The sequence below is a fragment of the Callionymus lyra genome, chromosome 3, assembly GCF_982586985.1.
Source record: "Callionymus lyra chromosome 3, fCalLyr1.hap1.1, whole genome shotgun sequence".
NCBI lineage: Eukaryota > Metazoa > Chordata > Actinopteri > Syngnathiformes > Callionymidae > Callionymus > Callionymus lyra.
The window spans coordinates 3,038,148-3,110,236 of NC_141820.1; the positions used below are offsets into that span (position 1 = coordinate 3,038,148).

The 72,089-nt window shown below is 42.4% G+C and overlaps 1 protein-coding gene and 2 long non-coding RNA genes across 7 annotated transcripts; all 3 read left to right on the forward strand.

The window, feature by feature from the left end:
* Positions 1 to 1,766: 1,766 nt before the first annotated feature.
* On the forward strand, positions 1,767 to 8,748 carry LOC148083025 (uncharacterized). Its single transcript, XR_015710716.1, has 3 exons — positions 1,767 to 1,840; positions 8,310 to 8,567; positions 8,675 to 8,748. It is a non-coding gene; the product is annotated as an uncharacterized LOC148083025 (long non-coding RNA).
* A 347-nt stretch (positions 8,749 to 9,095) lies between these two features.
* On the forward strand, positions 9,096 to 9,475 carry LOC148083026 (uncharacterized). Its single transcript, XR_015710717.1, has 2 exons — positions 9,096 to 9,156; positions 9,235 to 9,475. It is a non-coding gene; the product is annotated as an uncharacterized LOC148083026 (long non-coding RNA).
* A 14,363-nt stretch (positions 9,476 to 23,838) lies between these two features.
* LOC148083027 (NACHT, LRR and PYD domains-containing protein 3-like) lies at positions 23,839 to 54,959 on the forward strand. 5 transcript variants are annotated; one of them, XM_087786182.1, is made up of 17 exons: positions 23,929 to 24,453; positions 25,252 to 25,357; positions 26,787 to 26,920; positions 32,937 to 33,015; positions 33,090 to 33,263; positions 33,362 to 33,469; positions 34,413 to 34,491; positions 34,805 to 35,012; positions 35,155 to 36,913; positions 38,357 to 38,533; positions 40,629 to 40,805; positions 47,067 to 47,240; positions 49,037 to 49,213; positions 52,999 to 53,172; positions 53,233 to 53,406; positions 53,714 to 53,760; positions 54,194 to 54,959. In XM_087786182.1, exons 3-17 carry the CDS (start codon positions 26,884 to 26,886, stop codon positions 54,733 to 54,735), a joined length of 4,086 nt encoding a protein of 1,361 aa, XP_087642308.1. In that variant the 5' UTR covers positions 23,929 to 24,453; positions 25,252 to 25,357; positions 26,787 to 26,883; the 3' UTR covers positions 54,736 to 54,959. The 5 variants fall into 5 exon arrangements, with proteins under 5 accessions (XP_087642309.1, XP_087642310.1, XP_087642308.1 ...); XM_087786183.1 differs by lacking the exons at positions 23,929 to 24,453; positions 25,252 to 25,357 and adding an exon at positions 23,839 to 23,921; XM_087786181.1 differs by lacking the exon at positions 25,252 to 25,357.
* The last annotated feature ends 17,130 nt before the right edge of the window (positions 54,960 to 72,089 follow it).

Genomic DNA, 72,089 nt, shown 5'->3' on the forward strand with positions numbered 1-72,089 from the left:
GAAAATAGAACCTTTCATTGAGATTGCGTTTATAGACATATGTTTTCTTTTTATTTAGCTGCGATTATGAGCGTCTACGTGACGTTTGACAACAGTAATCGCGATCCTGCAGCGGTGACGTCACACACTAATAAACTGATCCTGCAGCGGTGACGTCACACACTAATAAACTGATCCTGCAGCGGTGACGTCACACACTAATAAACTGATCCTGCAGCGGTGACGTCACACACACTTATAAACTGATCCTGCAGAGGTGACGTCACACACACTTATAAACTGATCCTGCAGCGGTGACGTCACACACACTTATAAACTGATCCTGCAGCGTTTACGTCACACACGCTAATAAACTGATCCTGCAGAGGTGACGTCACACACACTTATAAACTGATCCTGCAGAGGTGACGTCACACACACTAATAAACTGATCCTGCAGCGGTGACGTCACACACACTTATAAACTGATCCTGCAGCGGTGACGTCACACACACTTATAAACTGATCCTGCAGCGGTGACGTCACACACACTAATAAACTGATCCTGCAGCGGTGACGTCACACACACTTATAAACTGATCCTGCAGCGGTGACGTCACACACACTAATAAACTGATCCTGCAGCGGTGACGTCACACGCTAATAAACTGATCCTGCAGCGGTGACGTCACACACACTTATAAACTGATCCTGCAGAGGTGACGTCACACACACTTATAAACTGATCCTGCAGAGGTGACGTCACACACACTAATAAACTGATCCTGCAGCGGTGACGTCACACACACTTATAAACTGATCCTGCAGCGGTGACGTCACACACACTAATAAACTGATCTGTGCAGCGGTGACGTCACACACACTTATAAACTGATCCTGCAGAGGTGACGTCACACACACTTATAAACTGATCCTGCAGCGGTGACGTCACACACACTTATAAACTGATCCTGCAGCGGTGACGTCACACACACTTATAAACTGATCCTGCAGAGGTGACGTCACACACACTAATAAACTGATCTGTGCAGCGGTGACGTCACACACACTTATAAACTGATCCTGCAGCGGTGACGTCACACACACTTATAAACTGATCCTGCAGCGGTGACGTCACACACACTAATAAACTGATCCTGCAGCGGTGACGTCACACACACTTATAAACTGATCCTGCAGAGGTGACGTCACACACACTTATAAACTGATCCTGCAGAGGTGACGTCACACACACTTATAAACTGATCCTGCAGCGGTGACGTCACACACGCTAATAAACTGATCCTGCAGCGGTGACGTCACACACACTTATAAACTGATCCTGCAGCGGTGACGTCACACACACTTATAAACTGATCCTGCAGCGGTGACGTCACACACACTTATAAACTGATCCTGCAGCGGTGACGTCACACACACTTATAAACGGGAGTTTAGAAAAACACACATTGACAAAGTAATGATCCAGTTCCTAATAAATGTTCCTTGTTTATTTAACTTGAAAAATGCGCATTTAATCTGTATTTGACCTTTTTTTTTTTTTAAACACAGCTCAGACGTTCGTGCAGGAATGTAGACGAGTCACACCACAGGAATAAAATGTGATATTGTGCTTGTTTTTTAAAAGCTCCATTGAATACACTTGTAGATGTGTGCTTGTATAGAGAGTTAAGTTCTGTAGTTTTAGCGTCTGGTAAAAAGTTTTCAAACTGCCGCACACGCAACTTCCTCCAATCCTTCGGATGTAGACGTCATACTTGTTGACAAAGATCGATAGCATTTTATCCTCACGTTTGTGCATAACTTGACGGAACCAGGTGCGCGTCACTCGTCTATTGAGGTAAGATATAATTATTGCTTTAAGACTCAGATGTTTCATTGCGTGTAATGTATCTTTCTGTGGTGCGTTCACACGAGAGCTAGTTCGCTAAAACTTAGCTTTTTAAATTATAATGTAACTCACACACGTATTTTGTTTGTTATTTTGAAAGAACGGAAATATATTTATATTCCAATAAAAAGTTTGCTATATTGGCAGGTCATGGTAGGCGATTTATTTTATTTATATTCAAGATATTGATTTCATTTATCACTTCCGCATATTAATACAGATAACATATTTATCGTATTTAAGTATATAAGTATACGTTTATTTTAACCCTTTTGGATGAGGGATTTGATCTGTTGTTTTCTTTAAATGAAAGAATATATATAAAATAATAATGAAAAGTATTTTAAATTCCAGCATAAAGAGGTGAACCAGATGGAAACACCATCAAACAATGGATGAAGGAAACATGGAGAGCTTATCTCTGAATGATCAAGTATACTTGCTTGTATTTATTGATTTATTATATTTAAAAGGGAGCACTAGTATGTTTTTTGTTTTGTTTTTGCATGGAAGTGACCTGCAAGAACTGCCCAGAACTCCAGACCTGCTCGACATGAAACCTTTCTCACTGTGTGTCAAGTTCTGTGTCTGCTCGAACCACAATTATGCCTAAACTTGAAAAGGGCTTGACCACTTGTCGAAGGATGCAAAGGACAACTCGATTCTCTTTCTTTGGTTTTTATTTTCTTCTGATGATTTCAGTCAAAGATTCCAGTTCGGAATATAATTGTCACTAAAGAATTGGTCGAAAACCTTTAAAACAGAAACATGAATTAGACAAGCTGGTGTGGGTTTTCAGTCCCAGAAGAAAGAAGGGTTGGTGCCCCAAATTGGACAGTCACTGGGTTGGTCCTTGTAGAGTCCTAGAGAGGGTGGGGGAGGTGGTCTATCGAGTGCAGTTACCCCCTAAAGGCAGAAAGGTGGTCCTACACAGAGACAGACTGGCTCCATACAGGGGACAGTTGCAGCCCTCCTTTCAGGGGTAACGTTCAGTAGCATTACCTGCTGCTGTGGATAGGGGGCCCCAGATGGGAACAGCTACCCAGAGCAGCTCGGACCTCCAGACTGTTGAGAGTCCTAGTCCCGCGGCCAGATCCAAGCGGCCTAGAAGGCATCGTCAGCTGCCTCCTCGATTTAGAGACTTTATCGTTTCCTCGGGGTCGGGAAACTAACTGTTGGGGGGGCAGTGTAACGATCCTGTTTGTTCTGTTCAATAATGTTGCGGGCACTTTAAGAAGGTGAGTCTGTGCGCAGTGGTTGTTGGAGAGAGTTTGCGTTCAACTTGTAGTGTGAAGAACCTCTCTGTGAGTACAGCAAATAAAGAAACAATATCTGTGCAAGACAACCGTCTGGTCATTGTGTGGAGGACCAAACGTTACATTGGTGTCAGAAGCGACTTTTTCGAACCTGCTCCTGAGGCGAAGCTAACGGCTATTAGCAACGAACTTTGCTAACGAACATTGAACGCCGCCGGTATGTACGGAAAAGTGAAGAGCGAGAGAGAGGAGATGGACGTTGGTGCGAGACAACAGTTAAGAGACGCTGTATTACAACTCTCAGAAGAAGCTGGTTTTTCTCCGGGTTCGGCGAGAAACGTGACAAGTTCTTCTCCACGTGGACCCGGTATGTCACGTGATTTCAACATGGGAGACGCTGCTCCATTTCAAACGTCTCCGATAAACATCAAAACGCCTAAATTTAATGGGAAAACACCATGGGAGGTGTTCAAAGCCCAGTTTGAACTGCTCGCTGACGCTGCTGGGTGGAACATTAAACACAGAGCACTTCAGCTTGCCTTGTGTCTGAGGGAGGATGCTGCTTCATGTCTGCTGCTGCTGAGTCGTGAGGAGAGAGGCGACTACTGTGCCCTAGTGGGGGCGCTACAGAGGCGGTTTGGACAACATGGACAGTCAGTCCTCCTGCGTTCGGAGTTTCATAACCGACGCAGAGGACCTGGTGAACCCCTCCCAACCCTTGCAAGTGACATTGAGTACATGTGCAAGCGCGCCTATGATGCCATGCTGCCAGCGGTTCAGAAAGAGCTGGCGAGAGATCAGTTCCTGCAGGCTCTCAGTCCTAAAGAGCTGCTGATCCACACGCTTCTTACTCGTCCTGCCACGCTGAATGAAGCTCTGGAATTAGCTGTGGAGAGAGAGATACTAAGCAGAGATTTTGAAGAGACGAATGGGTCAACATCAGTAAGAATGCTTGCAGTTCCGGGCAGAGAAATGGAGGACAGAGAATGGCAGCAGGAGGTAATCCAAGCAGCAGCTCTGCAGGCTGGAGGTTCTACTCTGCGTCCCCGCCGTCGACTACAGAACTGCTGGGGGTGTTGACAACCTGGACACCTACTCAGACAATGCCCCAGGTTCGCTACACAGCAGGGAAACGGCCAAGGGCCTGTGTAAGTGGGGACACTGTAGCCCAAAGCGCAACCACTCAGACACCATCAACAACCCCCTCAAGCCAAGTCATCGCAGTGGGTTGGACCCAAGTTGGGGACTTTTGCCATGTTCCAGTGATGGTAGAGGGAACATCCTGCACGGCTCTGGTGGACACCGGGTCTAACCGCAATGCTGGTGCGACCCGACATAGTCCCTGCAGGGGCTTCACTGGAGGCAACGACGGTGTGTCTGAGGACAGTGACTGGCGACTTGGCTCCAATGAAGGGAAAGTGTGTGTTCCAGTTTAAGGTGGGGAACCTGACTTTTTACAGCCTGGGTGGCTGATATACAAGATGCCTGCATCCTCGGGTTGGACTTCTTACGCACGGTGGGATGCATCCTGAACTTGGGGAATAGTTCCCTGGCGTTTCCGGGAGGGCAGTGTTTACATTAACATCCCTTCCCATGCATTCGAGAGCACCTGTACCCACAGCCAACACCGCCTTCTCTGCTGAAATGAGTGAGGAACCCCATTTGGTCGGAGAGGGCGATGAGCGGATCACGGCAGTGAGGAAAATCTGGGCATTGAACTGCGAGGGTTTGTTCAGCAGGATAGACTGTGGCAGGTACTGGTCGAATTTAAAGACTTTTTTGCTCTAAATGACAGTGAGGTCGGGTTGACACACTTGGTAGAGCACTATATCGACACAGGGGATGCAAGACCCATCAAGGTGCGACCGCGACGACTTCCTTTTGCCCACCAGGAAGCTGCTGACAAGGAGTTGGAGCAGATGCTGGAGGCTGGGATTATTGAACCTTCTGATAGCCCATGGGCCTCTGCGGTGGTGATTGTCCCTAAAAAGAACAGTTCACGAATGCGGTTTTGTGTGGACTATAGACCCCTAAACAAGGTCACCCGAAAGGACTCGTATCCGCTTCCCAGAAACGACAAGACACTGGACCTGGTAGCAGGGTCTTCCTGGTTCTGCTCTCTGGACCTTCGGAGTGGATATTGGCAAGTGCCGTTGTCACCAGAGTCCAGGCCAAAGACTGCATTCTATACAAGCAGGGGGCTGTGGCAATTCAAGGTCCTTAGTTTTGGCCTCTGTAATGCCCCAGCCACCTTTGAGAGACTAATGGATGGCATGCTAGCTGGTGTACCGTGTCAACAGTGCCTTGTGTATTTAGATGACCTTCTAATTCATGGGGCATCGTGTGAAGAAGCTCTTAACTCCCTACGACTAGTGCTGAGCAGAGTGGCTGCTGCGGGCTTGAAGCTGCACCCTGACAAGTGTCACTTCTTAAGGCGAGAGGTAGAGTTCCTAGGACACAAACTGGACTGTGAGGGCATAGGGACGCTGGAGGAGAAGGTTGCTGCCATTAAAGACTGGCCAATCCCTGTGGATCAGACTTATCTGAAGAGCTTCCTTGGCTTGGCTTCTTATTACAGGAAGTTTGTTCGGGGATTTTCTTCCATTGCAGCCCCACTGTTTCAACTGCTACAGAAAGACTCTGTTTTCTCTTGGAACCAGGAATGCCAGCATGCATTTGACAACCTGAGGAAGGCCCTGACTGAATCGCCGGTTCTCGCCCCACCTTATCCTGCTCTGCCTTTTGTTCTGGATACAGATGCCAGTAATGTTGGAGTAGGAGCTGTACTGTCTCAGGTTGGACCGGACGGAGAGAAAGTAGGGGCGTACTTCAGTCGGATACTCAACAAAAGCGAGCGCCGCTACTGTGTGACTCGACGAGAACTGTTGGCTGTTGTGATGGCTGTAAAACACTTCAAATATTACCTCTGTGGAACACCATTTGTCGTTCGAACTGATCATGCTGCTCTACAGTGGTTGACGTCGTTCAGGAAGCCCGAGGGACAGGTTGCTCGTTGGTTGGAGGAGCTGCAGACCTTCGACTTTACGGTAGCACACAGGGCAGGTACACAACACTCAAATGCAGATGGACTGTCCCGTCGACCATGTGCCTCAGAAGGCTGTCGCTACTTTGATAAGCGAGAGGTGAAAGAGAAGGAGCTTACACAGGCAGACAGTACTGGACAATTCTCATGCAGGGCCCTGCAAGTTGTTGAAGCACTTGAGTGGAGAACAAGGCAGGAAGAAGATCCAGATTTACAGCCAGTGCTTCAGTGGTGCACGGTCAGTCAGAAGCCGTCATGGGATGATATATCTGGGCTCTCTACTGCCACCAAAGGACTGTGGTCTAAGTTTGACTCGTTGCGGCTGAAAGATGGAGTTTTACAGCGGGCATGGAAGGACCCATCTTGGGGGGAGGAAAGGTGGCAAGTGGTAGTTCCAAAGTCACTTAGAAAAGATGTGCTTGAGGCCTGCCATGGGGGCACAGGGTCAGGACATTTTGGCGTCTCTAAGACCCTCTGTCGCCTGCGCCAGAGCTACTACTGGGGTTTGCAAAGAAGGGATGTAGAGGACTTCTGTCGTAGCTGTGATGCCTGCTCCTCACACAAGGGGCCTCTAGACAGGTCACATGCGCAGCTCCAGCAACAACTGGCAGGTGCACCGATGGAAAGGGTAGCAGTAGACATCATGGGCCCCTTTCCTCGCTCAGAACGGGGCAACCGCTACGTCCTAGCAGCGATGGACTATTTCACCAAGTGGCCGGAGGCATACGCCATCTCAGACTAAGAGGCAGAGACAGTGGCGGATGCCTTGGTAGAAGGCATGTTTAGCCGATTTGGGACTCTGCCACGTTGCACAGTGATCAGGGTAGAAATTTCGAGTCTCGGGCATTTGCTGCCATGTGCGAACGCCTGGGGATACAAAAAACTTGTACTACACCCCTGCACCCCCAGAGTGATGGCCTTGTGGAAAGGTTCAACAGGACTCTGGCTCAGCAGCTGGCCATTCTTACTGCGGAGCATCAGCGTGACTGGGATGTGCACCTACCTCTCGTCCTCTTGGCCTACCGTTCTGCTGTACAAGATTCCACAGCTTGCACACCGGCACTGCTGATGCTGGGTCGAGAGCTGAGGACACCGGCAGAACTGGCATTCGGGGTGCCACCAGAAACACCAGTTGCAGCACCCGGTCCTGACTACGCCCGGAAACGACAGGACCGTATGGAGACGGCTCATACGTTCGCAAGGAACCAGTTGGAGAAGGCGGGAATACGCCAAAAGAGGAACTATGACCTGACCACTAAAGGGAGACATTTCTCTTCTGACGAGCTGGTGTGGGTTTTCAGTCCCAGAAGAAAGAAGGGTCGGTGCCCCAAATTGGACAGTCACTGGGTTGGTCCTTGTAGAGTCCTAGAGAGGGTGGGGGGAGGTGGTCTATCGAGTGCAGTTACCCCCTAAAGGCAGAAAGGTGGTCCTACACAGAGACCGACTGGCTCCATACAGGGGACAGTTGCAGCCCTCCTTTCAGGGGGAACGTTCAGTAGCATTACCTGCTGCTGTGGATAGGGGGCCCCAGAGGGAACCAACAGTTACCCAGAGCAGCTCGGACCTCCAGACTGTTGAGAGTCCTAGTCCCGCAGCCAGATCCAAGCGGCCTAGAAGGCATCGTCAGCTGCCTATTCGCTTTAGAGACTTTATCGTTTCCTCGGGGTCGAGAAACTAACTGTTGGGGGGGGCAGTGTAACGATACTGTTTGCTCTGTTCATTAATGTTGCGGGCACTTTAAGAAGGTGAGTCTGTGCGCATGCGCAGTGGTTGTTGGAGAGAGTTTGCGTTCAACTTGTAGTGTGAAGAACCTCTCTGTGAGTACAGCAAATAAAGAAACAATATCTGTGCAAGACAACCGTCTGGTCATTGTGTGGAGGACCAAACGTTACAATACATTTCAATAAAGATCAACGTTTCGTTAAATAAAATGTTAATATAACTTGCTTTTCCAACAAAGTTTACAAAATTATTTAAGTACGTGCTTTAACAATCGGTTTTAAGTTTAAACAAAAGACATAATGCAAGCTTAAATTATCTTAAACAAAAGTATCTTAATAGATTATTAGCACTCAGGAGCAAACATAATCCTCATTAAAAGTAGTTTCTTTCCTACCAGTTGCATCTTCGTGGTGATCAGGAGCTGTGGTCATGTCCTGTTTTCAGGAGCAGGTGAGAGAGACTGACTTGGCTCAGTCCAAACATTTATGCCATGCTGTTCTGGTGGGTGCGCAGGTGAATTTTGTCCTACTGGCAACACAGGCCAGAATGTTGGTTCCACCAGAGTCTTTTGCACATGTTTGCCCCCTGCAGGTCTGGAGTGTAACTGAGTCTCTACTTGACACTGTGGTTCCTGCCAAATGATTTCAAACGTGAAGTAAGTTAGTAAGTAATATTTGTAAGCATAGTGAACACAAACTTGTAAACCTACAGCACATCCCATCATGGAAATAATCTAAAATGCAATTCTATGTTCTTTTCTAGGTGAGATGGAGTGCTGCATATCAGGTGCTGGACTAACCATCGGAGGTGAAAGGGGTCAACATGTCAAAAGCAGGTGAGGTGGTTACATCATACACACTTTGGTCATTAAAATTGTCATGTTTGGTAATAATGATAAATACATTTATGTGGCAGGACGCACTGACATGCTGACGCTTATGGCCAAGGTTTTTTGGGTTCTGTTGTTGGAAACACAGTCGTGCCCGTCAAGGTGGTAGGTACCAGACTGAAGAGTCTTTTTCAATAGATTTTACACTTCAAATGATCGGAATCATAGGACTTCATTAATCCAATGTTTTCCAGGTTCTGTTGACTTTCTGACAAAGAGGATTCAACGTTGTTATGGCAGTGAGGAGACGGCAGGAAGTGAAAGATTCTTGAAAAAGAGATGAACCACCTCTGGTCTCTGTCAAGTCGTTGTGATTCCCTGAAAGAGTTGTCTCGCATGGCAGCGTCACAGCAACGTAAGAGTTTATTTAGCAAGTGAAGAACAGAACTAGTACAAGTGCAGCTGCTCATTCTTATTATCTTATTCTTTTAAGATGCACCATGGGCTTGACTGGTGAGGCTTTGAAGGATCTTCAGAGCATTTTAGGAACAGGAGCAAGTCAGCATGACGTCACTCGAGCCATGACTCGGATCAGAAACTACTACACACAAGTCTTCGCTGAGGACGAGACCATCAACGTCGTGCAGATTGACTCTGATGGTTACTCGTGAAATTTGTGACGATCTGTGAACAATTGTTTGATATGAAACCTGTAATAAAGCACAATTTGATATAATTTTGAATAACGTCCCATAGTAGTCATCATCAGTGCAGGTAATGTGTTGTGAAAATGACTATTGGTGATTTAGAAGTTGTAACAAAGTCTCTGTTTACCCCAGTTTGAGATCGACATAGAGTTCAACATGAACAATATTCAGGCAAAGCAGACATCATATGTTAATGAATCATGAATGAATGAATGCTTTATTTCAAACATGTTACATAAGAAAGTAAACTTAAGACAAACAAACAAAATCAATGACATTAGTCAAACAATAATTATAGTCAAAACAATAATATTAACCCAACATGTCCAAAGTAAGAAGGATGAAGCATAAGCTCGTCTATACCTACCCCTTCACTACTCAATTATTAACCATCAACACCCAAAGTACATCAACAAAATACAAACATAAACAAACAAACATGCAGCAAAACACAGTGGAGATATTTAAGATAGAGATAAACCACTGCTTTTAACAGTAAAACTTGATTTAATTCATCAATAATCATCATTGTTTAAAATAGCAACTGAAGAGCTATTTGTAAATTAGACTCAAACTATGAAATAGAAGACAGCACGTCTAAAAGCTTTGTGAGACCCACAGTACATGTTTGAACTTTAAAATATACATATTTATGTTATTGATAGGTGACTCAAGACTGCTGTTATACTATCAGAAAACTACACACACCAACAACAACAAATACTGAACGACTAACAGGGTTCATGAAATGATTTATTTGTTTGTAGTGGCCTGTGCTACATCAAAGGGTTAATTCTCTATCTTCAAGAGGCATGAAGGACGTTGTAAAGCTGATATTTATACGACACATTCAGATGGTCTCCTACTATCCTGTGAGAAGTTTGGTGTCAATCAGTCCAAAAATGAGGGAGAGGTTGTCATTCTTCTGTCAAGATGGTCTCTGAGTGTAACAGAATGACCAGACCTGATCTTCCAGGACTGGATTTAGGCAACTTTTTTTCTACTTGAGCTGATATTTGGATATGTTATTCTAGACTCCATTCTGAGTTGAACTGTGGTGGTTTGATGTTGCTATGAACTTCCTGTCTGGCTTCCGTAAACATCACTCTACGGAGACAGCTTTATTGAAAGTGTCCAGTGACATCATGATGTCGGCTGACTCTGGTAAATCCACTGTTCTGGTTCTCTTGGATCTGTCGTCAGCCTTTGACACAGTTGATCACCAGATCCTGCTGAGAAGACTGAGGGATGAAGACTGTCTGGGTCTGTGTTAGAATGGTTCTCATCTTATCTTTCTGGGCGCAGTTTTAGTGTATCTGCCAATCAAATGAGGTCTGAATCTGCAGATCTGTTGTGTGGAGTCCCTCAAGGTTCTGTTCTGGGTACTTTATTGTTTTTGCTGTAATTGATTCCCCTCGGTAAAATCATTCAGAGATTTCCTGATGTTTCTTATCACATTTTTGCTGATGACATCCAGCTCTACTGCTCTTTTGATCCAACTGAGCCCCAGAGGCTGAACTTAGTCAATTGTTTGCTAGAAATCAAACAATGAGTGAAAACACTTTACAGCTAAATGTGGACAAAACTGAAAAAAAATGTTGACAAAACTGAAACTCTGGTGATTGCTCCTGATGATAAGATTCCAGGGTTGAGTCAGTACTTGGGTGACTTAGGTCAGTCTGTCAAACTGAGCCTGAGAAACCTGGGTGTTGTATTTGATAAAGACATGTCTCTTGTTCAACACTGAAGAAAACTGACCAGGAACTGTTTCCTTCAACTGAGAAAAATATCTAAACTTAGGAAAATGTTGTCGGAACATGATCTGGATCTTATAATCCATGCGTTTGTTTCTTCTCGTCTGGACTATTGTAACAGTTTGTTTTCATGTCTTAACAAGAAGGATCGTCTCGTCTGCAGTTGATTCAGAATTCTGAGCCGCTCTAGTAGAAGAACTCACATTTCTCCTTCAAACTCTTCACTGGCTGCTCTAGTAGAAGAACTCACATTTCTCCTTCAAACTCTTCACTGGCTTCCAGTTTCTTTCAGGATCAACTTTAAAATTCTGGTTCTTACTTTCAGATCTATTCATGGTCAGGCTCCTCCTTACATCACTGATCTGATCCAGCCTTACACCCCAGCTCGGGCTCTGAGGTCTGTGGATCAGAATCTACTTATGGTTCCACGCACACGGCTCAGGACCAGAGGAGAGAAATCTTTTCAGGCTGTTGCTCCTAAGCTTTGGAACGATCTTCTCTCTCTTTGCTCTTGATGATCTACTGACTCCTTTAAGAAACATCTTAAGACGTTTCTATTTGTTCAGGCTTTTCCTTTAATTTCTCGAACTCCTGTGTTGTTCTCAGTATTATCTTGATCTTTAAAGTATGTACTTTTTTGAGTATTGTTTTGATTGTCTAAGCGCTTTGTGACCCTGGTCTCGAAAAGCGCTGTATAAATAAATATTACTACTTACTTACTTACCCACACACACACACACACACACACACACACACACACACACACACACACACACACACACACACACACACACACACACACTCACACATAAACACACTCACACACTCACACATGCACACACACTAACACATAAACACATAAACACACACACACACTCACACATGCACACACACTAACACATAAACACACACACACACCACTCACACATGCACACACATAAACACACACACACACTCACACATGCACATACACTAACACATGCACTCACACATAAACATATGGACACAAACGCATACACACACTCACACATGTACGCACGTACACACACACATACTCATACATACACACACACTTTAATCTACCTGTCTGTCCTCACATCTACCTGTCTGACCTCACATCTACCTGTCTGACCTCACATCTACCTGTCTGACCTCACATCTACCTGTCTGACCTCACATCTACCCATCTGACCTCACATCTACCTGTCTGACCTCACATGTACCCGTCTGACCTCATATCTACCCGTCTGACCTCACATCTATCCGTCTGACCTCATATCTACCCGTCTGACCTCACATCTACCCGTCTGACCTCACATCTACCCGTCTGACCTCATATCTACCCGTCTGACCTCACATCTATCCGTCTGACCTCATATCTACCCGTCTGACCTCACATCTACCCGTCTGACCTCACATCTATCCGTCTGACCTCACATCTACCCGTCTGACCTCACATCTACCTGTCTGACCTCACATCTATCGTTCTGACCTCACATCTACCTGTCTGACCTCACATCTACCCGTCTGACCTCACATCTACCCGTCTGACCTCACATCTACCCGTCTGACCTCATATCTACCCGTCTGACCTCACATCTACCCGTCTGACCTCACATCTACCTGTCTGACCTCACATCTACCTGTCTGACCTCACATCTACCCATCTGACCTCACATCTATCCGTCTGACCTCACATCTATCCGTCTGACCTCACATCTACCCGTCTGACCTCACATCTATCCGTCTGACCTCATATCTACCCGTCTGACCTCACATCTATCCGTCTGACCTCACATCTACCCGTCTGACCTCACATCTACCCGTCTGACCTCACATCTACCCATCTGACCTCACATCTACCCGTCTGACCTCATATCTACCCGTCTGACCTCACATCTACCTGTCTGACCTCACATCTACCCATCTGACCTCACATCTACCCGTCTGACCTCACATCTACCCGTCTGACCTCCCATCTACCCGTCTGACCTCACATCTACCTGTCTGACCTCACATCTACCCATCTGACCTCATATCTACCCGTCTGACCTCACATCTACCTGTCTGACCTCACATCTACCTGTCTGACCTCACATCTACCCGTCTGACCTCACATCTACCTGTCTGACCTCACATCTACCCGTCTGACCTCACATCTACCTGTCTGACCTCACATCTACCCGTCTGACCTCACATCTACCCATCTGACCTCACATCTACCCGTCTGACCTCACATCTACCCGTCTGACCTCACATCTACCCATCTGACCTCACATCTACCCCGTCTGACCTCACATCTACCTGTCTGACCTCACATCTGCCCGTCTGACCTCATATCTACCTGTCTGACCTCACATCTACCTGTCTGACCTCACATCTATCCGTCTGACCTCACATCTACCCGTCTGACCTCACATCTACCCATCTGACCTCACATCTAACCGTCTGACCTCACATCTACCCGTCTGACCTCACATCTATCCGTCTGACCTCACATCTACCCGTCTGACCTCACATCTACCCGTCTGACCTCACATCTACCCGTCTGACCTCACATCTATCCGTCTGACCTCACATCTACCCATCTGACCTCACATCTACCCGTCTGACCTCATATCTACCCGTCTGACCTCACATCTACCTGTCTGACCTCACATCTACCCATCTGACCTCACATCTACCCGTCTGACCTCACATCTACCCGTCTGACCTTACATCTACCTGTCTGACCTCACATCTACCTGTCTGACCTCACATCTACCCATCTGACCTCATATCTACCCGTCTGACCTCACATCTACCTATCTGACCTCACATCTACCCATCTGACCTCATATCTACCCGTCTGACCTCACATCTACCTGTCTGACCTCACATCTACCTGTCTGACCTCACATCTATCCGTCAGACCTCACATCTACCCGTCTGACCTCACATCTACCCGTCTGACCTCACATCTACCCGTCTGACCTCACATCTACCCATCTGACCTCACATCTACCCGTCTGACCTCACATCTACCCGTCTGACCTCACATCTATCCATCTGACCTCACATCTATCCGTCTGACCTCATATCTACCCATCTGACCTCACATCTATCCATCTGACCTCACATCTACCCGTCTGACCTCACATCTACCCATCTGACCTCACATCTATCCGTCTGACCTCACATCTACCCGTCTGACCTCACATCTATCCGTCTGACCTCACATCTACCCGTCTGACCTCACATCTATCCGTCTGACCTCACATCTACCCGTCTGACCTCACATCTACCCGTCTGACCTCACATCTATCCGTCTGACCTCACATCTACCCGTCTGACCTCACATCTACCCATCTGACCTCACATCTACCCGTCTGACCTCACATCTATCCGTCTGACCTCACATCTACCCGTCTGACCTCACATCTACCCATCTGACCTCACATCTACCCGTCTGACCTCACATCTATCCGTCTGACCTCACATCTACCCGTCTGACCTCACATCTACCCGTCTGACCTCACATCTACCCATCTGACCTCATATCTACCCGTCTGACCTCATATCTACCCGTCTGACCTCACATCTACCTGTCTGACCTCACATCTACCCATCTGACCTCACATCTACCCGTCTGACCTCACATCTACCCATCTGACCCCACATCTACCCGTCTGACCTCACATCTATCCGTCTGACCTCACATCTACCCGTCTGACCTCACATCTACCCGTCTGACCTCACATCTACCCGTCTGACCTCACATCTACCTGTCTGACCTCATATCTACCCGTCTGACCTCACATCTATCCGTCTGACCTCACATCTACCCGTCTGACCTCATATCTACCCGTCTGACCTCACATCTATCCGTCTGACCTCACATCTACCCGTCTGACCTCACATCTATCCGTCTGACCTCACATCTACCTGTCTGACCTCACATCTATCCGTCTGACCTCACATCTATCCGTCTGACCTCACATCTACCCGTCTGACCTCACATCTACCCGTCTGACCTCACATCTACCCGTCTGACCTCACATCTATCCGTCTGACCTCACATCTACCCGTCTGACCTCACATCTACCCATCTGACCTCACATCTACCCGTCTGACCTCACATCTATCCGTCTGACCTCACATCTACCCGTCTGACCTCACATCTACCCATCTGACCTCACATCTACCCGTCTGACCTCACATCTATCCGTCTGACCTCACATCTACCCGTCTGACCTCACATCTACCCGTCTGACCTCACATCTACCCATCTGACCTCATATCTACCCGTCTGACCTCATATCTACCCGTCTGACCTCACATCTACCTGTCTGACCTCACATCTACCCATCTGACCTCACATCTACCCGTCTGACCTCACATCTACCCATCTGACCCCACATCTACCCGTCTGACCTCACATCTATCCGTCTGACCTCATATCTACCCGTCTGACCTCACATCTACCTGTCTGACCTCACATCTACCTGTCTGACCTCACATCTATCCGTCTGACCTCACATCTACCTGTCTGACCCCACATCTACCTGTCTGACCTCATATCTACCCGTCTGACCTCACATCTACCTGTCTGACCTCACATCTACCCATCTGACCTCACATCTACCCGTCTGACCTCACATCTACCCATCTGACCCCACATCTACCCGTCTGACCTCACATCTATCCGTCTGACCTCACATCTACCCATCTGACCTCACATCTACCCGTCTGACCTCACATCTACCCATCTGACCTCACATCTACCCGTCTGACCTCACATCTACCCGTCTGACCTCACATCTACCCGTCTGACCTCACATCTACCCATCTGACCTCATATCTACCCGTCCGACCTCACATCTACCTGTCTGACCTCACATCTACCTGTCTGACCTCACATCTACCTGTCTGACCTCACATCTACCCGTCTGACCTCACATCTACCTGTCTGACCTCACATCTACCTCTCTGACCTCACATCTACCCGTCTGACCTCACATCTACCTGTCTGACCTCACATCCACCTCTCTGACCTCACATCTACCTGTCTGACCTCATATCTCCCTGTCTGACCTCACATCTACCTGTCTGACCTCACATCTACCTGTCTGACCTCATATCTACCCGTCTGACCTCACATCTACCTGTCTGACCTCACATCTACCCATCTGACCTCATATCTCCCTGTCTGACCTCACATCTACCCATCTGACCCCACATCTACCCGTCTGACCTCACATCTACCCGTCTGACCTCACATCTACCCATCTGACCTCACATCTACCCGTCTGACCTCACATCTACCCATCTGACCCCACATCTACCCGTCTGACCTCACATCTATCCGTCTGACCTCACATCTACCCGTCTGACCTCACATCTACCCGTCTGACCTCACATCTACCCATCTGACCTCATATCTACCCATCTGACCCCACATCTACCCGTCCGACCTCACATCTACCTGTCTGACCTCACATCTACCCATCTGACCTCACATCTACCCGTCTGACCTCACATCTACCCATCTGACCCCACATCTACCCGTCTGACCTCACATCTACCTGTCTGACCTCACATCTACCCGTCTGACCTCACATCTACCCGTCTGACCTCACATCTACCCATCTGACCCCACATCTACCCGTCTGACCTCACATCTATCCGTCTGACCTCACATCTACCCGTCTGACCTCATATCTACCTGTCTGACCTCATATCTACCCGTCCGACCTCACATCTACCTGTCTGACCTCACATCTACCTGTCTGACCTCACATCTACCTGTCTGACCTCACATCTACCCGTCTGACCTCACATCTACCTGTCTGACCTCACATCTACCTCTCTGACCTCACATCTACCCGTCTGACCTCACATCTACCTGTCTGACCTCACATCCACCTCTCTGACCTCACATCTACCTGTCTGACCTCATATCTCCCTGTCTGACCTCACATCTACCTGTCTGACCTCACATCTACCTGTCTGACCTCATATCTACCCGTCTGACCTCACATCTACCTGTCTGACCTCACATCTACCCATCTGACCTCACATCTACCCGTCTGACCTCACATCTACCCATCTGACCCCACATCTACCCGTCCGACCTCACATCTACCTGTCTGACCTCACATCTACCCATCTGACCCCACATCTACCCGTCTGACCTCACATCTACCCGTCTGACCTCACATCTACCCATCTGACCTCACATCTACCCGTCTGACCTCACATCTACCCATCTGACCCCACATCTACCCGTCTGACCTCACATCTATCCGTCTGACCTCACATCTACCCGTCTGACCTCACATCTACCCGTCTGACCTCACATCTACCCATCTGACCTCATATCTACCCGTCCGACCTCACATCTACCCATCTGACCCCACATCTACCCGTCCGACCTCACATCTACCTGTCTGACCTCACATCTACCCATCTGACCTCACATCTAAGTTTCTAGAGTGTCTTTTGTTCAGAGACTTTCTCACCGTCCACAATAAAATAAAAATGTATTGATGAAAAATTGATTATATATCAGCGTCATCAGATTATTGAACTTTGAATTTAACTGTTATTTAAATGGATTTATATGTATATATATATATATATATATATATATATATATATATATATATATATATATATATATATATATATATATATATATATATATATATATATATATACAAGACTGTGGAAAACCAAGGCAAATAAATGAATGTAAGCATTTTATTAGCGTCATTCAGAGAAACAGCGCATTGAGAGGCTCTGCCTCACCTGAGCACACATACCTGGATATACGTCATAAATCCTACACACCTGAGCACACATACCTGGATATACTTCATAAATCGTACACACCTGAGCACACATACCTGGATATACGTCATAAATCGTACACACCTGAGCACACATACCTGGATATACGTCATAAATCGTACACACCTGAGCACACATACCTGGATATACGTCATAAATCGTACACACCTGAGCACACATACCTGGATATACGTCATAAATCGTACACACCTGAGCACACATACCTGGATATACGTCATAAATCGTACACACCTGAGCACACATACCTGGATATACGTCATAAATCGTACACACCTGAGCACACATACCTGGATATACTTCATAAATCGTACACACCTGAGCACACATACCTGGATATACTTCATAAATCGTACACACCTGAGCACACATACCTGGATATACGTCATAAATCCTACACACCTGAGCACACATACCTGGATATACGTCATAAATCGTACACACCTGAGCACACATACCTGGATATACGTCATAAATCCTACACACCTGAGCACACATACCTGGATATACGTCATAAATCGTACACACCTGAGCACACATACCTGGATATACGTCATAAATCGTACACACCTGAGCACACATACCTGGATATACGTCATAAATCGTACACACCTGAGCACACATACCTGGATATACGTCATAAATCCTACACACCTGAGCACACATACCTGGATATACGTCATAAATCGTACACACCTGAGCACACATACCTGGATATACGTCATAAATCGTACACACCTGAGCACACATACCTGGATATACGTCATAAATCGTACACACCTGAGCACACATACCTGGATATACGTCATAAATTGTACACACCTGAGCACACATACCTGGATATACGTCATAAATCGTACACACCTGAGCACACATACCTGGATATACGTCATAAATCCTACACACCTGAGCACACATACCTGGATATACGTCATAAATCCTACACACCTGAGCACACATACCTGGATATACGTCATAAATCCTACACACCTGAGCACACATACCTGGATATACGTCATAAATCGTACACACCTGAGCACACATACCTGGATATACGTCATAAATCCTACACACCTGAGCACACATACCTGGATATACGTCATAAATCCTACACACCTGAGCACACATACCTGGATATACGTCATAAATCCTACACACCTGAGCACACATACCTGGATATACGTCATAAATCCTACACACCTGAGCACACATACCTGGATATACGTCATAAATCGTACACACCTGAGCACACATACCTGGATATACGTCATAAATCGTACACACCTGAGCACACATACCTGGATATACGTCATAAATCGTACACACCTGAGCACACATACCTGGATATACGTCATAAATCCTACACACCTGAGCACACATACCTGGATATACGTCATAAATCCTACACACCTGAGCACACATACCTGGATATACGTCATAAATCGTACACACCTGAGCACACATACCTGGATATACGTCATAAATCCTACACACCTGAGCACACATACCTGGATATACGTCATAAATCGTACACACCTGAGCACACATACCTGGATATACGTCATAAATCGTACACACCTGAGCACACATACCTGGATATACGTCATAAATCCTACACACCTGAGCACACATACCTGGATATACGTCATAAACCGTACACACCTGAGCACACATACCTGGATATACGTCATAAATCCTACACACCTGAGCACACATACCTGGATATACATCATAAATCCTACACACCTGAGCACACATACCTGGATATACGTCATAAATCCTACACACCTGAGCACACATACCTGGATATACGTCATAAATCCTACACACCTGAGCACACATACCTGGATATACGTCATAAATCCTACACACCTGAGCACACATACCTGGATATACGTCATAAATCCTACACACCTGAGCACACATACCTGGATATACGTCATAAACCGTACACACCTGAGCACACATACCTGGATATACGTCATAAATCCTACACACCTGAGCACACATACCTGGATATACGTCATAAATCGTACACACCTGAGCACACATACCTGGATATACGTCATAAATCGTACACACCTGAGCACACATACCTGGATATACGTCATAAATCGTACACACCTGAGCACACATACCTGGATATACGTCATAAACCGTACACACCTGAGCACACATACCTGGATATACGTCATAAATCCTACACACCTGAGCACACATACCTGGATATACGTCATAAATCCTACACACCTGAGCACACATACCTGGATATACGTCATAAATCCTACACACCTGAGCACACATACCTGGATATACGTCATAAATCGTACACACCTGAGCACACATACCTGGATATACGTCATAAATCCTACACACCTGAGCACACATACCTGGATATACGTCATAAATCGTACACACCTGAGCACACATACCTGGATATACGTCATAAATCGTACACACCTGAGCACACATACCTGGATATACGTCATAAATCGTACACACCTGAGCACACATACCTGGATATACGTCATAAATCGTACACACCTGAGCACACATACCTGGATATACGTCATAAATCGTACACACCTGAGCACACATACCTGGATATACGTCATAAATCGTACACACCTGAGCACACATACCTGGATATACGTCATAAATCCTACACACCTGAGCACACATACCTGGATATACGTCATAAATCCTACACACCTGAGCACACATACCTGGATATACTTCATAAATCGTACACACCTGAGCACACATACCTGGATATACGTCATAAATCGTACACACCTGAGCACACATACCTGGATATACGTCATAAATCGTACACACCTGAGCACACATACCTGGATATACGTCATAAATCCTACACACCTGAGCACACATACCTGGATATACGTCATAAATCGTACACACCTGAGCACACATACCTGGATATACGTCATAAATCGTACACACCTGAGCACACATACCTGGATATACGTCATAAATCGTACACACCTGAGCACACATACCTGGATATACGTCATAAATCCTACACACCTGAGCACACATACCTGGATATACGTCATAAATCCTACACACCTGAGCACACATACCTGGATATACGTCATAAATCCTACACACCTGAGCACACATACCTGGATATACGTCATAAATCGTACACACCTGAGCACACATACCTGGATATACGTCATAAACCGTACACACCTGAGCACACATACCTGGATATACGTCATAAATCCTACACACCTGAGCACACATACCTGGATATACGTCATAAATCCTACACACCTGAGCACACATACCTGGATATACGTCATAAATCCTACACACCTGAGCACACATACCTGGATATACGTCATAAATCGTACACACCTGAGCACACATACCTGGATATACGTCATAAATCCTACACACCTGAGCACACATACCTGGATATACGTCATAAATCGTACACACCTGAGCACACATACCTGGATATACGTCATAAATCCTACACACCTGAGCACACATACCTGGATATACATCATAAATCGTACACACCTGAGCACACATACCTGGATATACGTCATAAATCCTACACACCTGAGCACACATACCTGGATATACGTCATAAATCCTACACACCTGAGCACACATACCTGGATATACGTCATAAATCCTACACACCTGAGCACACATACCTGGATATACGTCATAAATCCTACACACCTGAGCACACATACCTGGATATACGTCATAAACCGTACACACCTGAGCACACATACCTGGATATACGTCATAAATCCTACACACCTGAGCACACATACCTGGATATACGTCATAAATCGTACACACCTGAGCACACATACCTGGATATACGTCATAAATCGTACACACCTGAGCACACATACCTGGATATACGTCATAAATCGTACACACCTGAGCACACATACCTGGATATACGTCATAAACCGTACACACCTGAGCACACATACCTGGATATACGTCATAAATCCTACACACCTGAGCACACATACCTGGATATACGTCATAAATCCTACACACCTGAGCACACATACCTGGATATACGTCATAAATCCTACACACCTGAGCACACATACCTGGATATACGTCATAAATCGTACACACCTGAGCACACATACCTGGATATACGTCATAAATCCTACACACCTGAGCACACATACCTGGATATACGTCATAAATCGTACACACCTGAGCACACATACCTGGATATACGTCATAAATCGTACACACCTGAGCACACATACCTGGATATACGTCATAAATCGTACACACCTGAGCACACATACCTGGATATACGTCATAAATCGTACACACCTGAGCACACATACCTGGATATACGTCATAAATCGTACACACCTGAGCACACATACCTGGATATACGTCATAAATCGTACACACCTGAGCACACATACCTGGATATACGTCATAAATCCTACACACCTGAGCACACATACCTGGATATACTTCATAAATCGTACACACCTGAGCACACATACCTGGATATACGTCATAAATCGTACACACCTGAGCACACATACCTGGATATACGTCATAAATCGTACACACCTGAGCACACATACCTGGATATACGTCATAAATCCTACACACCTGAGCACACATACCTGGATATACGTCATAAATCGTACACACCTGAGCACACATACCTGGATATACGTCATAAATCGTACACACCTGAGCACACATACCTGGATATACGTCATAAATCGTACACACCAGAGCACACATACCTGGATATACGTCATAAATCGTACACACCTGAGCACACATACCTGGATATACGTCATAAATCGTACACACCTGAGCACACATACCTGGATATACGTCATAAATCGTACACACCTGAGCACACATACCTGGATATACGTCATAAATCGTACACACCTGAGCACACATACCTGGATATACGTCATAAATCCTACACACCTGAGCACACATACCTGGATATACGTCATAAATCGTACACACCTGAGCACACATACCTGGATATACGTCATAAATCCTACACACCAGTTCAAACACAAAACAGAGAAAATAGATAGAATCGTGAGGGGAGCAGAAACATGTTTGCACTGAAAGATGTTTCTCTGGAACTATTGAAGACAAGGCTGGAGGCACAGGAGGAACCTGGAGTTCTTGAAGAACCAAATGAGTTTCTTCAGTGGATTTTTAGCAGGACACAAAAAAAAGTCTCTAAAGGTGAAGCTTTGTTGCAGAGACGTCGCTGCAAGGTCTCCTCTTAAGTAAGAAGAGCAGATGAAAGACATTTGTGAAAGAAACTAAACTAAAAGCAACATCAAAAATCATCTTTCATCGTTCTACTCATTACAAAAGAAATAAAAACAAAAAAAAAGGATAATTGGTGAGAAATGTTGAGGAGAAAAACACAGCAGATGGTTCTACAGAATAGAAAAACACATTTGACAAATGAGAAACACAACTAGCCTGAAATGAAGAAACATTAATATCAAGGCTGAGATTTGAACACAGAAAAACATCAATGAATCATTTTAGGAAGAACATTTGGATTTAAGAGATATGTTCATGAGAACTGTTACAATGAGGTCCTGCACTATCTTAGGAGGACTGAAGGATTCAAGAGATCCTAGAAACGTTTATTTATATATAAACTAGTAAAGTAAAAGAGAAATGTCACTCTGTACCAGCAGGTGGTGCTGGTGCAACTTTAACTGCTATAGAAGAAGATTTCAGAAGTACTTTCACTTTCTCTGTCGCTGCAGTGACATCCGTTCGTGTTTTGAGAACAACATTCATCATCCATCTGTTGGTTTCCATCCTTTTGAGTGGCAGTAGAAGTAAGTAGAAGTATTGTGTACTGTATCCAGAGTATGTATCTGATGATATCTTAGTATTATTCTTGTTTTCTTGTCTTGTTTGAACATATTTCACTTTCACACTTCCTTGCATTAAGTCCTGTTCAATTCAACACTGTTCTGTTCAAAACGAGTCACATGTTGGACAGATATTCGCTCCAGACTAGTCTTTGTCCGAGTCTTTACATCATATGTCGCTGATCATCTCTGCGCGGGTTGGTTCGTGACATAGTTTCCGGTTTCAAAGTAAAACCGTTTTATTTTGAAAACGAGTAACCGGAACGGGAGCTGTGTGATGAACACTAACTTGTGTCGCTCACAACTACGCAGTTAGTAATATGATCGCATCAGATACACGTTTGAAGAAGAATCTCGGTGTATTTTTTAGTGTATTAACAACAAAAACTAACAAATACAACTTCGGTGATCGACGAACTCACAACAAAAGCGACAACACAACAACATTAATCCAAAGATTTGAACATCCTGGTTCTTGGACAAAACGAAAGTCAAAGTAAGTGAACATCATGTTCCGAGTGTCATAAATCATGATATTTACGCTGTATTTGTATCTGTTATTATTCTGTTCTCCGTGTTCACGTCACTTTTAACTTGTCTTTATATTTGATGGGATTAAACTAACTTTATCTGTGTTCCATGATTGAACTGAATCAAAGTCATGGGTTTGTTTGTTTGTCTCTAATAATGTTTGAACAAGAAATTAAGATTATTTTCTTAAAGGAAAAGGAATCAGTGACGTAGAACCTGTAAACTTTTTATTATTTATATTATTGAGCCTTAATGTAGTTTATTTGTCTTGTATCGTTGACGTCAGGTTCTGCTGTACCTGATGTTATAAGATTGTAAATATTTATTCGCCATCATTACATTCCACTGTGATCTTTTCACTGTCAGGAGCTTTTCTGCCGAGTTAAAAAGGAGGAAGTCCGGTGGGGATCCACACCTCTATAGGAAGTGAACCCAGCTGGGTGGAGAGTTCATAAGCGTTCTCAGAGATGAGGCGGTGCCTCGAGGATAAACCAATAGCGAAGCAGTTAGAGGGCGAAGCACCAAATGACGTAGAACTTGTAAACTTTTTATTATTTATATTATTGAGCCTTTATGTAGTTTATTTGTCTTGTATCGTTGACGTCAGGTTCTCCTGTACCTGATGTTATAAGATTGTAAATATACCAGACACAAGTCTATCAACACATTTCTTTGTATTTTTGTACTGAGTAAGACTTCAATTTCTGTTGAAAGCCTGCATAAGATTAATTTACAACATAAAACTCTTCTCTGATATTGATAGATTTAAACAGAGTTGAAATGTCTGATGTTCTCATCAGTGGAGACTTCGTCAGCATTAACATGTGATCATCATCGCAAGCAGAAGTGTTGCAGAATTCTATACAGTGGTAAATACAAGATACTTTCATGCTTTACATTTGAAAAATATGTATTAATTTGGATACATTTCACTGATAGTACCATGTATTGAAAATATAATACCGTGCAGTCTTAAATGTCACCTTAATCAGAGAAAAAGTGTCACCTTTTGAACTGACAGTTTCGGTCTAAAGCATGAGCTATTGTACACCAGGATAGTAACATTATATTTGATAAAGAAATGAAAAAAGGAATCTTCACGCAAACAAACTAAAAGAACAGATAAATGAATACATCTCATAAAGATAAATATACTGTATCTGCACACGTCACATAAAACAGTGAACAACATATAAAGGAATACATATTGTAAAGATAAAGGAAAATACATAATAAAATGGATGATTGTTATTTAATAAAGTTGTGAACTAAAAAGTACTTGGTGTTTTTTTTTTTAATCATAGTTAAGAAATGGTATTGAAGTATCAAATAATGTACTAGTATTTGTATCCACTACATGACAATATGGTTTCAAACCACAGGGAGAGAAAAATGTAGCAGTTTCTGTGTATTTTGGACAATATGTTTGACAGCAAGCCTCAACAACTGGCTCCTAAGATGGCTGTGCTACATGGTCGTTGTTGAAAGTTACAACAGACTCCGTGGAACTCGGCTTTTCTCGTGACTTTGTCGCAGATCTTGTCTTTGAATCGAGACTTGCTGGCATCATGTGAGGATTTGTTTTGTGTTTCCTCAGTGTGTAGGAACGATCTGACTTGAAGTACAGCTGAGAACTTCTAATGCAAAGTAACATGAATTGTACTTAAATATGAAACTGGCCCCAGCATAGCACATCAATGTGTCACAATTCTAGGAAGCTATTGAAAAATGATATTACAAAAATGCATTGAATTTGTTGACGGTCCCTAACTGAAGGTGCTTTAAGTGAGAGACTCCGATCTGGTGCATTGAAAATATGTCCAATATCCACCATTTGACTAACTTTACTCTGGTGCCTGTTCTTGAAGGATGTGGTGCAGAGGAGAGTTTAGTTTGCCGTGAACCTCATATAAGAGTCACATTGAGTGTAAGAGTAGAAGTGTGTTTTATCTTTTTTAATGACGTCGACTATTTCACTTTGTTTTGTACTTGAAATGATTATACTGGGTTTATATCAATGTCTGCTATGGTATTTTGTTATAATTCAAGGTCAATAAAGTACATTTATTTTACAAAGACAGTGATAGGGTTAAATTAAAAATACATTAATATCGGGGTGGATTAGATTATTAATCTCAATGGCCCTCATGTTGAAGCTCTCTTAACCACTCCTGGATTCTTTCCTCTACTTGAACATTTTCACTTTGTCTTGACCCTCGTGGTCAATGTTTTATTTATAATACTGTAACCGTGTGAATCAACAACAACAAACAATGTTGCACTGTTGGTCTCTGACAGGACACACCCCCTCACTCACGGGCGTTTTCATCGATCAGTGTTTCCCTGAGTCTGGATCAGAAGCAGCTGAGCTCACCTGGAAGTTTCACCTGCAAACATGGACACAAGTCTTCAGAGCAGAGAGCTGCTCACAGGTCAGTGACTTTCTCACCGTCTATAATCTATCATGTCTGCCCAGCAAGAGTGAATGGATGAATCAAGAGTGAAGTCATGAGGTGAATGAATGAATCAAGAGTGTGGTCGTAAGTGAATAAATGAATCAAGAGTGTGATCGTGAGGTGAATGAATGAATCAAGAGTGTGGTCGTAAGTGAATAAATGAATCAAGAGTGTGATCGTGAGGTGAATGAATGAATCAAAAGTGTGGTCATGAGGTGAATGAATGAATCAAGAGTGTGGTCGTAAGTGAATAAATGAATCAAGAGTGTGATCATGAGGTGAATGAATGAATCAAGAGTGTGGTCGTAAGTGAATAAATGAATCAAGAGTGTGATCGTGAGGTGAATGAATAAATCAAGAGTGTGGTCGTGAGGTGAATGAATGAATTAAGGGTGTGGTCGTGAGGTGAATGAATTAATCAAAGGTGTGGTCGTGAGGTGAATGAATGAATCAAGGGTGTGGTCGTGAGGTGAATGAATGAATTAAGGGTGTGGTCGTGAGGTGAATGAATGAATCAAGAGTGTGGTTGTGAGGTGAAAAAATGAATCAAGAGTGTGGTCGTGAGGTGAATTAAGGGTGTGGTTGTGAGGTGAATGAATGAATCAAGAGTGTGGTCGTAAGTGAATAAATGAATCAAGAGTGTGATCGTGAGGTGAATGAATAAATCAAGAGTGTGGTCGTGAGGTGAATGAATGAATTAAGGGTGTGGTCGTGAGGTGAATGAATTAATCAAAGGTGTGGTCGTGAGGTGAATGAATGAATCAAGGGTGTGGTCGTGAGGTGAATGAATGAATTAAGGGTGTAGTCGTGAGGTGAATGAATGAATCAAGAGTGTGGTTGTGAGGTGAAAAAATGAATCAAGAGTGTGGTCGTGAGGTGAATTAAGAGTGTGGTCGTGAGGTGGAGGTGAATAAATGAATCAAGAGTGTGATCGTGAGGTGAATGAATGAATCAAAGGTGTGGTTGTGAGGTGAATGAATGAATCGAGGGTGTGGTCGTGAGGTGAATGAATGAATTAAGGGTGTGGTTGTGAGGTGAATGAATTAATCAAGAGTGTGGTCATGAGGTGAATGAATGAATCAAGGGTGAGGTCGTGAGATGAATGAATAAATCAAGAGTGTGGTCGTGAGGTGAATGAATGAATCAAGGGTGTGGTCGTGAGGTGAATGAATGAATCAAGGTTGTAGTCGTGAGGTGAATGAATGAATTAAGGATGTGGTCGTGAGGTGAATGAATGAATAAAGAGTGTGGTTGTGAGGTGAATAAATGAATCAAGAGTGTGGTCGTGAGGTGAATGAATGAATCAAGAGTGTGGTCGTGAGGTGAATGAATGAATCAAGAGTGTGGTCATGAGGTGAATGAATGAATCAAGGGTGAGGTCGTGAGATGAATGAATAAATCAAGAGTGTGGTCGTGAGGTGAATAAATGAATCAAGAGTGTGGTTGTGAGGTGAATGAATTAATCAAAGGTGTGGTTGTGAGGTGAATGAATGAATCAAGGGTGTGGTCGTGAGGTGAATGAATGAATCAAGGTTGTGGTCGTGAGGTGAATGAATGAATTAAGGGTGTGGTCGTGAGGTGAATGAATGAATCAAGAGTGTGGTTGTGAGGTGAATGAATGAATTAAGGGTGTGGTCGTGAGGTGAATGAATTAATCAAAGGTGTGTTCGTGAGGTGAATGAATGAATCAAGGGTGTGGTCGTGAGGTGAATGAATGAATTAAGGGTGTGGTCGTGAGGTGAATGAATGAATCAAGAGTGTGGTTGTGAGGTGAATAAATGAATCAAGAGTGTGGTCGTGAGGTGAATTAAGAGTGTGGTCGTGAGGTGAATGAATGAATTAAGGGTGTGGTTGTGAGGTGAATGAATGAATCAAGAGTGTGGTCGTAAGTGAATAAATGAATCAAGAGTGTGATCGTGAGGTGAATGAATAAATCAAGAGTGTGGTCGTGAGGTGAATGACTGAATTAAGGGTGTGGTCGTGAGGTGAATGAATTAATCAAAGGTGTGGTTGTGAGGTGAATGAATGAATCAAGGGTGTGGTCGTGAGGTGAATGAATGAATTAAGGGTGTGGTCGTGAGGTGAATGAATGAATCAAGAGTGTGGTTGTGAGGTGAAAAAATGAATCAAGAGTGTGGTCGTGAGGTGAATTAAGAGTGTGGTCGTGAGGTGGAGGTGAATAAATTAATCAAGAGTGTGATCGTGAGGTGAATGAATGAACCAAATGTGTGGTTGTGAGGTGAATGAATGAATCGAGGGTGTGGTCGTGAGGTGAATGAATGAATTAAGGGTGTGGTTGTGAGGTGAATGAATTAATCAAGAGTGTGGTCATGAGGTGAATGAATGAATCAAGAGTGTGGTCGTGAGATGAATGAATAAATCAAGAGTGTGATCGTGAGGTGAATGAATAAATCAAGAGTGTGGTCGTGAGGTGAATGAATGAATTAAGGGTGTGGTCGTGAGGTGAATGAATTAATCAAAGGTGTGGTCGTGAGGTGAATGAATGAATCAAGGGTGTGGTCGTGAGGTGAATGAATGAATTAAGGGTGTAGTCGTGAGGTGAATGAATGAATCAAGAGTGTGGTTGTGAGGTGAAAAAATGAATCAAGAGTGTGGTCGTGAGGTGAATTAAGAGTGTGGTCTTGAGGTGGAGGTGAATAAATGAATCAAGAGTGTGATCGTGAGGTGAATGAATGAATCAAAGGTGTGGTTGTGAGGTGAATGAATGAATCGAGGGTGTGGTCGTGAGGTGAATGAATGAATTAAGGGTGTGGTTGTGAGGTGAATGAATTAATCAAGAGTGTGGTCATGAGGTGAATGAATGAATCAAGGGTGAGGTCGTGAGATGAATGAATAAATCAAGGGTGTGGTCGTGAGGTGAATGAATGAATCAAGGTTGTGGTCGTGAGGTGAATGAATGAATTAAGGGTGTGGTCGTGAGGTGAATGAATGAATCAAGAGTGTGGTTGTGAGGTGAATAAATTAATCAAGAGTGTGGTCGTGAGGTGAATGAATGAATCAAGAGTGTGGTCGTGAGGTGAATGAATGAATCAAGAGTGTGGTCATGAGGTGAATGAATGAATCAAGGGTGAGGTCGTGAGATGAATGAATAAATCAAGAGTGTGGTCGTGAGGTGAATAAATGAATCAAGAGTGTGGTTGTGAGGTGAATGAATTAATCAAAGGTGTGGTTGTGAGGTGAATGAATGAATCAAGGGTGTGGTCGTGAGGTGAATGAATGAATCAAGGTTGTGGTCGTGAGGTGAATGAATGAATTAAGGGTGTGGTCGTGAGGTGAATGAATGAATCAAGAGTGTGGTTGTGAGGTGAATGAATGAATTAAGGGTGTGGTCGTGAGGTGAATGAATTAATCAAAGGTGTGGTCGTGAGGTGAATGAATGAATCAAGGGTGTGGTCGTGAGGTGAATGAATGAATTAAGGGTGTGGTCGTGAGGTGAATGAATGAATCAAGAGTGTGGTTGTGAGGTGAAAAAATGAATCAAGAGTGTGGTCGTGAGGTGAATTAAGAGTGTGGTCGTGAGGTGAATGAATGAATTAAGGGTGTGGTTGTGAGGTGAATGAATGAATCAAGAGTGTGGTCGTAAGTGAATAAATGAATCAAGAGTGTGATCGTGAGGTGAATGAATAAATCAAGAGTGTGGTCGTGAGGTGAATGACTGAATTAAGGGTGTGGTCGTGAGGTGAATGAATTAATCAAAGGTGTGGTTGTGAGGTGAATGAATGAATCAAGGGTGTGGTCGTGAGGTGAATGAATGAATTAAGGGTGTGGTCGTGAGGTGAATGAATGAATCAAGAGTGTGGTTGTGAGGTGAAAAAATGAATCAAGAGTGTGGTCGTGAGGTGAATTAAGAGTGTGGTCGTGAGGTGGAGGTGAATAAATGAATCAAGAGTGTGATCGTGAGGTGAATGAATGAATCAAAGGTGTGGTTGTGAGGTGAATGAATGAATCGAGGGTGTGGTCGTGAGGTGAATGAATGAATTAAGGGTGTGGTTGTGAGGTGAATGAATTAATCAAGAGTGTGGTCATGAGGTGAATGAATGAATCAAGGGTGAGGTCGTGAGATGAATGAATAAATCAAGAGTGTGGTCGTGAGGTGAATGAATGAATTAAGGTTGTGGTCGTGAGGTGAATGAATTAATCAAGGGTGAGGTCGTGAGATGAATAAATAAATCAAGAGTGTGGTCGTGAGGTGAATAAATGAATCAAGAGTGTGGTCGTGAGGTGAATGAATTAATCAAAGGTGTGGTCGTGAGGTGAATGAATGAATCAAGGGTGTGGTCGTGAGGTGAATGAATGAATCAAGGTTGTGGTCGTGAGGTGAATGAATGAATTAAGGGTGTGGTCGTGAGGTGAATGAATGAATCAAGAGTGTGGTTGTGAGGTGAATAAATGAATCAAGAGTGTGGTCGTGAGGTGAATGAATGAATCAAGAGTGTGGTCGTGAGGTGAATGAATGAATCAAGAGTGTGGTCATGAGGTGAATGAATGAAGCAAGGGTGAGGTCGTGAGATGAATGAATAAATCAAGAGTGTGGTCGTGAGGTGAATGAATGAATTAAGGTTGTGGTCGTGAGGTGAATGAATTAATCAAGGGTGAGGTCGTGAGATGAATGAATAAATCAAGAGTGTGGTCGTGAGGTGAATAAATGAATCAAGAGTGTGGTCGTGAGGTGAATGAATTAATCAAAGGTGTGGTCGTGAGGTGAATGAATGAATCAAGGGTGTGGTCGTGAGGTGAATGAATGAATCAAGGTTGTGGTCGTGAGGTGAATGAATGAATCAAGAGTGTGATCGTGAGGTGAATGAATAAATCAAGAGTGTGGTCGTGAGGTGAATGAATGAATCAAGAGTGTGGTTGTGAGGTGAAAAAATGAATCAAGAGTGTGGTCGTGAGGTGAATTAAGAGTGTGGTCGTGAGGTGAATGAATGAATTAAGGGTGTGGTTGTGAGGTGAATGAATGAATCAAGAGTGTGGTCGTAAGTGAATAAATGAATCAAGAGTGTGATCGTGAGGTGAATGAATAAATCAAGAGTGTGGTCGTGAGGTGAATGAATGAATTAAGGGTGTGGTCGTGAGGTGAATGAATTAATCAAAGGTGTGGTTGTGAGGTGAATGAATGAATCAAGGGTGTGGTCGTGAGGTGAATGAATGAATTAAGGGTGTGGTCGTGAGGTGAATGAATGAATCAAGAGTGTGGTTGTGAGGTGAAAAAATGAATCAAGAGTGTGGTCGTGAGGTGAATTAAGAGTGTGGTCGTGAAGTGGAGGTGAATAAATGAATCAAGAGTGTGATCGTGAGGTGAATGAATGAATCAAAGGTGTGGTTGTGAGGTGAATGAATGAATCGAGGGTGTGGTCGTGAGGTGAATGAATGAATTAAGGGTGTGGTTGTGAGGTGAATGAATTAATCAAGAGTGTGGTCATGAGGTGAATGAATGAATCAAGGGTGAGGTCGTGAGATGAATGAATAAATCAAGAGTGTGGTCGTGAGGTGAATGAATAAATTAAGGTTGTGGTCGTGAGGTGAATGAATTAATCAAGGGTGAGGTCGTGAGATGAATGAATAAATCAAGAGTGTGGTCGTGAGGTGAATAAATGAATCAAGAGTGTGGTCGTGAGGTGAATGAATTAATCAAAGGTATGGTCGTGAGGTGAATGAATGAATCAAGGGTGTGGTCGTGAGGTGAATGAATGAATCAAGGTTGTGGTCGTGAGGTGAATGAATGAATTAAGGGTGTGGTCGTGAGGTGAATGAATGAATCAAGGGTGTGGTCATGAGGTGAATAAATGAATCAAGAGTGTGGTCGTGAGGTGAATGAATGAATCTTCATCGTGATAATGTGTTGATTGAATAAATGAAAACATGCAAAAAAGAGATGAAACAAATTGAAGTGGAACAAGTCAAAGAGATGTTGTGTTTAAACAAGTGACACAAACATTCAGATCCATGATGCTGTTGTGTTTGTGTGCAGGTGTGGACACAGAGGAGGAAGATCCTCCCTCTAAAGAACTTCTGGGTGAAGACCATGACAGTCAGACCAGAGCTCAGAGGTGAGAAGATCACTTCTCCTGTCAGACCTTCAAATACTGGAATCATTTTCTCACTAAAACTTGTGTGTGTTCAGATCAAAGCTACGTTCATCTGCTGGACCTGGACCTGGACCCGGACCTGGACCTGGACCTGGACCTGGACCTGGACCTGGACCTGGACCTGGACCTGCTCCCAGCTGTTTGTCTCTGAAGAGTGACAGATCTATGGGAGTAGGAATTGACTTCAAAGGTGAACAGAAGCATCAGAGGTGAGAGACAACAGGAGCAACATTAGAACATCTAGTGGTCAGATGGTGAACGACAGAGGAATGGATTAAAGTGTTGATCAGAGTTTTGTGTCTTTCAGGATCAACCAGAAGAAACAAGAAGAGTCTGACTGTGATTCTCTGAAGAGTAACGAGTCTATGGACCTTATTATTAATTTCAAAGGTGGACAAGAGTCTTCAGAAGACAGGTGAGGTTTTCTGTCCCTCTTTGACTCACTGATGTAATGTTGGGTCTGTACAAAGGTCTCTGAGGTTCTTTCTACTTGGACTGAAGCCCTCAGATGTTCAGCACTTCATCACAGTTGACATGTTAGCATGAGCAACAGTCATGGAGACAATAACAGCTGCTGTGGGACAGACAGGTGCTGTTGGACTCATGAAGAAATCCACAACTTGATGTCAAATACAGTGAATTCATTTCACTGGATCATTCCATCTGTTGTTGAAGAAGTTTGTATCATGTGACGACCAACAGTCTCTTCAGTTGTTGAGTCAAGAAGAAGAATTCTAAATAGTGCAACTACTTTTCTTCTCCTCCACCTGAAGTCTTGTGAAACTTGACACACAACAAACGTGATGAAATATTCATCAAAAGTCAACTTTGATTTGAGTGTTTTTCTTGTGATGCAACATTCACGTGGATCATATGAGCGCCTCAGATGAAGGTCACTGATGTGTGAGAGAAGATACTTCAAGTGATTTAAGAGTCACTGATTCAATGATTGAGGGAATGTTTGAGTCGTCAAAGACTGTTAGTTGATCCTCAACAATCATTCTTTCACTCACAGCTGTGTGTGTTTCTATCAGCAGTTAGTGACTCTTGGTGACTTCAACTGAAGATGTTCATGAGTCAATGCAGCTCAAAACTTCTCTTTTATTGAGCTTCACGAACTGCTCGTCAAAAGTGCTGCAGACAGTCGTGGAGGAAAGTCGACTCACAAGAGAAGAAGCAACAAACTGCAGCCATGAGAATGAAATCACGACTGAAGTGTGAGACAAACTTAGTTTTCCATGGATGTGGAAGATTCTATCTTAGGTGGTCTGCACATGGAAGAGTCAGAGTCTTGCTCAGATCATTGGTGTCCTTGTAGAAGTAGACAGAACTTATTGACGGCCTGATGTTCTTCACAGAGAGGATCAGCAGGTCTGGGATGTTCTCAGTCTCCAGTGTGTCCAGCAGCATCAGACAGATGTGGACTCCACACTTCAGGTATGTTCAAGTCTTCAGCCTCACCTGCTGACTACAACAGCTGCTAACTCACCAGTCAGCTGCTTCTGCTGCTTCATGAAGCTCTGATCCTGGACAACTCCACCTGTCAGCTTCATACATGAAGTAGAAGGTCTGGTGTGGCTGAGACTCTTGTTTAGTTTTAGAGAGGAGATGAGATTTGAATGTGACTCAGACTCTCTGGTCCTACTCTTGAAGAAAGTATTGGTCAACAGGTCCTGGTTAGACTTGGACTGAGACATACCTCTGGTGACATCTGTAGGTCACATGATCAAGTCACATGTTTGTGTTTCAGCTGCTGGAGGACAAGGTCATGGAGGAACTGGAGAGAGTGAAGAAGTTTCTCAGACCAGGTGAGCAGAAACACCTGGATGATGAGGAAGAGGAGGAGTTGAAGTGTGAAGAGGAGCAGATGAGGAGCAGCAGAGAAGATTTCTTGATGTTCATCATGAACCTCCTGAGGAGCATGAAGCAGGAGGAGCTTGCTGGTCTTCTGTGGGGAAGTAAGAGGATTTGAACCTTTAACCTGTTGAAAAAGAAAACTTGAATCTATTAGAACATTTGAGATTGAAATTCCTGCAGCTGCTGAGAAGATTGATCTTCAGCTTCTAGAATATTGAGATTCATGGGACTTCTCTTCTTCAGGAAGTCGTGCAGAAAAGTGTCGACGACGGCTGAAGAGGAGCCTGAAGAAGAAGTTCCACAGTGTGTCTGAGGGGGTCGCTAAAGCAGGAAACTCTGCTCCTCTGAACAAGATCTACACGGAGCTCTACATCACTGAGGGGGGCACAGACCAGGTCAACCAGGAGCACGAGGTCCGACAGATCGAAGCAGCCACCAGGAACCCGACCAGACCAGAAACCACCATCAGACAAGAAGACCTCTTTAAGGCCTCACCTGAAGGAGACCGACCAATCAGGAGCCTGCTGACGAAGGGCGTGGCTGGCATTGGGAAGACCCTCCTGACACAGAAGGTCACTCTGGACTGGACTGAAGGCAAAGCTCACCAGAACTTCCAGCTCATGTTTCCTTTCACCTTCAGAGAACTGAACCTGCTGAAAGAGAAGAAGTTGAGTTTGATGGAACTTGTTCATCTTTTCTTTCCTGAAACCCAAGATCTCAGCAGCTTTGAAGAAGTCCAGGTTCTGTTCATCTTTGACGGTCTGGACGAGTGTCGACTCCCTCTGGACTTCCTCAACAGTCGGGTCCTCACAGCAGCTACAGAGTCCACCTCAGTAGACGTCCTCCTGACAAACCTCATCAGAGGGAATCTTCTTCCCTCAGCTCGTCTCTGGATCACCACACGACCTGCAGCAGCCAATCAGATCCCTCCTGAGTGTGTGGACATGGTGACAGAGGTCAGAGGGTTCACTGACCTCCAGAAGGAGGAGTACTTCAGGAAGAGGTCCAGTGATGAGGAGCAGACCAGCACCATCATCTCTCACATCAAGACCTCACGAAGCCTCCACATCATGTGTCACATCCCGATCTTCTGCTGGATCACTGCCACAGTTCTGGAGGACATGTTGAAGAGCGGAGACACAGGACAGCTGCCCAACACCCTGACTGAGATGTTCATCTACTTCCTGGTGGTTCTGTCCAAAGTCAAGAAGATGAAGTACCATGGAGCAGCTTGGACAGACACAGTTTGGGATCCTGAGAGCAGCAAGATGATGGAGTCTCTGGGAAAACTGGCTTTTGAGCACCTGAAGAAAGGAAACTTGGTCTTCTATGAATCAGACCTGACAGAGAGTGACATCGACATCACAGCTGCTTCACTTCACTCAGGAGTGTTCACTCAGATCTTCAGAGAGGAGAGAGGACTGTACCAGGACCAGATGTTCTGCTTCATCCACCTGAGTCTTCAGGAGTTTCTGTCTGCTCTTCATGTTCACCAGATGTTCTTCAACTCCGAAGTCAACCTGCAGTCAAGAATCGTTGACATAGAAAAGTTCTACCAGAAAGAAATCAATGAAGCTGTAGAAAGTCCAAATGGACATCTGGACTTGTTCCTGCGCTTCCTTCTGGGTCTTTCTCTGCAGACCAGCCAGAGTCTCCTGACAGGTTTGTTGACACAGACAGGAAGTAGTTCCTGGACCAATCAGGACACAGCAAAGCTCCTCAAGAAGAAGATCAGTGAGAATGTGTCTCCAGAGAGAATCATCAACCTGTTCCACTGTCTGAATGAAGTGAAGGACACTTCTCTGGTGGAGGAGGTCCAACAGCAGCTGAGATCAGGACGTCTCTTCACAGATCAACTGTCTCCTGCTCAATGGTCCAGCCTGGCCTTCATCTTACTGTCCTCAGAGGAACATCTGAAAGTGTTTGACCTGAAGAAATACTCTACCTCAGAGGAGGTTCTTGAGAGGCTTCTGCCGGTGGTTCAAGCTTCAAATGAAGTTCTGTAAGTGGATCATTGAAACATCTCTGATATGAACCATGAATGTTTGATTTCCTTCTTCATTCAGGCTGAGAAACTCCAACTTCCTTTCTCTCTTCATGGTTTTTCTTTGACTTTGTTTTGTAAATCCATCATTTTCTAAAGTCACTTTTGAAACAACATCAACTTTTCATTTGAATTTCATGAGCAAACACTTGAACATGTGTCGTGAACACAAACACACAAACACACAAACAGTGAATGAACGACTGTATGTTTCTCCCTCAGGCACAGACAGGGTTTATTTTAGGCTTGACCCCGAAATCCAGCGTGAAAACTGAACATAAATGATGAAGAAAATGAAAAGCTAACACAGTGTTAATAGAAACTAACATTCAAACAAAACAACACCTCGTTGGCTGCAAAGAGAGAAAAGTCTTGTTTAATGTTTCTTCAAGTCCTTGAGTTTATGCAAATGAATGTCTCTTGAGCTTCTTCTTAGACTTTTGAACTCTTGTGAGATAAACAGACAGGAAGTGGACTTTCAAAATAAAACTAAAAACGTTTCACAAGAAAATAAATAACATGAACTTAAATCCACTGCAAACTTCACAATAATACAAAGAATATTCAAAGTAGAAACAAGTTACGACAACAGTTAGTCTGAAGCTAAAATGAAAAACACCAGAAGATTCAATGAACTCATGACTTGTATGAAAACATTAGATTTTCACTGATTATTATAAAACATTGAACCAGATGGAAACAAACTGATCCATATATTGATTGATGTCCAGAAACAACTTCAAAAATAGTCTCCAAACTTGACAAATGTTTCAAAAGTTGAAACTAATTCAGTTCATGTGAAGCAAACATGGAGAAGAAATGAAGGTGAATGTGACGGAGGATGATTGACACTCCATCTGTGTCACAACATAGATCCACTGGATCCAAAGATGGAGAGAATTCACCTTGAATTTTCTAACTGTAAACATTCAAATGAAGACAACAATGTTGAGAGAGTGCAGGAGTGTGAGTGACAAACACACACACATTGTTTGAGCTTGTATTACCTGCAACACCTTCACACTCACACCTGACACGGTTATGAATAATAACTTTGTAAACCTGTTCATATTGACTTTAAGGTTAAAAACACAAATAGAATAAATTGAAGTGAATCTTCACGATTGAATCAGTGTCTTGATTAAATTGAAGATATTTTTACTCTGGAAAAGAATTAAACACAACAATTGAGAGAAAACACACAAAAACACTGAGATAAGTAAGTGAATAGAAAAAGAATCAATGATGTGTTATTATGATCAATATACATGTAACAACCTTTTATTTTCATTTGTCTTTGTTGTTTGTTTTGTGACTTATTTTTCCTTATGTTCTCTTGTGTTTGTTTCTCATATAAACACAAATCAATCCTCTTGTTGACGACACTCGTCTCTTTCACAGGCTGAGCTGCTGTCGACTGTCAGAGAGAAGTTGTTCACTTCTGTCCTCAGTCCTCAGCTCTCCGTCCTCTAGTCTGACTCAACTGGACCTGAGTCTCAACCTTGACCTGCAGGATCCAGGAGTGGAGCTGCTGTCTGCTGGACTGAAGAGTCCACACTGTCACCTGGAGACTCTCAGGTCAGAACATCATGTCTTCAGCTTCAGAACATGTGAAAGTCAGAGGTGAGACTCCAGAGAGTCAAAGTTGAGTCTTCAGTGAGTTCTTCAATGAAGCAGATGATTCTAAGTGACCTCAGTCTTCAGCAGGTTCTACTTGAACTTGATTTGTTCTTCTGCTGGGTCGTGCTGTTCAGTATGTTGACACATATTTACTGATCTCAGATCCATTCAAAGACATTTGAGAGACTCTTGTGATGTCATCACTTGTTCTGTTGCTAGATTTCAATGCAGGGTAATGTTCATGGTGATGTGAGCATGTGTGATGAACACATCAGCAACTGTATGAAAAGTCAAACATGTTCTTCTTCATCACAATATTCAACAGTGTCGTCTCACATCCTGCTCATATCTTTCATTTCAACTCATCTCTGTGTCACCAACTCACTCCTTCTTTCTCTCTTCATGGTTTTTCTTTCACTTTGTTTTGTAAATCCATCATTTTCTAAAGTCACTTTTTGAAACAACATCAACTTTTCATTTGAATTTCATGAGCAAACACTTGAACATGTGTCGTGAACACAAACACACAAACAGTGAATGAATAACTCTGTATTATTATTTTATTTATTGATCCTTTATTCATCCAGGTTAGTCTCATTGACATTAAAATCTCTTTTACAAGAGAGACCTGGACAGGATGGACAGCAAAACATAGTTACACATAAAAACTATTTCATACAGTATTAAGTGCGTTGGTACAATATCAGAAAAGGATAAAAGATTACTGACTAAAAACATTCACACTTGCTGTTAGAGTCCGACGTAAAATTCCTGACAACAGCCTTGAATTTGTCAAAAGTCACTAGAGTCTCAAACTTGTGCTGCTTCTTCAGCTTCTTCCACGATGACGGCGCAGAAAACTTAAAAGCTGTTTTACCCAGTTCAGTACGAGCTGGAGGAACATTCATAACCTATAATCTCCTTGTAGATACAAACATGCCGATGACTAAGTCGTGGCGAAGAGAGCGAAGGCCAGTGACCTCTTGAGTATAGTGTGCAGTGATGGGTTAAGGGTCTTCAGTTTGTCATGAACCTCAAGGCTCCATGTTACACAGTGTCCAACATCTTTAGACAGTGAGCTGATGAATTCATGTACAACACATCTCCAGAATCAAGAACGGTCAGGAAGGTAGCTTCGACTCGTCGTCGTCGAGCCTAACCTTAGTTTCCGTTTATTTACCAGGTTTTGTATGTGAATTTTAAAGAGATGTGGTCATCAATCATAAAACCCAAGTATTTGTAAAAATACTCCTCAATTGCATGACCTTGGGAAGTTAAAATATTGTGATTTATCTCAATCTTTTTGTTATTTGAAAATACCATAAGTTTGGTCTTATCAGCATTGAGAACAAGCTTCAGTCGACAAAGCTGAGCCTGAACTTGATCAAAAGCACTTTGCATGAACTCAAAAGCCTTATTAAGTGAAGATGCAAAACAATACGTTACGGTGTCTTCCGCATAGAAATGGAAAGATGCTTTCTGGACATTTTGTCCAAGGCTGTTAATGTACAGGGTAAATAACAGTTGTCCTAAAACTGAACCCTAATTTTTCTCTGGAAAAGAATTAGACACAACAATTGAGAGAAAACACACAAAAACACTCAGATAAGTAAGTGAATAGAAAAAGAATCAATCATGTGTTTATCACGATGTGGAACGGAGAAACCCAGGATACAGGTACTGGAAAACGGTGACGACAAGACAAGGACGTGACAGGGAGTGGAGGCTTAAGAACACAGGGGAGCAATCAGCAGCAGCTGGGGGCGGGACTAACAAGACACGGCTGGACCAATCACTACTCAGACAGGAGGAAGTAAGACTAGCACAGACACAGAAGGGAGCGGATTTCACAATAAAACCGGAAACACAAGGAGGAACATGTAGACTCATGACAGTGTTATTATGATCAATATACATGTAACAACCTTTTATTTTCATTTGTCTTTGTTGTTTGTTTTGTGACTCTTTTTATTTTTCCTTATGTTATCTTGTGTTTGTTTCTCATATAAACACAAATCAATCCTCTTGTTGACGACACTCGTCTCTTTCACAGGCTGAGAAACTGTGGACTGTCAGAGAGAAGTTGTTCACTTCTGTCCTCAGTCCTCAGCTCTCCGTCCTCTAGTCTGACTCAACTGGACCTGAGTCACAACCTTGACCTGCAGGATCCAGGAGTGGAGCTGCTGTCTGCTGGACTGAAGAGTCCACACTGTCACCTGGAGACTCTCAGGTCAGAACATCATGTCTTCAGCTTCAGAACATGTGAAAGTCAGAGGTGAGACTCCAGAGAGTCAAAGTTGAGTCTTCAGTGAGTTCTTCAATGAAGCAGATGATTCTAAGTGACCTCAGTCTTCAGCAGGTTCTCACACTTGAACTTGATTTGTTCTTCTGCTGGGTCGTGCTGTTCAGTATGTTGACACATATTTACTGATCTCAGATCCATTCAAAGACTCTTGTGATGTCATCACTTGTTCTGTTGCTAGATTTCAATGCAGGGTAATGTTCATGGTGATGTGAGCATAACCTTTGGATCATCACACTTCTGATTCCACCAATGAAGCTGCTCGTGGATCACTTGTCTTTTATTTGTAAGATTCTGCACATCAATCAAAATACAGTTTGAGGATGGATCGCTCACACACTCGTTGCTCTCGCTCTAGAAACACCACACAATAAGTTAAACGCTAAACAATTAAACAAACATATACAATAAAACTGCTTCTAAACAAATATAAAATACGACAATTGAAAGAAAAGGTGTTTCTAACATATTTTTATACACTAATGCTCACAGAGCATCTCCTCCTCCTACCTCATCTCAGTCCTCGAGGCCATAGACATATTTACATGGACGCCGCATCGACTGCTGCCCTCACTAGAGCGGTGTGTATACAGGGCGGCCATCTTGGTACAGTGTCACTCGCTCCTACAGTGCATTAGGTCTATAGAGGAATGATGTGTTTTCACTATCACTAATCACTCATTTGTCAAGAGGGCAGAACCCGATCACCAACAGCAAGAGACCCTAAGATGCCCCCAGCTCTGCGGTTATAGTTTTTGGCCAATTTGAGTAGCTTCGGAAAACTCCTGCTTCAACCGAGACACAAAGTCATGATGGTCAACAACAGTGGAATCAGGGAGAGCATGCTGGAACACAACATCAACAGGTTATCGTGGTGTCCTGCCAAACATGAGGAAAAAGGGTGCGAACCCAGTCGATGGATACCTGCTTAGCTTTTGAGAAATGATCAGTCACAACAAGTACGTCCACGCTTTGATTGACAGATTTCTCAGCAGAACAAAAATCAATGCAAACCAATTCCAAAGCTGCAGATGTTTGAATGCATTCAAGGAGGACACAAAATGCAGGTTCTGGAGTTTTAGCAACAACACAGTGAAAACAGCCCTTTACGTGGTTAATGATGTCACTCTCCAGTCCACTCCAGTGACACAGTGTGTGTCTGACCCTGATGACCTCTGAGTCATGTAAACCACGCAACACCTGACCTTTTAATGAATTTGGGACGATTAACTGGAATATTTTTTGTGTTTAGTTTTCTATGACGTTTGACATAATGAAACGCCATGTTTAGAATGTTGTCCTGTTCTTGCAGTCTGGCTTTTTCACTCTTAGTTAATGAGTCAGACTGAGTGATGTCCACAAGATGAGGAAGAGGAGGTTCTGTGCCTTCTTTCTGGCTCATTCCACCGGACACTTGTGCTTCAAAAACGGCTGATAATTCTTCAGCTGTCATGGAATTTTGTTGGTCTAGTGCAGGGGTGGCCACACAACACAACTAACTAAACAAGAGTCACACAACACAAGTCACAGGACAAAAATCACGACAAGAGTCACACAACACAAGTCACACAACGTGAGAGCCACATTTTTTTACTGTGTTACCTCAAAGAGCCACATCATGGGTCACATGAACATCATCCCTTCCTCACACACAGACCTCTGCTTAGCCAGATTTATTGTAAATGTCACACACCAACATGATAATGACAGAATTTGACTTCTACAGTCAGGGCCAGTCATTTTCAACAATGAACATTGTGTGCACTGTGTGTACTGTACTGTACTGTCTTACACACACAAACTCTCAGTTCAACCAAGTCCACAAACAAAATATAATAATTAAAATATATTTTCTCTCTTACTATGCATGTTGCTTATTAGGACTTCTGTCATTCCTTGCTTTGAACAAACCTCTTCAGATCTGGCTTGTATTATTGCGCGTTAGATGAAAATACCGTATTGAACTCAAGCGAAGCGAACGCGCACATTCAAAAAAACACAAACCCAAACTTCCATATGAACGTAATAGTGATGGGATCGACAGTTCTTTTGACTGAACTGAATCACTAGAATCAGTTCATTAAAAGGATTTGTTCAGTTCGTTCGTTCACCAAATTACTAACTCAGTGCTTATGAAGCCCAGACTGCAATTTCTTCTACTTCCTGAACGCAGCCAAACAATCCGTTACTAGGTTTAATGATTCAGACCCGAGGTTAACATTCACTGCACTTGAGGGACAATGCAAAAAAAAAAAAGAAAAAAAAGTGCGTTCATGGAAAAGGACCAGTGCACAGACATTCGTGAGAAATTAAGCAAATAGAGAAGATCTTGAGGTGTGTTCACAGCCGAACATGAATCCCTGTTCACTGACCGAATCTGTGCCAACATAAAAACTAAATGTTCTGTAGCAAAGTCTTATCATAGAATCCCTCCTACCGGCACGGTCGCGGCGTTCAACTGAACTGAGAAAGGAATGAATCACTTCATGAAGTGATTCGGTTCAGTACGTTCACTCAAAAGATCGTTCGTTCAAACAAATCGTTCGTGAACGACACAACACTAGAACGTTAGAGCCGCATGAAACCAGGCAAAGAACCGCATGCGGCCCGGGAGCCACGGGTTGGGCAGGCCTGGTCTAGTGCTTCACCCTCATTCAAAGACTGCTCAATGACCCTTTGACAGTTCGTAGTACACTTGAATGCACCATGCACTTTTTCATCTTCAAGGCCACACATCTTCTCCAACAATGAGACGTAGGTCTCTGTAACAGGTCTATGATCAATGCAAGACTGAACAAATGGTTCTCAAGGGCACCAGTGACCACATTCTTGTTGCCAGGTACATAGTTCGGATCAAAACTATAAGCTGCCAACTTGGACACCGATCTTTGTTCACATGCGTCCAACCAGGGCTTAGTCAAAATGTAGGTTAGGGGATTGTTATCTGTCCAAACTGTAAGATGTCTCACTTTTAGCCAGTGACTGAACTTATCACAAACCGCCAGAAACTCTAGCCGATGAGCAGGTTAATTCAGCTGTGAACGTGAGAGGCTTTTACTGGCAAAAGCCACTGGTCGTGCTACAGTGCCCCCTGGTGGCAACTGTGAGAGGACAGCACCTAACCCATCAAAAGAAGCTCTACAGCAGGAACAAGGGCTCTGTGAAGTCAGGGTGAGCCAGAGTGACACTGTGGACTGAGTCATGTTTAAGTGTTTGAATGCAGCCTTACACTCAGCAGAACAATCAACAGGAGTGAGTCTGATGAAACCTTTTCAATTTAGGTTTGCGTTTTCTGCCTCTGCTGTTACAGGAGACAGGATCAGAAACAAGATCAAAAAGTGGTTTGGCTTCAGCTGAACATCCCTCTATGAAATGGTGATAATACAGGACCATGCCAAGAAATGATCTCATCTTCTTTGCAGAAGAAGTGATTCCATCAGAGTCAAACAGATCAGGTTCTTCCACATCAACCACGGCCTGTATTTTATCAGGGTCTGTCTTTTACACCATTTGCACAAATAATGTGTCCTAAGAACCTTACAGATCTGCAAAGAAAGTTACATTTCCTAGGTGTAGCTTTAAGTTGTTAGCAGCAAGACGCGAAAAAAACATCTCCAACCGTTCAATTGCAACCTCCTCTGATGGAGCAAAAACCAGCAGGTCGTCCAGATAACACAAAAGAAAAGTTCTTATCACCAAATATGGACATCATCATCCGTATAAATGTTGCGGGGCTGTTGGTAAGACCCTGGACATTCTATTATATTTGTGCAGACCTGTCTGGTGGGGCAGGGGGTCCGCATCTTTCACTGTTCTGGCATCAACCATCTGAAGTCATTGCAAATGCGTAGGTCACCATTAGGTTTAACAACAAGCACAAGAGGAGAAGAAAACTCACTCTGAGATTCACGAATAATCCCCTGTTCCTCCATCTTATTTAGATCCTCAGTTTCTCATATTGACTAGAGGGGTCACGGAGGTACTGCAGTCTGAGAGGCTTGTCGTCCACCAAACAGATTCTATGAACATATTCATTCAACACAATCCATTTTGTGTTTTGAGAAAGTACACTCATAACTTTGGACGATACATACTACATTTTTTTTAACAATCAAGAGACACTTCACAGGTGAGATCTAAGTCCTCCAGATCCATGTCCTTCAACGTGTGGATGATCATCTCCTCAGACAGCAGTGGATGTTCTGTGTCAACATCACATTAGAATAAACAGGTTCTGGTTGAGGCAAGTCTTGGACTGAGGGGCGAGTGACACATCTGCAACCATAGCATTTATTTTTATAGTGAGTAGCTTCTCAGTAGGATTCAACATCTTCACAGGAACCCAGCCATCCCCCCACAAGGTAGTGACAACTCTTCCTTCCAGGATTTGTGCAGGTCTCACTTTGGACTGTGTTGCTCGATCACAACTGTTTTCCCCACAGTTGACTGAGCAGACGATGACACTTTAGCCCACACTAGATGTTCAGACCCTGGTTGCAGTGTGACACGACTCTTTGTCGTCCTGATCCTGGATTGCAGGTCTTCCTCTTTCCACTCGTCTGAATGTGACAAAATAACTGCATCATCACATGTTGAGGTTAATGATGGAACTATTGAACCCTTCATCTTTGAAATGAGCAATTTCATGATGTTTCCCTGATGTGTGAAGGCAGGTGGCATAAGAACTTGAGGTGAGTTACGTCTTGTGTGTTCTGGAGAGTGACAAAAGAAGCAGAGAAGGTTTTCTCGGCAGTGAGAATATGCAGAGTGTGAACCATCAGCACATACAGAACATGGCACAGCGTCAAGTCCTTCTACTCGGTGTTGTCTCTTGTAGTTGTTACGTGTCCTTCTGTTGTATTGGTTCTGACTCTGGTTCTGCAGCATCTTTTCCAACAACCCCAGCAACCTCTCCATTGTAGAAGAGTCTGGATCAACTGGCTGCTGTCTCTCAGGTGGTTCACAGGCTGCTGTAGGTTAACTTCAACTCTATCCATGTTCACCTCTTCACTATGTCTGGCTGGTGTCTTCAAACTAGTCTATGAAATTCATCCAACACGTCCTGCACTTCACGGCTGACCATTTATCCAAAGTATGGACCGGAATGTGAGCCAGATCTGGGTGATCAAACATTTGTCTTGTTCCCACAAGCAACCTGTGGCGACTGCAGCAGCTTTCTTGAGGCGGAGCCAGTAGTCCTACGGGTCTTCATCACATCTGGGAGAGTTGAATAAAAGTCTGCCAAAGGCACCGATGAATAACGTTCAGAAGAAAAAAGTTTCCTCAAGAGACCAGACACAGCGTGAGGACGGCGTGCAACATCTATCTCTCCATTTCTATCCCAAACTTCACTCTTTAGCTCGAGCCCTTAAATGTGTGAGAATTTCTTCCACCCGACTCTCCAGTTGAACATCACGTTTCTTGAAATAATCTTCCATCAACTCGAGCCATTCTTCCAACTCAACTTTGTCTGAACATCCCCACGGAAAACAAGAGGAGCCTTGAGTTCTCTTGGTGTTTCGTGTCTAACATGAGAGAATCTAGAAATGTCCGTTGGGAAGTGACTTGAACCATCATGGGCTCCTGAGCTGTTGTGTGGAGCTGATGGAGGGGCTGTCGTCCTTGGATGGGATACCATAGTCTCAGCTCACTGTCCTCCAGATGTTGAACTACATCAGTCATTTGGTCAGTCATGTTGGCATTAGCTGAAGGTTGATAGTAGTCCATGTATAGTGGAAGTAGTCGACTCCTTGATTGACAAACACACACACATTGTTTGAGCTTGTATTACCTGCAACACCTTCACACTCACACCTGACACGGTTATGAATAATAACTTTGTAAACCTGTTCATATTGAATTGAATGTTAAAAAAACAAATAGAATAAATTGACTGAAGTGAATCTTCACGATGGAATCAGTGTCTTGATTAAATTGAAGATATTTTTACTCTGGAAAAGAATTAAACACAACAATTGAGAGAAAACACACAAAAACACTGAGATAAGTAAGTGAATAGAAAAAGAATCAATGATGTGTTATTATGATCAATATACATGTAACAACCTTTTATTTTCATTTGTCTTTGTTGTTTGTTTTGTGACTTATTTTTCCTTATGTTATCTTGTGTTTGTTTCTCATATAAACACAAATCAATCCTCTTGTTGACGACACTCGTCTCTTTCACAGGCTGATTGACTGTCGACTGTCAGAGAGAAGTTGTTCACTTCTGTCCTCAGTCCTCAGCTCTCCGTCCTCTAGTCTGACTCAACTGGACCTGAGTTACAACGTCCTGCAGGATCCAGGAGTGGAGCTGCTGTCTGCTGGACTGAAGAGTCCACACTGTCACCTGGAGACTCTCAGGTCAGAACATCATGTCTTCAGCTTCAGAACATGTGAAAGTCAGAGGTGAGACTCCAGAGAGTCAAAGTTGAGTCTTCAGTGAGTTCTTCAATGAAGCAGATGATTCTAAGTGACCTCAGTCTTCAGCAGGTTCTACTTGAACTTGATTTGTTCTTCTGCTGGGTCGTGCTGTTCAGTATGTTGACACATATTTACTGATCTCAGATCCATTCAAACACATTCGATTCTTAGACTTTTGAACTCTTGTGAGATAAACAGACAGGAAGTGAACTTTCAAAATAAAACTAAAAACGTTTTAAAGAACATAAATAACATGAACTTAAATCCACTGCAAACTTCACAATAATACAAAGAATATTCAAAGTAGAAACAAGTTACGACAACAGTTAGTCTGAAGCTAAAATGAAAAACACCAGAAGATTCAATGAACTCATGACTTGTATGAAAACATTAGATTTTCACTGATTATTATCAAACATTGAACCATCAACATAGTCCTGTCAATCAAGTCTGAAGCCATGTTGGAGTCACTAGATGAACCATCTATAGGAGATTCACTCAATAAAGACTCACAGCATGGATCAGTGACCAGAAGATGATTTGACTTTAGACTCACTAAAATAACTGAGTCGACGCTCGAGTCACAATGACTCGTCTGGGTCGACTCTTGAGTCACGAATCACTTAACCAGGTGCAGTAGTGAGTCACTCTTCACGAGTCCCAGTGTACTGGAGTCACAAATCACGAGTCACGAGTCTGATAGGTGCGACCAGAGTTGGACTCGAGTCCAAGTCGTTGACTCGAGTCCATCTCTGCCAAAAGTATTGTCTTCAAACATGGAAGATTGTTTCAAATATCAATGAAAGCTGACAGTAAATCCTGGTTTGACCCTCCTAGGCCTCCATAGTCAAACCTGCAACTACAGAGAAAACATTTGAAACCTGGAGATTTAAAGGAACGACATGTTTGAACAATGATGGAGGAAAACTTTGAAGACTTTGATGAATGTGAAAAAATATCATTAGAAAATAAGAAACATCTTCACTTGAAACATGTTTATGAATCATGAATAAAAAGTGTCACCAGATGGAATCAAACTGATCCATATATTGATTGATGTCCAGAAACAACTTCAAAAATAGTCTCCAAACTTGAGAAATGTTTCAAAAGTTGAAACTAATTCAGTTCATGTGAAGCAAACATGGAGAAGAAATGAAGGTGAATGTGACGGAGGATGATTGACACTCCATCTGTGTCACAACATAGATCCACTGGATCCAAAGATGGAGAGAATTCACCTTGAATTTTCTAACTGTAAACATTCAAATGAAGACAACAATGTTGAGAGAGTGCAGGAGTGTGAGTGACAAACACACACACATTGTTTGAGCTTGTATTACCTGCAACACCTTCACACTCACACCTGACACGGTTATGAATAATAACTTTGTAAACCTGTTCATATTGAATTGAATGTTAAAAAACAAATAGAATAAATTGAAGTGAATCTTCACGATTGAATCAGTGTCTTGATTACATTGAAGGTATTTTTACTCTGGAAAAGAATTAAACACAACAATTGAGAGAAAACACACAAAAACACTGAGATAAGTAAGTGAATAGAAAAAGAATCAATGATGTGTTATTATGATCAATATACATGTAACAACCTTTTATTTTCATTTGTCTTTGTTGTTTGTTTTGTGACTCTTTATTTTTCCTTATGTTCTCTTGTGTTTGTTTCTCATATAAACACAAATCAATCCTCTTGTTGACGACACTCGTCTCTTTCACAGGCTGATCTTCTGTCGACTGTCAGAGAGAAGTTGTTCACTTCTGTCCTCAGTCCTCAGCTCTCCGTCCTCTAGTCTGACTCAACTGGACCTGAGTCACAACTACGACCTGCAGGATCCAGGAGTGGAGCTGCTGTCTGCTGGACTGAAGAGTCCACACTGTCACCTGGAGACTCTCAGGTCAGAACATCATTTCAAACAAACACAAACACACACATGGATGTAAACAGTGAATGGATTCTTGTTTCTTCATGAAACCTTTTTCACTCTGAGAGGATTTGAATGACTTTTCCTCGACTCATGAACTTGGTTCTAGAAGTTGATATTTCATGAACACAACAGGAAGGTGAAGAATATTTCAAGTCATCTTGACATATTTATCAACACAGTCTGGAGACTAAACTCTAGTATTTCTATCATGACTCGACAGTAAAAGACGTTCAAATCATTGAATGTTGAAGAAAACCATCAACAATTAGAACAAACTCTCTTCTCTGGTTCTTGAAGCTTCCATGAGACGCAGGTTGATCTTTACAAACACACAACACAAGTCACACAACACAAGTCACACAACACAAGTCACACAACACAAGTCACACAACACAAGTCACACAACACAAGTCACACAACACAAGTCACGCAACACAAGTCACACAACACAAGTCACACAACACAAGTTACACAACATGACTCACACAACACAAGTTACACAACACAAGTCACAAGACACAAGTTACACAACACGACTCACAACACAAGTCACACAACACAAGTCACACAACACAAGTCACAAGACACAAGTTACACAACAAAACTCACACAACACAAGCCACACAACACAAGTCACACAACACAAGTCACACAACACAAGTCACACAACACGAGTCACACAACACAAGTCACACAACACAAGTCACAAAACACGAGTCACACAACACAAGTCACACAACACAAGTCACACAACACGAGTCACACAACACAAGTCACACAACACGAGTCACACAACACAAGTCACACAACACAACTAACACAACAAGAGTCACACAACACAAATAACACAACAAGAGTCCCACAACACAAGTCACATGACTCACACAACACAAGTCACACTACACAAGTCACACAACATGACTCACATAACACAAATAACACAACACAAGTCACAAAACACAAATAACACAACAAGAGTCAAAGAACACAAGTCACACAACACAACTAACACAACACAACTCACACAAGTCACACGACACAAGTCACACAAGTCACGCAACACTACTCACACAACTCAGACAACACGACTCACACAAAACAAGTCAAACAACACGACTCACACAAGTCACAAAACACGAGTCACACAACACGAGTCACACAACACAAATCACACAACACAAGTCACACAACACAAGTTACACAACACGACTCACACAACAAAAGTCACAACACAACTCACATTACATGAGTCACGCAACAAAAGTCACACAACACGAGACAACAAGACACAAGTCACATGACACAACTAACACAACACAAGTGTCACAACGCAAGTCACACGACACAAGTCACACAACACAACTAACACAACACAAGTCACACAACACAACTAACACAACACAAGTCACACCACACAAGTCACACGACACGAGTCACACAAAACAACTCACACAACACAAATCACACAACACGAGTCACACAAGAAAAGTCACAACACAACTCAGACGACACAAGTTACACAACACAAGTTACACAACACAAGTTACACAACATATGTCATGCAACATGAGTCACGCAACAAAAGTCACACAACACGACTCACACAACATGACTCTCACAATACGAGTCACACAACAAAAGTCACAACACAACTCACATGCCACGACTCACACAACACAAGTTGCAGAACACAAGTTACACAACACGAGTCATACAACACAACTCACAAGACACAAGTAACACAACACAACTAACACAAGTCACACAAGTACACAACACAAGTCACACAACACAAGTCACACTACACAAGTCACACAACACGAGTCACACAACTAAAGTCATTTAACACAACTAACACAAAAAGAGTCACACAACACAAGTCGCACAACACGACTCACAACACAAGTCACACAATACGAGTCATACAACATGATTCACGCAACAAAAGTCACACAACACGACTCACACAACATGACTCACACAACACAAGTCACACAACACGACTCACACAACACGAGTCGTACAACACAACTCACAAGACACAAGTAACACAACACAACTAACACAAGTCACACAAGTACACAACACAAGTCACACAACACAAGTCACACTACACAAGTCACACAACACGAGTCACACAACATGACTCACACAACACAAGTCACACATCACAAGTCATATAACACAACTAACACAAAAAGAGTCACACAACACAAGTCACACGACACGAGTCACACAAGTCACACAACACAAGTCACACAATACGAGTCACACAACACGAGTCACAAAACACGAGTCACACAACACAAGTCACACAACAGGACTCACACAACACAAGTCAAACAATATGAGTCACACAACGAGTCAAAGTCGAGTTACACAACACAAGTGTGAGTGGAGTTACACAACACCAGTGTGAGTGGAGTTACACAACACCAGTGTGAGTGGAGTTACACAACACCAGTGTGAGTGGAGTTACACAACACCAGTATTAGTGGAGTTACACACCAGTGTGAGTGGAGTTACACAACACCAGTATTAGTGGAGTTACACACCTGTGTGAGTGGAGTTACACAACAACAGTGTGAGTCGAGTTACACAACACCAGTGTGAGTGGAGTTACACAACAGTGTGAGTGGAGTTACACACCAGTGTGAGTGGAGTTACACAACACCAGTGTGAGTGGAGTTACACACCAGTGTGAGTGGAGTTACACAACACCAGTGTGAGTGGAGTTACACAACATCAGTGTGAGTGGAGTTACACAACACCAGTGTGAGTGGAGTTACACACCAGTGTGAGTGGAGTTACACAACACCGGTGTGAGTGGAGTTACACAACATCAGTGTGAGTGGAGTTACACAACACCAGTGTGAGTGGAGTTACACAACACCAGTGTGAGTGGAGTTACACAACATCAGTGTGAGTGGAGTTACACAACACCAGTGTGAGTGGAGTTACACAACATCTGTGTGAGTGGAGTTACACAACACCAGTGTGAGTGGAGTTACACAACACCAGTGTGAGTGGAGTTACACAACAGTGTGAGTGGAGTTACACAACAGTGTGAGTCGAGTTACACACCAGTGTGAGTGGAGTTACACACCAGTGTGAGTGGAGTTACACAACAGTGTGAGTGGAGTTACACAACAGTGTGAGTCTAGTTACACACCAGTGTGAGTGGAGTTACACACCAGTGTGAGTGGAGTTACACACCAGTGTGAGTGGAGTTACACAACAGTGTGAGTGGAGTTACACACCAGTGTGAGTGGAGTTACACAACAGTGTGAGTGGAGTTACACACCAGTGTGAGTGGAGTTACACACCAGTGTGAGTGGAGTTACACACCAGTGTGAGTGGAGTTACACACCAGTGTGAGTGGAGTTACACAACAGTGTGAGTGGAGTTACACAACAGTGTGAGTGGAGTTACACACCAGTGAGAGTGGAGTTACACAACAGTGTGAGTGGAGTTACACAACACTAACACTAACACTGACATTAAACACAAACACACATCAATCCTCTCACAACAGTGAGTCATGTGATCATTTATACATCAAGTGTTGAACTGATGAAAACTTCATTATTTCATGTGTTGATCAAGTTGATCTTGATTGAAATCAAAGTCTTCAAATGTTCACACAATCATGTGATGATCTTATGAACGTCAAGAGTTCAGTGTTTCCTCCAATCAAGGCTTTCAAGGCAAAATAGAGAAAAAGTCTCTTGTTGACGTTTCTGTCTCTTTCACAGGCTGATCTCCTGTCGACTGTCAGAGAGAAGTTGTTCACTTCTGTCCTCAGTCCTCAGCTCTCCGTCCTCTAGTCTGACTCAACTGGACCTGAGTCACAACGACCTGAAGGATCCAGGAGTGGAGCTGCTGTCTGCTGGACTGAAGAGTCCACACTGTCACCTGGAGACTCTCAGGTCAGAACATCATGTCTTCAGTTCTTCTGATTTAATGAAACTGTTTCTCCTTCATTACAGTCTGTCAGCGTGTAAGATCTCAGCAGGAGGTTGTTCTTCTCTGGCCTCAGCTCTGACATCTAACCCGTCCCATCTGAGAGAGCTGGACCTGAGCTTCAATCATCCAGGAGGACCAGGACTGGAGCTGCTGTCTGCTGGACTGGAGAGTCCAGACTGGAGGCTGGAGACTCTCAGGTATGGACGGAGCAGCAGAACTCACTGACTGAGCTCCAAAGATCTACTGAACATGTGATCAGAAGCAGAGAGATGTGAGTGTGTGACGCTGCTCAGACTCTTCATCTGAACTGAGCACATGAATCCAACTCTCAGAGCTTCTCCATGTTCTCCTGCTGGACACCAGTGGAAGAACAAGGAGACAGTGGAGACTGAGCGAGTGTTTCTAGATCCATCTTTGTTGTGGTCCACACAGTCATGAAAGAACGTCCACTTAGCAGCATCTGAAGTCAAATGAATCTGATCTTCTCAATGTTTCTTCCTCCAGGCTGGATCACTGTGGACCACAGAGGTTAACATCTGGATGGAAGATGTGTAAGTTTGATTTGATTGATGGATGAGAACTCCTTGACTCTGTCAGCTTCTAGTGGAGCAGTTGTGATGTTGAGATGTTGTTACACTTGAATCTGCTGATGGAGCTTCATCAAGTCCAGGATGATGGTGGAGATGAACACAGAGATGTTTCAAGAACATGAAGAAACATCATGTTAGCTTCATGCTAGTTTAGCTGCTGACTTGATATGGACACACTGGTGTCAATCAAATGATGATTCTGGGATGTTCCTCCTGGTTCTTCTCTGGAGGTGGTCCCAGTCTCAGAAGACTGTTGACTTCACTTTGATGATGATCTCCACTAGATGTCAACAAACAGAGCAGCCCTCCCTGGCTTGCTGGGACACGGAGTCCATGATTGTCTTGAAGTGAAAGTTCTTCCACCATCATCACCTCTCGTGTCTTCTTCTCTCAGACCTCCGTCCACTCTCACTGGACCCGGACACAGCACACCGGCGCCTCCTACTGTCCAAGGACAACAGGACGGTGGAACTTGTGCCGCAGGATCAGGATTATCTGGACCATCCCGACAGATTCCACCGGTGTCTTCAGGTGATGAGCAGAGAAGCTGTGACTGGACCATGTTACTGGGAGCTGGAGTGGAGAGGAGGAGCTTCTATCGCACTGACTCTCAGAAGAGACGGAGGGAAAGAAGACGAGTCTGAGTTTGGACAGAACCGTTATTCCTGGAGTCTGAGCTGCTCTGATGATGAAGGATATAAATTCTGTCACGATAAGAAAGAAACTGTCATCAAGAGTCAAGAAGTTTCTCACAGAGTAGGAATGTTGATGAACTTTAGTGAACCTGGATATTTAACCTTCTTCAGTGTCTCCTCTGATGGACAGAAACACCTCGACACCTTCTTCATCTCCACTGAACCTTTGTACCTGGGATTTGGACTCACAGAGGTTCCTGGTTCTGGTTCCTCAGTGTGTGTGTGTGACCTGAGTGTGTGAGTGTGTTCCTCCAACACACTTGTGTTGCTGCTGTCAATCATCATTAAAGTGCTGACAGTGATGATGGAAGAAATCTGCTCCTGAAACAAACGTGTTGATCTGAATGTTGTTGAAGAAACTCTTTCATCACTTGTTGAGTCGACTGAAGACTTGAAGTTCAGTGGAGCACGAGTCACTCATGATGTTCATCATGTTTAATAAAACATTTGCTTTAAAACTTTCAAGAGACTCAAGGTCACTTCACAATAAAAGGTTAGAAAGAAGGTCAGACAGGTAGATGTGAGGTCAGACGGGTAGATGTGAGGTCAGACAGGTAGATGTGAGGTCAGACAGGTAGATGTGAGGTCAGACAGGTAGATGTGAGGTCAGACAGGTAGATGTGAGGTCAGACAGGCAGATGTGAGGTCAGACGGGTAGATGTGAGGTCAGACGGGTAGATGTGAGGTCAGACAGGTAGATGTGAGGTCAGATGGGTAGATGTGAGGTCAGACGGGTAGATGTGAGGTCAGACAGGTAGATGTGAGGTCAGACGGGTAGATGTGAGGTCAGACGGGTAGATGTGAGGTCAGACGGGTAGATGTGAGGTCAGAACCGTCACGAGGCTTCAGAGAAAGTTCTAGAAGTTCTTCTTCATCTGGACTCGTGGCTCCAGAGACAGTCCTCCAGGGTCTGTCGTCTGGTCCAGCCTCCAGTCCTGTCTCCCATGTTCACGCTCTCTCCAGGTCCTTGTACTTCTTGCGGAACACGGACACCTGGTCCTTGAAGAGCACCGGGTCCAGGCGCAGCTGCGAGTGCACCAGAGGCATGTAGCCAAACCAGCTGAAGGTGTTGATGCACTCCTGCCGCTGACTGAAGTGCTCGGGGTCGACCCAAGGAACCGTCCTGGTGCCCTGGTGAGCCAAGAGAAGGTGGTGAGACTAAGAGCATCGGCAGGATCTCAGGAAGAGGAGCGCCCACCTGTGGACCCGGGAGCTCCTTGGACTGCTTCCTCTGGGCCACTTTGATTGGCGGCAGGTGCGTCGCAGCAGAGACCAGGAAGTTCATGAGGATGTCCTCGCAGTTGCACGAGCGGTCCACCAGAGTTCTCAGGGACTGGGGCAGGTAATGAGTGAACAGGTAGTGGTAGTACCTGCGAACATATGCAGAGTTTGAAACATGTTACCACAGTCCTATGAAACTGCTGTTCTCAGAGCGAACACTAGAGGTCGCTTCAGACTCACAGACTTCTTGTCCATCACATCAGAAGTTCAACCTTTAACGTCTGAACATTTGTTTCTTTATTATTCAGTAAAACATAAAAACAATCGATACAAAACTACTTCCAAGCTTTTCAACTTAAAAATATATTTTTTTATTATAGAAACTTTAGGATTAAAGAATTAATGTTTTACGATATTAAGGCTTAAACTCAAAAAGATGATTCAATAGAAGAAAACGGTTCAAATAAAGGAAAAATGTTAAAAAGCATTTTTTCTTGAACTAAATGTTTGGTTTTGAAAAAACTTTTGATGATATTGTTTTTGATCAAAATCCACTTTCTTTTATTCATTTATTTTATTGTGCAAGTGATGTGTTTGATTGACTTTTTAATGTTAGTAAATCGTTTGTGTCATTCTTTTATTTTATTGGACAGACTTGTAGAGGCTCATGTTCTTCTGTTGAATTATCTGTGAAATCATGGTTTATTCTTGAGATTCTTCTCTTAATGATGACGTTTAAGTGTTTGAACAGTTTATAAAACGCTTGATGTGTCAGTCGTGGATCTTATTCCTGCCGTGATGAGCTTCATTCATGTCGCAGTATGACGTGATGATGGACTAGAGCTCAGATGATGGAACCCTGGATTCAGGAGATGTTCACCCTCGACATGGTGAAGAGAGAACCACACGTTGAGCTGGAGCGACTTTACTTTCAGCCTGTTTTGAACTCTGTGGCTCTGATGGAGGTCCAGCTGACAGCAGCACATGCCGAGCGTCTGTAACGGAGACTATTGAGACTTGTCTGGACGAACAACAGCTCCACGTCGGCCTCAGATGGAAGAAGTTCTTCAGGTGGTCACCTGTGGTAGAAAGCAGCTCCAGTCAGCACGATGGAGTAGTCGTTGGTCCACTTGGACGTGTAGCCCCAGGCGTGTTTCAGGGGGTCCCAGAAGTGGCTCCTGGGCGGGTAACCCACGATCCTCTCGGGGAAGCTCCTCCACACCAGGAAGGCGAAGTTGACCTGAATGACAAGACTCAATCCTGAAGCTCCTCCTTCTCACCATCGTGTCCACAAACCTCACTGGTCAGCAGAACCGTGTCCTCGTCCAGGCTCAGCACAGATTCTGTTTCTCCTCAGAAAGTACAGTATACTCTGAACTTTCTTATACACATGGTCTGTGTCAGTTTACTGTCCAGCAACACACCGAGGTACAACTTGACGCCTTATATGGACACTGGACATGGCTTTGTACTGGACCTCCCAAAGTCCAGCTCCTTGGTCTTTGAGGTGTTAAGCTGCAAGTGGTTCCTCTCACTCCAGTCCACAAAGTCATGTATCAGACTTCTGTACTCGTCTTCGCTGTTGTCCCTGATGCATCCAACAATGGCAGTGTCGTCAGCAACCTCTGGACGAGACTCAGCTCGGAGTTGTAGCAAATGTCTGAAGTGTAGATGGTAAAGAGGAGAGGGGCCAGTACTATCCCCTGAGGTGCTCATGTACTGGTCACCACAGTGAGTCTTCCAGCCTGACATACTGCAGTCCATCAGTGAGATAGTCTGAGATCCAGGTGACCAGACCAGGGTCCACATGCATCTTTGTCAGTTTGTCCTGCAGCAGAGTGGGCTGGGTGGTGATAAAGGCACTAGAAAAGTCCAGGAACAGGATCCTTACTGAGTCACTTCCTTTATCCATGTGGGAGTACGTCCGATGCAGGAGGTGAAGGATGGCCTCTTCTACACCAACTGGCCGGTAGGACAATTGCAGGGGGGCTTGTACGTGCTGGACATGTGGCCTGAGATGTTTGAAGACCAGCCACTCCAGTGTCTTCATCAGCTGTGAAGTCAGTGCCACCGGTCTGTAATCATTCAGCTCGCTCGGCCGGATCTTTTTCAGGACTGGAACTATACAGGAAGTCTTCTACAGGGTTGGTACTTTCCCCAGCATCGCTTCACCTCCTGCTTTGCTGACCTCATGGCGTCTCTGTCCCTGCTCCTGAAAGCTGCCTTCTCTCTGTTAAGGACATCCTTGACCTCCTTTGTTACCCACGGTTTATTATTGGGGAAACAGCGGACAGTCTCAGCAGGGGCGACAACGTCTGAGCAGAAATTCAAATATATAATCTGTTATACACTGTGTCTGACCCTAGATGTCCTCTACAGCTGGTGTCCACTTTCTGATTGTCTTGGGTTACAGTCTCTGCACCAGAGGAGTGTATTGTGTCGAGGTGGACCACGTTATGATCGGACCTTCCAAGTGGAGGAAGAGGTTTGGTTCTATACGCCTCCTTCAAGTTGGAATAAAGTAGGTACATTGTCCTGTCATTCCTGGTGGGTGAATCCACCGACTGGTGAAAAGTAGGCAGTGTAGAGTCCAGGTTAGCATGATTATAATCTCCAGAGATGATGGTAAAAGCGTCACAAAGTAACAGTATAAGTAGAATTAGCAGTAGTAGAAGCAGTAGTATGATTAGTAGTAATAGAACAAGTAGAATTAGTAGTAGAATTAGTAGTAAAAGTACAAGTAGAATTATTAGTAAAAGTACAAGTAGAATTAGTAGCAAAAAAGCAAGTGCTCAAGGGACAGTGCTGTCACCTTTCCTTTTTTCCCTCTACACGGCGGACTTTACCTATGACTCCAGCAGCTGTCACCTCCAGAAGTTTTCTGACGACTCGGCCATTGTGGGCTGCGTGTCTAGGGGGGGCGAGCTGGAGTACAGGTCAGTCATCAAGGACTTTGTTGACTGGTGTGAGAGCAACTACCTTTGCTTAAACACCGGTAAGACAAGGGAGATGGTGATTGACTTCAGGAAAAAGTCTCCACCACATCAACCGGTGAGCATCCAGGGCTCGGACATTGAGCTGGTGGACAGCTTCAAATACCTGGGTGTTCACCTCAACAATAAACTGAACTGGTCCACACATATCAACGCCGTGTATAAGAAGGGCAGAAGTCGCCTCCACCTCCTGGGGAGACTGAGTTCCTTCGGAGTGTGCAGACCACTATAAAGGACTTTCTATGACTCTGTGGTAGCCTCTGCTATCCACTACGCTGTGGTCTGCTGGGGAGCAGCAGCACGGACCGGGACAGGAAGAGATTGAACAGGCTGGTCACGAGGGCCGGCTCTGTCCTGGGCCGCTCGCTAGACTCGGTGGAGGAGGTGGGAGAGAGGAGGACACTTTCCAGACTATCCTCCATCATGGACAACACTCTCCACCCACTGCACCTGACCGTGGAGGAGCAGCTCCTTCAGTGGCTCATGCACCCCCAGTGTAGGACGGAGCGTTATAGAAGGTCCTTCATCCCAACTGCTGTCAGGATATTTAACTCTTTACTTTAAATATCCTGATGTTAATCCGTAGTGTGTTTTTCTTCTCGTGTGTTTTCAGTTTCTGTTTTTATTTTATTTTATTCTGTTAATAGTGTTAATTTTCTAATATTGTAAATAATTTGTATATTTTTAAGATCGTTTTATTTTATTATCTTTTTTATTAATTATTTTTTTCCTTGCACTTTATTTTCATTGTGCTGTTGTAAAAGTGTGTTTCCCCTCTGGGGATGAATAAACGTATTCTATTCTATTCTAGTAGTAGAAGTAGTAGAAGCAATAGTATAATTAGTAGTTAAAGTACAAGTATAATTAGTAGTAGTAGAAGTAGTAGAATCAATAGTATAATTATTAGTAAAATAACAAGTAGAATTAGTTGGAGTAGAAGTAGTAGAAGCAATAGTAGAATTATTAGTAAAAGAAAAAGTGGAATTAGTAGTAGTCAAAACGGTAATATAATAGGTAGTAAAAGTAGAAGTAGAATTATAGTAAAACTACAAGTAGAATTACTAGTAAAAGTACAAGTATAATTATTAGTAAAAGTACAAGTATAATTAGTAGTAAAAGTAGAAGAAGTATGATTATAACTAGTAAATTCAGTAGTTGAATTAGTTTTAAAAGTATAAATAGTATAAGTAAGTAGTAACAGCAGTAGTGTTATTATTAGTAGAAGTAGTATAAATTATACTTAGTATGTATAAGTAGTAAAACCAATAGTAGAATGAGTAGTTAAAATACAAGTATTAAAATCAGTAGTATATGTATAAGTAGTATACATTGTAAGGAAATGACAACTTTACTGTAATCAATCATCTAGATTTAACACACATTTCAAATAGTCACTTCATTAACTGATAATCTTTTATATTTAATTCATATTAAATTATCATTGTCTTGCATTGCATTCACTTAAACTAAACTCAAACTACTCAGGTTCACATCCACGGTCAGGTCACACACACAGAAAGATTAAACAATACCAGATTCCCAGCAAGTCTGTGTGAACCTGTTTGAGAACTCACACTGAAAGACACAACAGGCCAGCAAGTCGCTGGGAACAGACTCTCTCTAGAAGACAACAACCTTTGGTAAATTTCCACAATGACCACGTGCGGCGGCCATCTTAGAATCAAGTGTTTACAGTTACTGACCAATCCTACATTCACAATTGACTAGAGGCGTTAACCTGAATATTCTACTATAAAGATCCACCATTTTGTGAGATCTTTGCGTTCTGGCATCCGAAGACGTCTGCGATAAATCTCTCTGCTTGCTAGCGCCGTGTTCACGTAAGTTTGTCTCTGACTTATGTGCATAATTCACTAAATGAGCATTTTTCTTAAACTCATCCATGTGTCTGTCCTTCATTTTCCACCACCACTTACGAGGCTGGGGAGGGGTCGGTTCACCGGAACACAAAATCCCCACAAAATATAAGTAATAAAAGCAGTAGTAGAACTAGTATTCAGCATATTTCAACAACAGTTACCATAATAAAGTAGTAACAGAGATTCAAAGTACTTCACTGATACTAAAATAAAAACTCTGAATCGTCCACATGAAGAACTTTGTTCTCTAGAAAACAAGCTCTGCTAACTTGACTTGAGGAGCTTCTTTTGTCTGGTCCTGGTAGAACGAGGAACCTTCGTCCTCACAATCCTCCTCAGACACACTTGTCTCATCACCTTCACCCGGATGTGTTTAGAAATATGGATGTAAACAGTTCAGATGCTTCATCTTTGCTGTTCTTCAAGGTCAGAAAAGCAAACCAATAACTTTCGCCAAGGCTAAGAAATTAGTAACAAAAGCAGTGAAACGGTTTCCGCTTCCGTCTTCCGTGGCACAGAATTATGTCACAGAGGGACAACTGTGACAACAGTTATGGACAACTGTTAGCCACACTGTGAGAGTCTTATGAAATTTCTGTTCCTGCTCTACACACAACAATTAAAATAGGTAAAATAAACGTATACCACATCCAACGCAAGTAACGTCACTTGATCACTATTGTTCCTGTGGGCAGATTATCCGTACACCAGGCTATTATACAATAACTCCAAATCGTGGTTGGAGGCGATCCTTTAAAAATAATTGGGTAGCTAAGCCAAAATTTAAGGTTGGAGTTTTGAATGTTTAAATCCTCGTTGGGTAGAAGCTCGTACCACAGTCGTGATTTTCCATTTGTTTAGGCCTAAAAAATAAAGTTTGCAGTGGTGTGAACACTGAAACTAACAAACATGTATTGGAAGACGGTTAGTCTTTAATTAAAGTTTAGGTACCACAGTTTAAGTTTTAACACTTTTGATAATTACGCAGCTGTCAGCTGGGCTCACACAAGAGAAAGAAGGGGGCTTTAGCTTGACTCAGATAAGGTGAAATAGAGAAAGGAGGGGCTGTGGGTTGTGGGTTGATCATACACACACACATGCAGAATGGATCCCTAGGTCATTGGGGGGTCAGAGGTGCAGAGAGAGAGAGACAAAGATAGGAGCTTTGGGGAATATTCACTTTAGGAATCTCTGTTTAAAAGTTTTGGTCAGAGCCAATACACAAATATTTTAGGTTATAACCAAAATTTAGCAATTTATCAGCACCAATTATGTAGTAATGTTATATATGTTCTTTATAAAAAGCTTTATTTCCGAACATCCAAGTTCTGGTCGATTTAACTTTAAAATTGCCTCTAGGTAAAATTTAGCTGAAGTTGGAGCACCACCCTATGATTTTATAGTACAAGGGAAACTATTAAATGTTCTTGGATACTAATTCATTAATTGGCCTTATTAATTAATTATGAAACACTTGTTTTAATAAATCTCATTTACTGAAGATACTACTTGTTGTCATGATTATCTGTTCTTTACTGAGTAAGAGGCTCTTAAATTGATTATACAAAAATTGTAAAGGCAACTGATGTACTTTTTCATAAGATTTATTGAAAGATACAAAGAGAAAAGAGAACAGTTAAGAACAATTTAATGGAATGATGATGCTTTGATATCATGGAAGGAAAAATATTACTCCTCTCGTGCTCCTGATTGGTGGATGACATCTGATTCCTCAACCCCACATTGGCTGGAGATGGTCCACCCCTCTGTCCTTTGGATTTCTCTCCTCCTTCGAATTGACTTTGAAACTTCTTTTATTTGACGTTATAGAACGATCTAAGGCTCACATAAAATATTAACTTATCATACCTTCCCAGCTCTTTCTAAGGATCACAATGATATCAAACATTACATGTTAGGAAAGCACAGTATTGATATGTATGTTCAAACACTATATACACATCAAAGCACTTTTATATTGTGTGGAAACACACACTCACAAATACACATATACTCACATGCGTGTGGATATATAATAATCAAAATGTGGGAACCATTATTGAATCATTAGGTGTGTATGACATTTGATTAATGGTGACCTGTCATTGTGACCTGCTATGTAACTTGATGTTCTGATTCTGAGAGGGAATTCACTGGGGGGCAGATAGCGAGACAGACAAAACACATCTTGCTGACACACTGGAACACATCGTCCCAGGGTCCTGTTTTATCAGCTAACTGACGTTTGTACCGCGATTGACACATGTAACCAACATCCTGGACAACGTGAGCCGTCAGACGAAGAACCACACCTCTATAATTAACTGTCTTGAATTTTATTGGCTTGTTTGAATATGTAATCACACATTGTTTTCTTTCAATAAAACGAAGCCGCACTGTGGGGCTTGTCAGAACTTTCCTCGGATCCGGCTGGGCAGTAGCAAGTGCAGTTTGCGGAAACTGTAGTACTGGAGTTCTCCCCTTTTGCAAAACGTTGATTCGAAAAGACAATTCTGTCTCTTCTAAGTTCTTCCTCCATCCATTTCATCTTTTACGTGAAGGCAGCGATTCGTGTTCCGGGACGGTTTATTGAAAGATACAAAAGAGAGTGTGTGTGTGATCAGCGACCCCCCGGAAATTGTTTCATAACAATATACCATGGGGGCTCGAGCTTTCAGCCGCTCCGCCCCACGCCTCTGGAACAGCCTTCCCCCGGACATCAGAAATATGGACTCACTTCTCACCTTCAAATCCCACCTTAAAACTCATTTATTTAGGCAGACATACTCACCAATGGACTGAAAATCTGCTGCAAGCTCTGTGCTTTTTAACTTGTTTTTCATTGTGTTTTTGCATTGTTTTCTGATTGTTAGGCGACCTTGAGTGCCCTGAAAGGCGCCATATAAAATAAATGTATTATTATTATTATTATTATATATATATATATATAGTTCATGTGACTTCCTTCTGTGGCGTCTCTTTACCAGAACAGATTTTATTGAACAAGAAAAAGACATTTAATATTCTGAAAAGTCATCTGGTCATTCTGCTCTTCTGTGTAAAATGGCCTTTTCAGAGTAAACTGTCGGGTCCACCAGAATATTTAGGAGCCGAGTTATGTGCTTTACTCGCGGAACCAGAGGGCGAGAAAATCGCATCAAGTCATGTTATTTTGATGAACAATGTTTGGCTAAAACATGAATGTTTCTTATGATAAACAAGAGGGAAATGTTAAAGAATTGATGTTGCTTTTATAGTCGTATCACAATATACATGTAGTCATGCTTGCTGCTGCTCACACTGAGCATGAAGGAATGTGGCCAATTAGAGTTGAGTTTCTAGAGAAATGAGTTATGCCACGCTCACTGACTCATAGAGAAAACTGTTTTTTGCTGGCTGCGTCCAGAAAATCCCTGACACAGACCACACTTCAGAACCTCTGAGCTGTGTTGCCACATGGACACCTACCACTCTGTGTCGTCGGACCACCTCCTGCTCCGACAGGTCCGACCTGTGGACCATCAGTTCAAGGAACCTCTGAGATGATCTGGTGTCCATCAACTCACCCGGTGAACTTCAGACAGTGAGCCTCGTCGTCCCAGACCCAGCTGTTCGTTCTTCTTCTTCGCCTTCTTCTTCTTGCTGGACAAACTGCTGATCTGGGACGACCACGGACTGTTGGGTGAAGACGTGAACGATTGTTGAGCCATTAGAACCTCAGACTGACCAGTGAAAGAACTCTCTTCAAATGTTCTCATATCAAAGGTCGTCTTATTACCTCGAGAGACTTTCTTCTCTCGTGATGCCTTTGATCTCAAATGTGACTTTATTCTCAATATTGTTTGATTAAAGTTGAACATTATAGTTGAAAATTGTTTGATTCTAGTTGAAAATTGTTTGATTATAGTTGAAAATTGTTTGATTATAGTTGAAAATTGTTTTGATTAAAGTTGAAAATTGTTTTGATTAAAGTTGAAAATTGTTTGATTATAGTTGAAAATTGTTTGATTATAGTTGAAAATTGTTTGATTATAGTTGATAATTGTTTGATTATAGTTGAAAATTGTTTGATTATAGTTGATAATTGTTTGATTATAGTTGAAAATTGTTTGATTATAGTTGAAAATTGTTTGATTATAGTTGATAATTGTTTGATTATAGTTGAAAATTGTTTGATAATAGTTGAAAATTGTTTGATTATAGTTGAAAATTGTTTGATTATAGTTGAAAATTGTTAGATTATAGTTGAAAATTGTTAGATTATAGTTGAAAATTGTTTGATTATAGTTGAAAATTGTTAGATTATAGTTGAAAATTGTTTGATTATAGTTGAAAATTGTTTGATTATAGTTGAAAATTGTTTGATTATAGTTGATAATTGTTTGATTATAGTTGAAAATAGTTTGATTATAGTTGAAAATTGTTTGATTATAGTTGAAAATTGTTTGATTACAGTTGAAAATTGTTTGATTATAGTTGATAATTGTTTGATTATAGTTGATAATTGTTTGATTATAGTTGAAAATTGTTTGATTATAGTTGAAAATTGTTTGATTATAGTTGAAAATTGTTTGATTATAGTTGATAATTGTTTGATTATAGTTGAAAATAGTTGATTACAGTTGAAAATTGTTTGATTATAGTTGAAAATTGTTTGATTATAGTTGATAATTGTTTGATTATAGTTGATAATTGTTTGATTATAGTTGAAAATTGTTTGATTATAGTTGAAAATTGTTTGATTATAGTTGATAATTGTTTGATTATAGTTGAATATTGTTTGATTATAGTTGATAATTGTTTGATTATAGTTGAAAATTGTTTGATTAAAGTTGATAATTGTTTGATTATAGTTGAAAATTGTTTGATTATAGTTGAAAATTGTTTGATTAAAGTTGATAATTGTTTGATTATAGTTGAAAATTGTTTGATTATAGTTGAAAATTGTTTGATTATAGTTGAAAATTGTTTGATTACAGTTGAAAATTGTTTGATAATAGTTGAAAATTGTTTGATTATAGTTGATAATTGTTTGATTATAGTTGAAAATTGTTTGATTATAGTTGATAATTGTTTGATTATAGTTGAAAATTGTTTGATTATAGTTGATAATTGTTTGATTATAGTTGAAAATAGTTTTGATTATAGTTGATAATTGTTTGATTATAGTTGAAAATTGTTTGTTTACAGTTGAAAATTGTTTGATTATAGTTGAAAATTGTTTGTTTATAGTTGAAAATAGTTTTGATTATAGTTGATAATTGTTTGATTATAGTTGAAAATTGTTTGATTATAGTTGAAAATTGTTTGTTTATAGTTGAAAATTGTTTTGATTATAGTTGATAATTGTTTGATTATAGTTGAAAATAGTTTTGATTATAGTTGATAATTGTTTGATTATAGTTGAAAATTGTTTGTTTACAGTTGAAAATTGTTTGATTATAGTTGAAAATTGTTTGTTTATAGTTGAAAATTGTTCGATTACAGTTGAAAATTGTTTGATTATAGTTGAAAATTGTTTGATTATAGTTGAAAATTGTTTGATTACAGTTGAAAATTGTTTGATTATAGTTGAAAATTGTTTGATTATAGTTGAAAATTGTTTGATTATAGTTGATAATTGTTTGATTATAGTTGAAAATTGTTTGATTATAGTTGATAATTGTTTGATTATAGTTGAAAATTGTTTGATTATAGTTGAAAATAGTTGATTACAGTTGAAAATTGTTTGTTTATAGTTGAAAATAGTTTTGATTATAGTTGAAAATTGTTTGATTATAGTTGATAATTGTTTGATTATAGTTGAAAATTGTTTGATTATAGTTGAAAATTGTTTGATTATAGTTGATAATTGTTTGATTATAGTTGAAAATTGTTTGATTATAGTTGATAATTGTTTGATTATAGTTGAAAATAGTTGATTACAGTCGAAAATTGTTTGTTTATAGTTGAAAATAGTTTTGATTATAGTTGATAATTGTTTGATTATAGTTGAAAATTGTTTGATTACAGTTGAAAATAGTTTTGATTATAGTTGATAATTGTTTGATTATAGTTGAAAATAGTTTTGATTATAGTTGATAATTGTTTGATTATAGTTGAAAATTGTTTGATTATAGTTGAAAATTGTTTGTTTATAGTTGAAAATTGTTTGATTACAGTTGAAAATTGTTTGATTATAGTTGAAAATTGTTTGATTACAGTTGAAAATTGTTTGATTATAGTTGAAAATTGTTTGATTATAGTTGAAAATTGTTTGATTATAGTTGAAAATTGTTTGATTATAGTTGATAATTGTTTGATTATAGTTGAAAATTGTTTGATTACAGTTGAAAATTGTTGTGATTATAGTTGAAAATTGTTTGATTATAGTTGAAAATTGTTTGATTAAAGTTGAAAATAGTTGATTACAGTTGAAAATTGTTTGATTATAGTTTAAATTGTTTGATTATAGTTGAAAATTGTTTGATTACAGTTGAAAATTGTTTGATTACTAAAGCGGATAAAACCGGAGTCTGTTTCCGTCGCTCCAACACGACGTCACCTCCGGGTCTTAATACTTTGCTTTATGGAGAAAAAAGGATCAATTCAGAGTGTACGGTCGTTTATTCACCGCTTCAAAACAAACAAACATACAAACTTTTACGATCGAAAGGACTCGATCTTTGCCGGCAGCTCTACAGGTCAATAGCTCCGGGAAAGACGGTCTTGGGTTATGGGTCGTCTCTACATTTAAGGGAAAGTTTCCTGTCCAGGGGGTCGCCTATTCCGGGGCAGTGGTTCTTTTATGTTAACTCCTGTTTCGAGTCACCTGGAGAGTAACTTCCTTCCTTGCCTGTTGTGTGTTCAAGTTCCTTTGTCTTCCAGCCCCCCTCTTTTGGGTGTGTTCCGTGTTGCTCTTTTGTTTCACGTCCACAGGTGTGAACAGAGCAGACAGACAGTCCTTCATTAAATCGCTGAATAATCTCTAGTCTGTTTCAAGCTATCCTTGAGACAGTGTATATCAGTATGAAAGTGAAATGTTGGTTGTGAATGTGTATTTAAACGTTTAAGCTCTTAGATGAGGCTAGTATTTTATACTCTATATTTTGATCATCTTTTTAGCATTCATTTAACTTATGGCGTATACGTATAGTGTATAATAATTTCCAATCTAACAACTCCCCCTGTTGACGTGGCCTTTACAGGTCACGTCATAAACAAAAAGGTCCAATTTTCTAAGTAAATGGTTGTTCCGCAGCAATATTTTATCATTACTTTATTATTATATTATCTAATATTATCATTTTCCCAATAACATATTATTATCATGTACCTGCACACGCTATATGTATAACCGAAAATATAATCATCTGTCTGTTATGTTAAAACATTTTAAAACGGTGACACAAGGTTTGGCCTTATTCAGAAGTGGTCTTTCATCATTCTTTCATGTTTCTCAGCAGTCCAGTCCATCAGCATTATCGCTATCATCATCCTCTGCAGTTGGTCTGTTCGTTCTTCATCTTCCATAGTCGGTGTGACTGTTCTTCTTCGTCATCTAGTCCTCTTCGTCCATGTTCCGATTCCAGGCGTGCAGAGGAAAAACTGATCCCAGAAATCCGTCTTCTTCGATCTTCTCCGAGTCCATCTTCTTGAACCTACACACAAACAACCTTCATTCATTCACTTCTTCCGGTGAGCCTTTGATCGGCTGCTTGAAACGTAAGCTCCTGCAATAATTGCCAAAAACAGTCGTTTTAACGACTACTTGTCCGGATTTTATGCTCATATCACTTAAGATATGTCTCAAGCATCTCGGATCTATGATCGTGATGCTCTTCTCAACATCAGAGAGTCGATGGAGGACTTCACTCGCGACAGTTACCAACGTCCGGTGAACGTGTTTCCGGCTCCGCTTCTCATCGACTCGGACTCTGTGGAATATCGTTTGATCTCTCGAGTACCGGGCGATTTCCACAAGGGATCGAGTCGGGCTGGAGTTCAGGTCAGGATGAGACGTGCAGTTGCGATCGCTCGGAACAACTCTGACGTCATCGAACGTCATCGATGTTTGATCGACATTCCTCTCACTGTGTGTGACGATACATCAGCGCTGCCGTCTGTCCAGACCTCAACGAAAGGTGGTAAGATTTTTTCATTTCCTCTCTTTAATTCGACTTTTACAACCGAGTTGAACTTCAGTGACAGCTGGTACCCACGTGACCGCTGTTCGCTTCAAAAGATCCCGCTCTGCGCGCCTGTCAGTGACGCGGCGTCGTCAGTGACGTCATCGGTGCTGAATGTGGGACTTCTTAATGTTCGCTCCATTACTAATAAATCCTTTATTCTTAATGATCTTTTCACAAGAGTTAATTTGGATTTATTATGTCTTTCTGAGACTTGGCAGAGAGAGGAAGAGTTTATTCATCTGAACGAACTCTGTCCAGTAGGGAGCGCTGTCCTGGGGAAGCCTCGCCTCTCTGGTCGTGGAGGAGGTCTTGCTACTGTTTTTAGGGAGAGTTGTTCTTGCAAAGTGATTCAGACACAGGAATTCACTTCTTTTGAGTCTCAGATGATCTTGGTTGGTTCTACAAGACCTTTCTATTGTGTGTCAATCTACCGTCCGCCTGGTCCTGCGACGGTGTTCTTGAAAGACTTTAGTGACTTCTTATCTTCCATTATTCAAATGGAATCTGTTCTTATTCTTGGAGACTTTAATCTTCATGTTGATGACGTCACATCTTGTTCTGCTAAAGAACTTTTAACTTTAACTGAAGCCTTTAATTTTGAGCAACATGTTTCTGAACCCACTCATCAAAAAGGCCACATTTTAGACTTAGTTTTTACTCTTGGCCTGAACATTTCTAATGTATCTGTACATGATGTCCATCTGAGTGATCATTCTCTTGTCTTGTTCAACCTGGACTTCATCCCTGAACCTAAGCCTTTGAAAGTTAGGTCTCAGAGGCGTGTCATCTCAGCCGATACTGCAGACAGTTTTTCTGCTATGTTTGACCGTCTTTCCTTTGATGACTGTCCAGATGTGGACAGTTTGATTCACTGTTACACTGATCATTGTGTTGAAATACTGGATCAAGTGGTACCTGTTAAATCGAACTTGAAAATTCAGAAAAAACGGTGCCCTTGGACAAATGAAGATCTCCTGAGTCTGAAGAGACTTTGTCGAAAGACTGAGCGTCTCTGGAAGTCTACTAAACTTGAGGTGCACAGACTTCACCTCAGGGATCTGTTGACTTCTTACAATGAGATGGTAGAAACTGATAGATCTGATTACATCAGAAAACTGGTAGCAGCAAATAGGAAAAACCCCAAAGTTTTGTTTGACACGATTAATTCTCTCGTGTCTCCTGCTCCTCAAATCACGCCGGTCTTCTGTGAAGCTGACAGCAATGCATTGTTGAGATTTTTCATTGACAAAATTAAATTGATCAAAGAGAAAATCTCTCCCCCTTTGTTGGGAACCCCTACTGTCTCTGAGCCCATCTCCTCCTCTTGGTCATCCTTCACTGCTGTATCTTTGGGTGATATTTCAGCACTAGTGAACAAGATGAAACCCTCCTCTTGCTCAGATGACGTCCTTCCTTGTAGGCTTTTTATCAAAGTATTTGATGTAATTGGCCCCTGGGTTACCAATATGGTGAACCTCTCCCTTTCCACAGGGGTTTTTCCCAATGCATTTAAACATGCCATTGTGGAGCCTCTGCTCAAAAAACCAGGCTTAGACCCAACTGACCTCAGTAATTTCAGGCCTATTTCTAAGCTCCCTTTCTTGTCCAAGATCTTGGAGAAGGTGGTGTCTGAGCAGCTGTCTTTGTTCCTGGATCAGAGTTTCATCCATGAGAAGTTTCAGTCTGGCTTCCGTAAACATCACTCTACGGAGACAGCTTTATTGAAAGTGTCCAGTGACATCATGATGTCGGCTGACTCTGGTAAATTCACTGTTCTGGTTCTCTTGGATCTGTCGTCAGCCTTTGACACAGTTGATCACCAGATCCTGCTGAGAAGACTAAGGGATGAAGTGGGACTGTCTGGGTCTGTGTTAGAATGGTTCTCATCTTACCTTTCTGGGCGCAGTTTTAGTGTATCTGCCAATCAAATGAGGTCTGAATCGGCAGATCTGTTGTGTGGAGTCCCTCAAGGTTCTGTTCTGGGTCCTTTATTGTTTTTGCTGTACTTGATTCCCCTTGGTAAAATCATTCAGAGATTTCCAGATGTTTCTTATCACATTTTTGCTGATGACATCCAGCTCTACTGCTCTTTTGACCCAACTGAGCCCCAAAGGCTGAACAGCTTAGTCAATTGTTTGCTAGAAATCAAACAATGGCTGAGTGAAAACACTTTACAGCTTAATGTGGACAAAACTGAAACTCTGGTGATTGCTCCTGATGATAAGATTCCAGGGTTGAGTCAGTACTTGGGTGACTAAGGTCAGTCTGTCAAACTGAGCCTGAGAAACCTGGGTGTTGTATTTGATAAAGACATGTCTCTTGTTCGACACTGCAGAAAACTGACCAGAAACTGTTTCCTTCAACTGAGAAAAATCTCTAAATTTAGGAAAATGTTTTCACAACATGATCTGGATCTTATAATCCATGCGTTTGTTTCTTCTCGTCTGGACTATTGTAACAGTTTGTTTTCATGTCTTAACAAGAAGGAGCTGTCTCGTCTGCAGTTGATTCAGAACTCTGCAGCGAGAATTCTGACCCGCTCAAGTAGGAGAACTCACATTTCTCCGATCCTTAAAACTCTTCACTGGCTTCCAGTTTCTTTCAGGATCAACTTTAAAATTCTGGTTCTTACTTTCAGAGCTATTCATGGTCAGGCTCCTCCTTACATCACTGATCTGATCCAGCCTTACACCCCAGCTCGGTCTCTGAGGTCTGTGGATCAGAATCTACTTATGGTTCCACGCACACGGCTCAGGACCAGAGGAGAGAAATCTTTTCAGGCTGTTGCTCCTAAGCTTTGGAACAATCTTCTCTCTCTTTGCGCTTGATGGAGTCTACTGACTCCTTTAAGAAACATCTTAAGACGTTTCTATTTGTTCAGGCTTTTCCTTGAATTTCTCGAACTCCTGTGTTGTTCTCGGTGTTGTCTTGATCTTTGAAGTATGTACTGTTTTGAGTATTGTTTTGATTGTTAAAGCGCTTTGTGACCCTGGTCTCGAAAAGCGCTATATAAATAAATATTACTTACTTACTTACTTACTTCATTCAGGAGTAGCTCTGACCAAAAAAAAGGTTTTTATTAATGTAATAGAATTGGGTAATTTCCCCATGTACTTATCGGCTTGTTTCTTCTGATGGGGAATGTGGTTGATGCTTCTGAGTGCGTTTACTCATCCAGGTCAGAAAATCCTGCGTCCACTGATTTTGACCCTGGTTGGAGAGAGTAATATACACGTCCGCTGACCTCTGCCTGTTATCTGGCAGTATGAGCGACCACAATGCATGTTCTTTTACCCCATTTGTTTTGTTGTTCGTGTTTATTTTGTATTT

Coding starts and splice junctions, on each gene's coding strand:
- LOC148083027 (XM_087786183.1), top strand. CDS start 26,884: ATGGACACAAGTCTTCAGAGCAGAGAGCTGCTCACAG. Junction 34,492..34,804: donor ATGTGGACTCCACACTTCAG/GTATGTTCAAGT, acceptor TTTGTGTTTCAG/CTGCTGGAGGACAAGGTCAT. Junction 53,761..54,193: donor AACATCTGGATGGAAGATGT/GTAAGTTTGATT, acceptor TTCTTCTCTCAG/ACCTCCGTCCACTCTCACTG.